At 35.7% G+C, this 72,089-nt stretch overlaps 5 protein-coding genes across 8 annotated transcripts in view; 2 read left to right on the top strand and 3 right to left on the bottom strand.

The window, feature by feature from the left end:
* Positions 1-2,648, bottom strand: part of LOC125673237 (uncharacterized) — a 22,688-nt gene extending 20,040 nt beyond the window's left edge. Inside the window, exon 1 of the mRNA XM_048909710.2 lies at positions 2,498-2,648. The gene's annotated coding sequence lies outside the window, so the exon portion shown is untranslated. The remainder of the gene's footprint in view (positions 1-2,497) is intronic.
* A 65-nt stretch (positions 2,649-2,713) lies between these two features.
* LOC125673238 (hsp70-Hsp90 organising protein-like) lies at positions 2,714-15,968 on the top strand. Of its 2 annotated transcripts, none has more exons than XM_048909712.2 (8): positions 2,714-2,829; positions 3,747-3,956; positions 7,082-7,150; positions 9,310-9,394; positions 10,923-11,023; positions 12,469-12,539; positions 13,135-13,232; positions 15,564-15,684. In XM_048909712.2, exons 1-7 carry the CDS (start codon positions 2,812-2,814, stop codon positions 13,199-13,201), a joined length of 621 nt encoding a protein of 206 aa, XP_048765669.1. In that variant the 5' UTR covers positions 2,714-2,811; the 3' UTR covers positions 13,202-13,232; positions 15,564-15,684. The 2 variants fall into 2 exon arrangements, with proteins under 2 accessions (XP_048765669.1, XP_048765668.1); XM_048909711.2 differs by having other exon boundaries at positions 2,715-2,829; positions 13,135-13,193; positions 15,564-15,968.
* A 7,883-nt stretch (positions 15,969-23,851) lies between these two features.
* LOC125674902 (tumor susceptibility gene 101 protein-like) lies at positions 23,852-43,995 on the top strand. Of its 3 annotated transcripts, XM_056159323.1 has the most exons (11): positions 23,852-24,061; positions 28,586-28,670; positions 29,268-29,333; positions 30,511-30,674; positions 33,528-33,690; positions 34,962-35,207; positions 35,691-35,815; positions 36,289-36,381; positions 36,626-36,759; positions 39,527-39,629; positions 42,299-43,995. In XM_056159323.1, exons 1-11 carry the CDS (start codon positions 24,014-24,016, stop codon positions 42,386-42,388), a joined length of 1,317 nt encoding a protein of 438 aa, XP_056015298.1. In that variant the 5' UTR covers positions 23,852-24,013; the 3' UTR covers positions 42,389-43,995. The 3 variants fall into 3 exon arrangements, with proteins under 3 accessions (XP_056015298.1, XP_056015300.1, XP_056015299.1); XM_056159325.1 differs by lacking the exons at positions 23,852-24,061; positions 28,586-28,670; positions 29,268-29,333 and adding an exon at positions 30,189-30,201; XM_056159324.1 differs by lacking the exons at positions 23,852-24,061; positions 28,586-28,670; positions 29,268-29,333 and adding an exon at positions 30,221-30,233.
* A 3,255-nt stretch (positions 43,996-47,250) lies between these two features.
* On the bottom strand, positions 47,251-52,087 carry LOC130053669 (uncharacterized). The gene is made up of 5 exons (XM_056161057.1): positions 51,835-52,087; positions 50,979-51,287; positions 50,603-50,893; positions 49,505-49,651; positions 47,251-47,483 (listed from the first exon to the last, which is right to left on the bottom strand). Exons 1-5 carry the CDS (start codon positions 52,085-52,087, stop codon positions 47,251-47,253), a joined length of 1,233 nt encoding a protein of 410 aa, XP_056017032.1.
* A 2,067-nt stretch (positions 52,088-54,154) lies between these two features.
* Positions 54,155-55,602, bottom strand: LOC125673389 (putative per-hexamer repeat protein 5). The gene is made up of 4 exons (XM_056159322.1): positions 55,476-55,602; positions 55,031-55,288; positions 54,739-54,912; positions 54,155-54,479 (listed from the first exon to the last, which is right to left on the bottom strand). Exons 1-4 carry the CDS (start codon positions 55,600-55,602, stop codon positions 54,244-54,246), a joined length of 795 nt encoding a protein of 264 aa, XP_056015297.1. The 3' UTR covers positions 54,155-54,243.
* Positions 55,603-72,089: the final 16,487 nt, after the last annotated feature.

Raw genomic sequence — 72,089 nt, 5'->3', positions numbered from 1 at the left:
GTTGTAACCGTGTAGAGTCTGCTATTAGAAAAAAGAAATATGTCGGGTGAGACTATAGGTTTCATTATGAAATAGTATATATAGTGATGTTCCAATCATCGATTATAATCAAAAATCAGTCGATTGTTGGCAAATTCTAAGCGCTCAATTATAAAAATTTTATTCCAATTATTCGGATTTTAGATTTTGTTTTCTCGATGACTGTAGTTTTTCAAGAATATTCCTGCCGTGACCTATCTATTAACCTAATTTACCGTAATGGTGGCGCACATGAAAGCGAAATTATCCATACCCGGGGAATAAAGCATGTTTCCAGTTTGCATGGATAGATGTACTTTGATTCAGGCATATAAACGAAGTGACCATCCATCAACGAGATTCTTGATGCGAGCAAAGCCATGTGTGAATTACATACATAAAATCGCTTTCAAAGGTCACTGCTACCTCGATCTGCACATTCGTAAAGTGCTTTCGATCTCAATTGTTTTTTTTAATAAAATATTCTTCTTTCTTTTTTTTTCTTTGTTAAATTTTAATTATGCCGGATTACCGTAAATCAATGATATGAAACTTTGATATACGGGGATATTATAACCGAAGCAAACAATATGGCGCATAAACCCTTCTACAAATTGTATTGACTTTTATATATATGTAATTAAAGGATAGTAAGATAGTAGAAGAATAAGAAATATACACAGAAAATATTCATTTACACTCTCTCAGTAATATAAACAACGAATATAAATGCAGAATATATTTATTTACACTTTTTCAGTAGATAAATGACTTTATTATAGAATTTCTCTATGTCCGATTATAATTGATAATTAGTTTAGTTAGTTACAATAAACCAATCATCGATTATGAAATTCTCACCGAATCCCATCACTAAGTATATATAAGTATTACGGGTTCCCATTTGTCGCAAATGAATATTTATATGAAAATTCAATTTAAAACCACGAACATGACTTAATCATCCACTAAAACAGTTCTTTTATGGATATATGCATGCAAAATATTTGGACTCAATATTTCTACAGAAATAAAATTTTGAATATTATCTAGAAGATTGTTTCGTCTGATACGTCAAATATTTTGTTAAATGTACCTTATAAAAATATTTTAGATCCATATTTGATGATTTTAATAAATTGCAGATATTCGTGTCGATATCGGGAGGGTGTGTGTGACGGGTCAAATTATTTTCAGCATGGTTTACATGTAGGTCTTATTTTATACCTGGGTACTACGTCAAGGCCAGATTAATTATTAATTTTAAACAGCAGTTAAAGGGACTGATTCACGATTTCCCCTCAAATTTTGTTTTTCACTTTAAATGATCAAAATCTATAGTCTAATATGTTTAGAAGGTTTCACAAAAAAATTAAGGTTATTCATCAAGACAGAAGCTCATTATAGAGAGTTTATTATTTGTTTTGAAAACAAAGATTGAAGTGTGTTATTGTTTACCAAGTTTTCAAAATAAAGGGATATTGATCCAAGTTTATTAGATATATCATATTTCAAGTATACTTTAAGTAAAACGTATTATTTAAAAGTTAAAATTTGTGATTGTACAGAATGAAGATGCTTTAAATTACAAAAATAACGTTTCACTGGTTTGTTTGTTTACATAAAAAGACTAGAGTCTTTGTTTACATAACACAGAATCAAAGCTAAGATACTGCTCTTATCCTTGCATTCAGACGTTCCAAATTTTGGTTGTCAACATTAAATGAGTTATATTTTTAATTTTCAACATCAAAAATGATAAACATTTCTTTCAAAAAACGTGAACCAGTCCCTTTAAATAGTCATTAACTTCAAACATAAAAATGATAGGAAAATGTGGATTATGAATAAGATTCACTGACATTGTGTTGTGTAATCATTAGTTGTTAAAACATATTATGTATCGTACAATATATAAAGACCACCCTCCCCCCTCCCCACCAAAATGGGCAGAAGTGTCTCGGAGAAAGAAAAAACAAAGGGCCCAAAATGTCTTTGGGCCAAAGTTCTAATCTAAAAAATTTGGGTCGAAGTGTCCGACATTCATCAAAAACATGTCACGAGCCTCAATTGTTTACATAACTAAGAATTGTGAGTTCTGTATCTCTCTTGTAATTCGACAGCTGACATTCAAATTTGTGCTGACCATTAAAAATACCTAAGCATTGCTGTTGTAGGTCTAAACATAATCATTGGAAAATTTTCAGTTCTCTTTAAAGGGGCATGGACACGATTTGAGATGAAAATTTTCAGATTTTATTTTTCCATTTTTAATGTTTAGAATGTTTCAATAAGGTATCTCTAATGGTCAGCAAAAATTTGAATGCCACTCGAGGTACATGAATATGAACACTGATGAATAGGCCTATATCAATTTTTTCTCTATGCTAACGCACAGCTCATGGTTTTGTCAATCGACTGAATTTCATTGGCTAATTTATTGATAAAATCCGAATTCCTACGGTACCATGGCTTTTACCTGCAGCGTGTTTCCAGTAGACTGAGTCTGGTCTGACGTCTGTTGAAGTGTTTTGTCGATATTTGTGTTTACAAATTTGAAATAGGCGCGCGTTCAAAATTCATTAACTCGTACGAATTTGTTTCTGATAATGCAGTCCTTAAAAACGTGTACATTAAAGCTTTCTGCATCCCCATTTGATATGAACTGTTTTCTTAGTAACTAGAATATGAAAGGTGAAAATGACACTTTTTTATTTATCCCCTTTTCAAGCTATACAAAATGTGGCCTTATTCCTTCGCGGCCTTGGATTGTGAAAATGAAAGTAGAATTTCATGATGACTGCAGAAGAGGTAAAGCATGCTTTGTTAATGTTGGAATGTTTGTGACGTTTTAGGACAGTAATATCTAAGAATCACATTTCAGTGCTCGAAATGTTAGAAAACTATGGACATATGTTACTGTTTCAATGTTTTTATATAATTTCATTTATTTTTTACTCGATAGGATTTATATATATATTTTTTTTGTAAAACGTTGTCAGGTGATGACCGTATGATTCATTAATATTTTACTGGTTTAATTACATTTATATGTTAGGTATTTGAAAACAGAAGTAAATGGTAAATGTTAACGTCCATTGCAATTCAATGGTAGTGAGTAAGTGACTAGTACATTTGTAGTACAGATCTCATAGGGAAGAACATGGAGAAAATTTTGGACTGGACCGGGAATCATACCCGGGACCCCTACATAAGTAGTCATGGTGCTCTAACCACTGAACTATCCAGGCCAATATCCATGATTCACATATATAACCCTATATAACTACTATACATTTTCCTCTCTTAAATCGTTTTGTCCTCGTAGACACAACCCAGCTGATTTTTTTAGCCCCTGGCTGGACTGCAAGTTTAGGGGCCCAGTTCACCAGCACCAGTTGTAGCATATAAGGAAAGGAGAAAATGAATAATTGGGAATCGAACTCGGAACCCCTGTATTGCTAGTTATTGTGCTCTATGACCATTGAGCTTCCATGGTCTGTATATAAGGCCGTCCTACAGATACATATGTATAGGAAATAAATATGAATATTTGAAAAAAGTACTGAGACAATGAAAACTATATAGATAAGTAATGTTTGACATTTAATCATGTACAATTAATAATAATTGTGCTTTGAACATTAAGACATGGTCAGATGAAAAGAGCCTAGCTTAGGCCAATCGGAGTGTGTTCTCCTACTGTTAAATGTTTTCATTGATGTTAGGTTGAGTCACTGAAGAACCAAGGCAATGAATGCATCCGTAAAGAAAATTTTGCGGAGGCAACTATTCATTACACTCATGCCATCCAGAAAGATGCTAAGAACCACTTGTTGTACAGCAACAGATCGCTGGCATTTCTGAAGCTGCAGCAGTACTACTACGCCTTAGAGGATGCAAAGGAGACCATTAAACTACAACCTTACTGGGCTAAGGTAACTCAGGGATTTTTTTTTACCCCTTGAACCCAGGGGCCAGAGCCTTCAAGTTTGGGGAAAATAACGATATTTGATTGAGATTGGGAAATTTGTTTCATACAAATAAATAAGAAAACAAGCGAAAAGTTAACCATTTGATATTTTATTATCAATGTAGCTTAAACAAGCTTTAATTTCCGGTCTTTGGCAGAGAAAAAACTGTCAAAAATGTTTTGCAACAGAGTGGCACTGAGGTTGAATGGCCCCTCATGGCATATTCTCATCAAACATACATCATTTGGGAATTTTTAGGCATCATTTTGGGAAAAACACCTGCTAGCATTGGGATGGGGCCGAATTTCAGCCCTCTACAGACCCTAAAAAATCCCTGTAACATAGGGCACAATATGTATTGATTCACTGATCTGCAGTGGTTTAATTTGGCTGGGTATGAACTTCATGTTGCCAATGATTGCCTGGTTTTGATGCGACCATTGTTGTTAAGTAAGAGGTTATACAATCATGTAAGTATATGGTGGTCTGTAGATAAAACAACTTTCAGGAGGATATCATGATGTCTAAGATTTTTTTTTCCCAGAAAAAAAAAATTCATGATTTATTGATTGTATGAATTTAAGTTTAATGTTCCTCTCAAGAATTTTCACTTATATCTTGATATGACGACATCACCATTGCTGGTGAAGGCCTACAAAATTAGGCCTATATGCTTGGCACTTAATTATGGCTTTTGAGCATTGAGAGATCTTTATCATACCACACCTGCTGTGACACGAAACCTCGGTTTTTATGGTCTAGCTCATCCAAAGGACTGCCCCATTTAGTCGCCTCTTATTTCATGAAAAAAGTAGAATTCACATCAAGTCAAATTAATCAGCCATTCAAAAAGAACGTGATGACAAGCTGCACTAGTGTATGCCCAAATCTGAAGCATTAGAACAGCCCCTCAAGTAATCTAGCACTGAAGCATTAGAACAGCCCCTCAAGTAATCTAGCACTGAAGCATTAGAACAGCCCCTCAAGTAATCTAGCACTGAAGCATTAGAACAGCCCCTCAAGTAATTTTGCACTGAAGCATTAGAACAGCCCCTCAAGTAATTTTGCACTGAAGCATTAGAACAGCCCCTCAAGTAATCTTGCACTGAAGCATTAGAACAGCCCCTCAAGTAATCTAGCACTGAAGCATTAGAACAGTCCCTCAAGTAATCTAGCACTGAAGCATTAGAACAGCCCCTCAAGTAATCTAGCACTGAAGCATTAGAACAGTCCCTCAAGTAATCTAGCACTGAAGCATTAGAACAGCCCCTCAAGTAATCTAGCACTGAAGCATTAGAACAGCCCCTCAAGTAATCTTGCACTGAAGCATTAGAACAGCCCCTCAAGTAATCTAACACTGAAGCATTCAGGGCTTTCAAAAGTAACCGGTAGCCGGCGGATTTCCGCCGCCTGTATTAACATTAGGTGCCGGCTACTTTAGTAACAAAAATGTATGTCCAATGAAAAAAAACTTTTATAAAACTTTAAACATCTTCCAAACTTTAGTAGACTCAGAAATCGTGGTCGTATCAACCAGGATGTAAAAACGTGTTTACTTGCGCTAAATTTAGTTCAGGTAAATAACGGCACCTAATTGGTCGTCTGTTGGTGTAGAAAATAATACGTCAATTGCAATAGTCGGAAAGCCTCGGATTTACCCAATTCGTGACAACACAGTCGAGAATTTCCGAAAGATAACAACAAGTCCTGAACGTAAAAATCAATGATGTTGACGGAATGAAGAGAACAAATACCCTGTTCATTTTCGGCTTTAAAAAGGCCAGAAGTGAAAGTGACACAAGTATAATATCAATCAACAATTTTAAAGCGAAAACAGAATTTAATCAGGAAAGATTTCAGACTTGCTATTCTTTTTAATTTGCAAATGCCCACGTGGTATTAAATAAACACGAAAGTAGAATTTTTCAGCACAAATTCGCTATGTTACCAACAAATCTGTAGCTGTTAACTTGACTTTGTGGAAAAATAAAATTATAGGTCATTTAAATGTTACTTATTAATTTGTAATAAAGATTTGTTTGGGTTTTATTTAAAAAAAATATTGGGGTGAGCAAAAGCAAAAGGTCCCAATGGGTGTCATGTCAGTCTTGGAGAAAAATATTACTCCCAGTGTCAGTTAACAGACTTTAAGAGCCATTCTCTGTAAGCATCAAAACATGTGGAAAATGACCAAATTCTATGAGAGGGTATCAAATAATCACTATATGCCAAATTTCAGCAAAATCGGTGAGGGTACTTTTCCACCCCTATAATAAAAATTTTGATGCTTACAGAGAATGGCTTTAAAGGGACCAAATGAAAATAGAAATACAGAGTTGTGTTAATGGTGAAGAATATTCTTAAAATATTGGGAGTGTAACTCTTATTTGCAATTCAATAAAAAAAAAATGATTAGATACATGTAAACTTTATTTTATAACATACAATGTATCCGTTAAAAAAGGAAACGAAAGCTGACAATACAGGTAATTAGAACAACTATAAATATAATATATATTGATGCTTTATCATATAAAACTGGTGTTGGTTGTGATATATATTCTTCTTACATTTTACTTTAATCTGCTTACTCTTGGTTTAGTACTTTGCATTGTTGAATGTTTTAAGTCTTTGCATGAACAGAAAATTTCACATATGAAACAATACAATGGCAAAAGTAAAAATTTCAGGCAAAAAAATGACAATTTCAAAGCTGCATTTAAGTGCCAGTAAAAAGCGCCAGAATGCAGGATTTTGCGTCATTTACCCCAGACCCCCGGCCGTAAGGTCGCCGAGCATAGCTCGGCGTGCGATACGGCTGTGCTGTTCGCATTGGATCGCCTTCTACTTTTTCATTTCAGCCTCCTACTTTTAAATTTGTTGAAAGCCCTGAGCATTAGAACAGCCCCTCAAGTAATCTAGCACTGAAGCATTAGAACAGCCCCTCAAGTCGCATTTATTTGAAAATAAATTCAAAATCTCTTAGAACTAGAACTGAACATGAGAAGGCTGACAGAGGCTAAGTAAGGGAGGTTGTGAACATACTCCAGGAGGAGATGTTTAACGTACATATGTTTTCTTATTTTCAGGGCTATTTCCGGAAGGGGGAAGTGTTATTTGCTGTAGGGAACTATGAGACAGCCCTGTTGTCATATGAGGTATCTAGTCTAGTTATCTCCCCTAGTGACAGTCCCTGTGGGGAAAACTTGGCTGTCAGTAATATTTTTGTTTCTAGTTCCCCCGAGTCGCTCAGGTGACGAATTACATTTGGTCATCATTGTGTGTTGTTCATCATGTGTTAAAATTGTCAATGAACATTTTTAACTTCTTGATAACTACCATTCCAATTCTTTTTCAATTTGGTATGAAGCATCTTTGAGACTATAAATGAATTGTAAATTTCAAGACTACACCCTTGGGCCTTTAAGGTGGCTCATTACACCTTGAAAGAGTTTAAAGATCAGCATGAAATAATATAGTCATGAAAGATATAATTATGCCAAAAAGGCAAAGAATATGTAATTTTTGAGAGGACACTATTTTCAATATTAAAGTTATTTCAGTAAAAAAAACAAATTTAGACTGGTGGATTTGAACTCAAGATCTGTGGGTCAGTAATCCGATAACTTATCCATGTAGTTTTACACAAACAAATTGATCGATACATGTAATTTCACAAAACATTTGAATCACCATCTTGTGACATCGTTTCATGAAATCTTTAAGTCTTGATATAGTGAGCTACCTTAAGGGTGAGGGCCAAAAAATTAAATAGACAAATTTTCACAAATCTTTTTCTCTACAACTGCACATTTTTAAGACTAAATGCATAGTAATGTAGAGCAGGAAGACTTCTACCAAAATTGTAAATTTCATGATTCCCAGGGTAGAGGTTCTGACTCCAGGCTTGGGCCAAACTTGTATATATATAATTATAGTATTATACTGTAGTAATATATGTAAAATGTTTATACAACATCTTCTTCGATTGTTATTGATAAGAAATTGAAACTAATCATATATGTAGAAGGAGCAGGTAACCCTTTACCAAAATTATAAATTTCATGATCCCAGGAGTAGGGGCCCTAGCTGGTTCCAGGATGGGGCCAAAATTACATATGTATTATAGTAATTATTGTCTTTATCTTTTGAAAGATGTCTTCTTTAATTTTGCTAGTACTGTATAAAACTAAATGCATTTATAACAGGAAAAGCGGAAAAGGATGTACCAGAATTGTGAATTTCACAACCAACCCCAGGGTTTTACATGCAACTGTAGGGCGGGTCCAAAATTCTCATATAGAGTTAAAGGGGCATGGACACGATTTGAGCTGAAAATTTTCTATTTTTTTTTTCTATTTTTTAAAATGTTAAATATACTTAACTAAGATATTTCTAATGGTCAGCAAAAATTTGAATGTCAGTTGTCAAGGTATATGGGAGATACAGAGCTCACAATTCTTTGTTAATGTAAACAATTAAAGCTCGTGCTATGTTTTGGTTTACATAGGTTAAATATACTAGTAAAAGTTCGTTTAAAGCAGATTTTTCAATTTACAAGTTAATTCTGAACACAATTAAATAGTTTCTAGTGCTTAACACCGATCATTTTATTTTAAACATGCTATTTTCTATCAAGCAATATGTAAACAAAAACATGGCACGACCCTTGTTTACATATCAAAGAATTGTGAGTGCTGTATCTCACTTGTATCTCAAAAACTAATATTCAAATTTTGGTTGACAATTTGAAATACATTAATTATGCATTGTACACAATGAAAATAGAAAAATCAAATTTCCAGCTCAAATCTTATCCATGCCCCTTTAATAGAAAATATATTATATGATGTAAAGTTTTACACCAGTATGGGCACTTTCATGAGCATTTGTGTTTTACAAGCACAGGCCATCATTAAAAATATTTTTGTTTGATGTACTCTGACTCACATTTTTCAAAGTGGGCCGGTAGGTAGGTTGGTTTTTGGGGGGTTTTTTGGAATGTCATGAAAAAAATTTTATATTTTCTTTTAAAATAAGGAGAATTTTCTATTTTTCAAGGGAACCAAATTTTTTTTAATAGAAAAATGAAATTTTAAATTGCTGAAAAAAATTACCGGGTAGGAGCAAATTTGACGGGTCGGTCGGAGTACATCAAACAACTCCATTTTTATTTTTGGCCACATCATGTTTTACACTGCTTTTGAATATTAGAATTTAGCTGAAAGATAATTATGATTAAAGATTTCATAGCCCTTGGGATTAGTGATACTTTAACTATTACTTATGGAAATATATTTTATTAACCTTTCTGTAGCAAGCATTTAAAATTGAACCAAATGACAAAGGCCTAACTGAAGCCATCAGTAGAACCAAGAAAGAAATAATAAAGATCAGGAAAGGTAGGATATCTGTACAGGGGAGACCAAAAGATCAGGAAAGGTGAGATATCTGTACGGGGGAGACCAAAAGATCAGGAAAGGTAGGATATCTGTACGGGGGAAATCAAAAGTTCAAGAAAGGTGAGATATCTATACAGGGGAAACCAAAAGATCAGGAAAGGTAAGATATCTGTACAGGGGAAACCAAAAGATCAGGAAAGGTAAGATATCTGTACGGGGGAAATCAAAAGTTCAGGAAAGGTGAGATATCTTTACAGGGGAAACCAAAAGATCAGGAAAGGTATAATATTAAGTCTGCAGAGCCCAAACAAAATTTCAAGTATACGAAATGATACCTGGTCAGCTATATTTGATGCACACAACAATTCAATTCATGATCTCTTCAAATAATGGAGGTTTTCTTCAATTCTGAATTATTGCACACATGAATTGAATTGATGATAGTATTAATTATTCTGCTGAATTAATGTGCACTATAATTCAATTTTTGCTCTCATTAAATGAATTGATGATATCAACAATTGAATTGATGCATGCTACAATTCTGAATCAATTGAAGAGAACAAGAATTCAATTAATTACCAGTACCCATCAATTCAATTAATGTGTGCAATATCTGAGTTATTGCTCTCTTCAATTAAATTAATGATATCATTAATTCATTTAAAGAGAGCAATCCATCTTTTGAAAAGAGCAACTATAAAATTTAAATTAGAATATCTTCAATTCAACATATCCATGATTGAATCAAATTCATGACCTCTTTATTTGAATTGTTGCTCTCTTTAAATGAATTGATGTGCACATTAGTTTCAGAATCTGATACAAAAACGTCAATAATTGAACTAGAAGATATCTTCATTTGAATTAAAGTATTAGTAAGAGATCATCAAATCATTTAATAATATACAGAGCTCTAAATTAAATTTTGCAAATTAATTGTGAAATTAAATTAACATTAATTTCTTCAATGAGAGCAATAATTGAATTGAAGCGTGCATTGATTCATTTGATGAGAGTAGAAATAGAATGGATGATATCTTCAAATAATCAAACGGATATCTTCAATTATTCAAGTATAGATGTTAATTTGGTGCTCCATAAAAACAGCATCTAAAACAAGTAGAATGTTACCTGATTGGTTATCTCTAGATCAATCAGGTTCCAAGTTATATATACATGTACTAATTTAACAACTGTTACTTTAGTTGTGATCAAAGTCACCCACCTTTTTTTTAACAACTACAGTGCAAAATAGTTAAAAGTGAGCAGAAACACACACTTTTTTTTGACTAAAAAAGAAGAAGAATGAATCACATCAGTTTTTGAAATTTTCAATTATTTTAAAACCTTATGTTGGAGAAATCAAATGTTGTATTCACATCGAAGGTATGTGCAGGTGAATATAACATTTTATTTTACTTTATAGGTTGTAAGATCACAAGCAGTATGGGAAAGCACAGAAATTTTCGATCATATAGTAATGAATATCATGCGGAGATCAAGCGTATCTGATATTTTGTTGCAGATGAAGCATGGCGCCCCTGGATTTGGGGTGGAGGTGGATGTTTACTGGGGGTAGTGGTTGTGTTGTGTGATCAATTTGTGGCAGACAAACCAACTCTACAGGTAAAAACCAATCAGTTGTCACAAATCTGCTGCTGTTACTGACATTTAGATGATAATTTTTACATTGATATGACTTTATCGAGTCCGCTGCTGTTAAGAACATTTTGAGGATAATTTTAACATTGATATGACTTTAACATATGTTTGCATCTTTAGCTCACCTGAGCTGAAAGCTCAAGTGAGCTTTTCTGATCGCCTGTTGTCTGTCATCTGTCTGTAAACTTTTTACATTTTCGACTTCTTCTCCAGAACCACTTGGCCAATTATAACCAAACTTGGCCAAAAGCATCCTTGGTGAAGGGATTTGAAGTTTGGTCAAATGAAGGGCCATGCCCCCTTCAAAGGGGAGATAATCACAAAAATAGAGTGGGGTCATTTAAAAATCTTCTTCTGAAGAACCACTGGGCCAGAAGAGCTGAAATTTACTTGAAAGCTTCCTGACATAGTGCAGATTCAAGTTTGTTCAAATCATGTCTCCTGGGGGTTTGATGGGGCCACAATAGGGATCAAAGTTTTACATACAAATATATAGGTAAGATCTTTAAAAATCTTCTTCTCAAAAACTACTGGGCCAGGAAAGTGGAAATTTGCATGAAAGCTTTCTGACATAGTGCAGATTCAAGTTTGTTAAAATCATGACCCCCGGGAGTAAGAGAGGCGACAATAGGGGATCAAAGTTTTACATACAAATATATAGGGAAAGTCTTGAAAAATCTTCTTCTCAAGAACCACTGAGCCAGAAAAGCTAAGATTTATATGAAAGCTTCCTGACATAGTGCAGATTCAAGTTTTGAAACTCATGACTCCTGTGGTTAGGATGGGGCCACAATAGGGGATCGAAGTTTTACATAACTGATAAATAGAAAAAAAATTCTCTTTAAGAACCATAAGGCTAAAAAAGTTTACATTTGCACAAAAGCTTCCCGACATAGTGCAGATTAAAGTTTTAAAAAATCATGGTCCCCGGGGGTAAGAGTAGGAGATCAAAATTTTACATCCAAATATATGGTGAAAATCATTAAAAATCTTCATCTTAAAAATCGCTGGCCAGGAAAGTTTACATTTACATAAAAGCTAGTGCAGATTCAATTTTGTAAAAATCATGGGCCCAGGGGAGTAGGTTGGGGCCACAATAGGGATCAAAGTTTTACATGTGAATAGGAAAAATCTTTAAATATGAGTCAAGGTGACTCAGGTGAGCGATGTGGCCCATGGGCTTCTTGTTTAAAGAACTTACAAATGTCAAAACATCCTTAATATGAAATTTCCAGCAGGTTGTTGGATAACAGTAATCTGAGAGCCAGCACCACGTGAGACTTTTGTGCTCAGTTGATTTGTGTAGTACATAATGTAAACATATCAGAAGTTAGGAGTGTGGATTTATGTTTACAGTACATATGATATTCATCTTCACTGCAAATTTCACCGTTATTTTTCATTTGTAGAACATAATCCTGCAGGTTTTATTGGTAGCGGTGTTTTGTGGCCTTTCTCTACTGTTGTGCTCTGCTTACAAGTAAGTCATCAATAGCTGAATTTTGTTTTGAAATTTATATTAACAATCCTTCCTTGCAACAATATTCTGGAGAAAGGGGGTGGGGCTCATATGTTGATAACTTATTAATTCGTCAGTCTCTGTAAGTTGAGCAATTTTACTGGATTGTGAATTTGAATCTCCTTTGCACTAAAGTAAAAGTTATGCCTTTTACTTGTTTGTTAGATATTACTTAAGTAACAAAAATGTTACATTCTGATTGGCTAGTAATCCCAGGGTATTGAATGACACATTCTGATTGGCTAATAATCCCAGGGTACTGAATGCCACATTCTGATTGGCTAGTAATCCCATGGTATTGAATGACACATTCTGATTGGCTAGTAATCCCAGGGTACTGAATGACACATTCTGATTGGCTAGTAATCCCAGGGTACTGAATGACACATTCTGATTGGCTAGTAATATCAGGGTACTGAATGACACATTTGATTGGCTACTAGTAATCCCAGGGTACTGAATGACACATTCTGATTGGCTAGTAATCCCAGGGTAAATTACCTTTAACCAATGTTCCTGTTCTTCTGAATTCAATCAACCTGTTTAAACATTTCAGATTCATACATAACAATGACAAGACAGCATTGCTGGAACCACCCATTGATTTATTTGGAGGTGAGTAATAACTAGATCCACCCATTGATTTATTTGGAGGTGAGTAATAACTAGAACCACCCATTGATTTATTTGTAGGTAGGTAATGACTGAAACTATAGTACTTTAAAACACAGTTACAGCAAATACACTTATTATGAATTCATGCTTACAGAAAAACACGATCACATAGAACACAATTATAATGAATTCACACTTACAGTAAAACACGGTCACAGTGAACAAGCTTATAATGAATTCACACTCGCAGTAAAACACGGTCACAGTGAACAATCTTATAATGAATTCACGCTTACAGTAAAACACGGTCACAGTGAACAAGCTTATAATGAATTCACGCTTACAGTAAAACACAGTTACAGTGAACAAGCTTATAATGAATTCACACTCACAGTAAAACACGGTCACAGTGAACAAGCTTATAATGAATTCACACTTACAGTAAAACATGGTCACAGTGAACAAGCTTATAATGAATTCACACTCACAGTAAAACACGGTCACAGTGAACAAGCTTATAATGAATTCACGCTTACAGTAAAACACAGTTACAGTGAACAAGCTTATAATGAATTCACACTCACAGTAAAACACGGTCACAGTGAACAAGCTTATAATGAATTCACACTTACAGTAAAACATGGTCACAGTGAACAAGCTTATAATGAATTCACACTCACAGTAAAACACGGTCACAGTGAACAAGCTTATAATGAATTCACGCTTACAGTAAAACACAGTTACAGTGAACAAGCTTATAATGAATTCACACTTACAGTAAAACACAGTCACAGTGAACAAGCTTATAATGAATTCACACTCACAGTAAAACACGGTCACAGTGAACAAGCTTATAATGAATTCACGCTTACAGTAAAACACAGTTACAGTGAACACACTTATAATGAATTCACACTTACAGTAAAACACAGTTACAGTGAACACACTTATAATGAATTCACACTTACAGTAAACCACAGTTATAGTAAACACACTTATAATGAATTCACACTCGCAGTAAAACATAGTTGTAGCAAACATGCTTTTAATGAATTCACGCTTACAGTAAAACATAGTTATAGCAAACATGCTTTTAATGAATTTACACTTACAACAAAATGATTTTCATTCTCTGAAATTATACATGTAAAGGGGCATGAATACAATTTTGACCAAAAAAAAATATTTAGGTATGTAATAAATGATATGACAGTTTCTGATTTGTGTAAAACGTAGGAACAAACCTAAATTTCAAAAACAGATCCAGAGATTTATTTGAGACATTTTAATTTTTTCATTTTCCAAACAAGGTGCAAGCCCTGTTTATGTTTACATGTTAGGTGGCTTGACGATCAGCATGGTGCCAAAGTTGACGGCTTCAGTGAAGAAAATCAAACTATAACAATGATATTTTTAGTTTTTGTCTGTGCTTGCTCCCTAAATTGATTTATCGTTATCCTACGTTGAAAGGTTGGATGATTTCTGACATAAGGTTTAGAAATCTTGGTGTTGTCACCTCCTCTCATGGTCTCCTGGCGAGCGACAAGTGTTTGTTAACAGCTTCATGTATGAAATTCGTGATGCGTATTCGTTTCACTTTAAATTTAGATAAACACCATGTTACTTTACAAATTATACAATTTTGGGAGCCAAATTCTATATAGATACAAAGTGTAGCCACTGTAAATATATATTTGATTCACATATTCATAAAAGATCTTTATTTCTATAGCAAAAAATTCAAAATGTCAATTTCAATCGATCAAAAATTGTGTCCATGCCCCCCTAAAACAGTGTGAACTTATTGGATAGAATGGATTAAGTTGTTCACTCCAGCATTTCGCTATAAGCAGGTTTGATTTGAGTAGAGGCACAGCAAGATTGGAACCTCCTGTAGATTTATTTGTATACAGTTTATATAATTTATATACAGTTGAACTTCGATATCTGGAACCCTGATATCTCGAATACCATAGATATGTCAGAGTCATTCAAAACTTCCCTCTTATTCTTTAAATTTTTTTTTTTACCCTTGATACATATTTCGAATCCTCAGATATCTCAAAGATTTTTCTCTGTCTCATCGAATTCGAGATAATGAGATTTAACTGTAATACAAATTGTTTTTAAAATGCTTCCTTAAACCAATCAAATTATGTGTTACAACTAAACTTGAATTGAATGTCCAGGGGTCCGTGTTTGCCCAACTCTCTATTTTGTATTGCTTGTCAGTTGTGGGAGTTATGAGATTGATCTTTGTTCGTTATTTTCGCCTATCATCTGTTACAGTATACATTGTATCTATAATTATCATTGTTTGTTATTATCGCCTATCATCTGTATACATTGTATTTATAATGAATTCTGCAGATTCTGGCAACACACAGAAGGAAAGTGAAAGTAAAACTTCAGAAGAAGGACGAAAGTCAGAAAAACCCACACACAGACGTGGAGGGGCAGGGTCCGCTCGGCAGAGATACAAAATGGGAAAGTCATGATGACTGTGTTACTATGGATACACAACTGTGTTACGCAGCATCAACAGTGAATGTTGATGGACATGATGTAATGAATATATTGTATATATGTCTGACTGTTTGTCAGCAAGATTGATGGACCACTGTCAAGTTTAATTGTTGTGTTCAGCTTCGTCATTCATTGTTACTGCAAGTCAAATTATTTATGTTCTCTGTATTTATTTTCACACACATTTTCTTTTTTTTTTCTTTTTGTACAACATATTCCTAGAAAATGAATTGAATTCAGGAAAATTTATTTGATTCTGTTGTTGTCTTCTCATTTTCAACTTCTTCTGCAGAACTAATGTGCCAATTTCAACAAATCACAGTACAAAACAATGACATGTTTATGTTAAGGAGATTAAATATGGTTTAATTGAAAGACAATGCTCATCCGAGGGAGAGAGTAAAGATAGGCTGGGGTCTCTAAGTCCTATAGCTGCAGAACTGTAGCTCTCTGAAAAAATATTTTGACATAACAGAGAGCTACAGAGCCACCCCTTATAAAAACCTTCGATTTACGGCGCACAAAAAGCTGCGCACGGTTGAGGCCTTATATTGTTGTATTCTTGAGTTGCTGTCTCATAAATTTAATATCAAAAAATTCTTAAGATATTTTCCTACTATACTTGTGTCTAAACATACCTTCAAATATTCATTAAAGCCCCATACGACCTGAAAACTCCCAGCTTCAAATGATTTTGTTTGTTGACGTAGCCATGTTAGGTAGCCGGTCAATTCGAATCCTGGTTAATTTCCATACTTGCACAATAACGTCTAGATGTGAACTAATATCCCCACAAATATTTTAGCTAAATATTTTAAATAATATATCACCCCAGTGCCTTTAAATAATAATTATTCAAATAGCTAAACTCACGGCAATGCGGCTTTCATTAGTCTGGTCCGGTCTCCATCCCTGCCACACGAGTGTTAAGGACTTTAGTAGCATTTTCATGAATCAAGAGCTTATTTTACCTTTAGAAAAACTTTATTTTTTTAATTTCTATAAATTATTCCTATTGATAATAAATGAAGAGCGAATACATAACATATAACGAATTTTATGAATATATACTAACAGCAACAGGGTACGAATTGACCGGCTACCTAACATGGCTACGTCAACAAACGAAATCATTTGAAGCTGGGAGTTTTCAGGTCGTATGGGGCTTTAATGAATATTTGAAGGTATGTTTAGACACAAGTATAGTAGGAAAATATGTTAAGAATTTTTCGATATTAAATTTATGAGACAGCAACTCAAGAATACAACGATATAAGGCCTCAACCGTGCGCAGCTTTTTGTGCGCCGTAAATCGAAGGTTTTTATAAGGGGTGGCTCTGTAGCTCTCTGTTATGTCAAAATATTTTTTCAGAGAGCTACAGTTCTGCAGCTATAAGTCCTACAACCAAAGGACTAGAAATTTTAACTATTTTCTGTATGTCGTGTAGACTCCAGTTGTAAAAAAGTAACCACAGACATCTAGATGGACACATCTAGATATGAATCCCAGAGATTTTGTTACTAATCCCAGACATCTAGTTACTAATCCCAGACATCTAGATACTTATCCCAGAGATATCGATACTAATCCCAGAGATCTAATAATCCCAGAGATCTAGATACTAATCCCAGACATCAAGATACTAATCCCAGACATATAGATACTAATCCCAGAGATCTAGATACTAATCTCAGATGTCTAGTGACTAATCCCAGATATCTACTTACTAATCCCAAATATCTAACTAATCCCAGGCATCTAGATACTAATCCCAGACATCTAGTTACTAATCCCAGACATCTAGATACTAATCCCAGAGATCTAGATACTAATCCCAGACCTAGATACTAATCCCAGAGATCTAGATACTAATCCCAGACATCAAGATACTAATCTTAGACATCAAGATACTAATCCCAGAGATCTAGATACTAATCCCAGATGTCTAGTGACTAATCCCAGAGATCTAACTAATCCCAGGTGTCTAGATACTAATCCCAGAGATCTATATACCAATCCCAGAGATATAACTAATCCCAGACATCTAGATAATCCCAGAGATACTAATCCCATAGATCTAAATACTAATTCCATAGATCTAGATACTAATCCCAGAGATCAAGATAATCCCAGACATCTAGATACTAATCCCAGATGTCTAGTGACTAATCCCAGATATCTACTTACTAATCCCAGAGATCTAACTAATCCCAGACATCTAGATACGAATCCCAGAAATCTAGATGCTAATCCCAAACATCTAGATACTAATCCCAGATATATCTACATACTAATCCCAGATATTTAGATACTAATCCTAGACATCTAGATACTAGTTACTAATCTCAGAGATTTAGATACTAATCCCATACGTCTAGATACTAATCCCATAGATCTAGATACTAATCCCAGACGTCAAGATACTAATCCCAGACTTATAGATACTAATCCCAGAGATATAGATACTAATCCCAGACATATAGATGCTAATTCCAGTGATCTAGTGACTAATCCCAGACGTCTAGTGACTAATCCCAGATATCTACTTACTAATCCCAGACATCTAAATACTAATCCCAGAGATCTAGATACTAATGCCAGTGATCTAGATACTGCGTCCATTTTGTCCTAGGTCTTACAAATTCTTTCTTAAATCTTTCTTAAAATGGTGAGTTTTTAACTATGAACGCTATCTCTGAAAATTTCACACTTTTCCATGTTTTCTGCAATGCAATCTAATTAATTTACCATTTTTTATATACGGAACTATTTTTCAAGATTCGACTGAAATTTGGTTTCCCCATCTGTTTTCACTGCGGAAATACTCGATGTTCTGCCTATCGACTCTTCCGAATAAGTTAGTGACTGTTAGTCGTCCCTTTTTTAACAACATATTGCTGTCACTAAGCGCACGGTACTGGTGTCACTTTACGTTACACTTATAACGTCATAAATTGTGGCAAAATATAATCACGAAAGCAACGTCACATTTTAAACAAATTCATTATCTCCAAGCTGTAATATCATAACTAAAGCACATGCATGATTTAATGTTTAAAAATTGAAAATAAATCTTTGTACGTGTATAGTGTACATTCATAAAAATTATGAATTCTTAGAAATACTCCAAAGTATACGTACTGTATTTATTTCACCGTGCCTACAACAGCAGGCATGTCGTATGAAATAAGGGTACCCGTTTCGGTAGGTTTCGTTTTGCTTCGGTAGATTTCGTTTCCTTTCGATTTCGTTTCGCATTTTACAGGTAACCATCCCATGAAATAAGGCTTGCAATTCTTATGAATATGACCTCTGAAAAATTTGAACACAGTAAAAAAAATCAGTTTTGGTTTTTTCTAGGATATATATAGACTTGTTCAAGTCTCTATGTTTAATAATCATTGCTCTCTTTAATACTTTTTATTAATGCCAAACACGGAAGGGGGAGGGGGGGGGGGTTAAAAACTCCCGTACGTTTCTGTCATCGATCTACATCGATCACGCTCTAGTGGGGAAAAAAACAACAACCAGCGCATAGAAAGTATATGTAGTTTTGCGCTTTATAAATGAATAATAATAATAACCACGGTGAGTTGAAGTGAGAGATAAAAACTTCCAAATAATATTACATTTTAACGTTTTAATGTTCACTTTCATTTCTGAATAAACAGTAGAAAAGGTATACAGAGTGTTATTTATACTCGTATGTTTTACTTGCGAATCGGTTAGTTTCAATATATATCATATTTAGTTTTGAAGGGGTGGTCTCGTGAAAACCGTGTGACTTTAGATTTTTTTGTCAGATGTTGAACTTTTGATCTAATGATATTGTTATTCATATGCGGAAATCTTGATTTGTATTCGATAATCTTGATATCTATATGCGGACGGAAATTTTGATTTATATGTGAGAAATCTTGATATCTATATGCGGACGGAAATTTTGATTTATATGTGAGAAATCTTGATATCTATATGCGGACGGAAATTTTGATTTATATGTGAGAAATCTTGATATTCATATGCGAATTTTTTTTATTTTACTCTACGAGAGAGAGAGAGAGAGAGAGAGAGAGGCTTCCTCTACTCTTCTGGAGTACCAACGCATGTGGGCGAAATATTCCAGGGGCAATCGCTCACACCCGCCAGAGATCACCTGGGTCCTAAATACAACAGTGAGGTTGTTCAACACGTCACTGATACTCTAACAAGATTTTGACATTCAATTCATTTAATATGTGACTTATGTATATATCTTTCATTCATTGGAAGGGGGGGGGTACATAAGATCTAACACGCTATATATATCCACCGTTCTGGTGCCTGTGCTCAGGTCCACCTCCTAGGGAATGCTACAGGCTGGTGCATGTTGGAAACTGTAGGAGGGTCCACAGTTTGCTCTGTACTTGCTCTTTAAACCAGGTAGCACGCAGGAGACAGCTGAGATGCGCAGAGATCTCTTCCCCCTTAGATGATCACCCGTTCAGGTCCAGGCACCCATGTCCACATAAGGCCCCCTGTGTTGCCCCTACGTTGGTAGTCAAACTGGCCGCCTCCCCAGTTCCCCACAAAAAATTGCACGCGACCCTTTCCACCATATATGTAAATTTGCACCCTGTTTCTGATTACGATTAATGCATATTCAAATTTGTATCACACTTGTTAATCCAGCTAGGTAAGCAGCCTATGGGGGATTACAGGGCAGCCACCCAAGCTTCGACATAGCTACTGGGTTTATTCAGCATATTAGGGCAAGGTCAACTATTCAATTCAGGCAGTAGGCCAAATGTCTCACGGCTGGTAGTGCTGTATATTTATTAAAGTTTAATTTTAGCAGAGTAGCTCCTCTAGTTAAATTTAAGACATCCGAGGTCAGGTCATGGTCAATGAAGCTAATTCTTTTATCAATTTTTGAAATTATGCATTTCACCTACAATCAATATGACTAAATTCATGCGTACATCTAGCATGTGTACATCAACATTATCAAATACGAATCAAATATTATGGAATATAAATCGAGATTTATATAATTATCGAATATAAATAACAAGGTTACCAAATGTAAATAAATAACAAGATTATCGAATATAAATCAAAATTTTCGCATATAAATATTAAGATTATCGAATATAATTAAAATTTTGTCATATATGAATAACAAGATTATCGAATATGATTAAAGAGTTTCGTATATAAATCAAGATTTGTATAATATTGCAACGTTTTACACACCGTAAGTGTATCTGTTCAATGCTGAATTTTTATATGCATACATACAGTACATCGTCGCAAACCACGGGTTATTGTTTCATTCTATTTCACAAACGTATGTGAAATAGAATGAAACAATAACCCGTGGTTTGTGACGATGACATACAGTAGTACATGCAACAAAATGTAGTCTGTACAATTGTCATTTGATAAAGTCAATTAAAGTATATGTACCAGATCTAGAGTAAAACATATCTATGAGATACACATGCAATAGCTTAAATACCTTGTATACTATTTTTAAAAATCATTTTAATTTAGATAATTCAAAAATAATAAAAGCAACATTTTACGTTTTAGCTAGACGTAGGTTGTGTACATTGACGTCGCGTCATTGCGCGACAAAATCACATGGGACATTTATTTGGACATTAAGTATCTTTTCGTTTTCCTAAATGGACGCGGGATAAAATAAAATGTTGTATATTCTATATAGTAAATTTTATGTACTTTTTGTAAGTTATATTCATTAAAATATTCGCGTTGGAATAATGCTTAGAAATAAGACATAAAATGGTAGAATTGTTTAAAAAGCGCGGTATTTGTAGAAAAAGGACATTTCACTGGACACCGATAAAATCAATCTACTTCATGGATATACTCAGAATTTTATAATACTGGTATACATTGTGCTCCACGATACATGTACATTATAAATGTAACAAGGATAGTCAACTTCCCCCTGTATTAGGCGTGCTACTGGTCATGATGATTTGCATTTGCAGTCTATCTACAAACACGGGACACCACTGACAGGCACTGTCTTTGCCATTTTTAAGGTCGCTATATCAATTCTATGAACTAAATGTTTAAAGTAATTGGTTTATGGTTTTTAGATAAGGACGTCACAATCATACACCAATTCTTACGTTATTTGGGACAAAATCAATCATTTTATTAATCTGTGGATAAAGCGTATGCGTATTTCATGTAACGCGGGACAACGAAAAATGACGACATCTGCGTGTATATAACTCCGTTATTGATAATATAATGCGTGTAAATTATATTTTATATAAGCTATTATTATTATTTATATATTTTCCTTGCCATTGATGTATAAGACTTTAATAATCCACAAAATATACAACTGTGTAAACATAGCGGAAACATTTTCTAATGCACGTATGAAAGTAACACCAGTACCGTGCGCGACGTGTGTTTAATTTCATGAATTCGAAACATATCATATTTATGGTATACAATCTTTGATAAATATATTTTAACATCCATCAATTTACAACACAATCGATTTGGGCTGTTATGAATGGTTGGCCGTAAGCGCCGAGCAAAGGCCTAAATTTGAAGCCTTTCACCGGTCTTGGTGACGTCTCCATCAGTGCAAAATTCTGGAGAGAGATGTTAAACAAGATACAATCAATCAATTGCGAAATGAGGTGTGATGTGCCACCAAAAAAAAATAAAAAAATAAATAAAAATGCACACATTGCTCAAAACACGACAACGTGCACTTTCAAGTGGGATAAATCTCCAATATATAGTTATATTCGACATGATGTGAAATTCAAAAAGAACTTTAAATTTCATTGAATGGACATCATGATGCTAAAATTAAATCATAGACCGAGACTATATAATGCAGTCATTTTAGGCACAGATGTATTAACGACAAAGATCTCTCTCGCAAATGATGTGCACGCAGAACTTTGCGTATAGACAGCTATACTCGCCTGACAATTATTGCTATATGGCTCATATATATACCGCAATGACATGTTCTGCAAATGAAAAAAGAAGAAATATTCACTCTTACACGACAGTACCAAACAGATACGTAAAATGTTTCCTCAAGTTCCATTTTAAAAAGACCCTTTAATATTTTGTGCTAAGGAACAAAACCTCTTATATTGTGCATGGTATTAAGAAATTTATCCTATCATTTTTTCTTCACTTCGTTTCAAATATAGGGTATCAGACCCCAGTGAGAAGAAAGTGAAATTAAACCTTCGTGATAAGAATGTGCCCTATAGGTAAAAATTTACTATGGAAATTGTTGGCTACAGAAAAATCGATAATACTTTTTATAAAGCTGATCGATTTGTTACTAAATCTCAACAAAATGTATCGTAATTTGTGTATACATGTACACCGTGATCGATGTACAATACACATGTGTAACATGCATGGCTCACTATGCAATATAGCGAATCTTAAACGTAAAATTGTTATATGTATATTTTAAGATCTCTTAAAAGGACATACAGTAAAAAAAAAAAAAAAAAAAAAAAAAAAAAAAAGAAAACCTAGAATTTCGGAATTTTGGACTTTTTAGATAATTTCATTAAGCCGAAAAAATGACACATTCAGCAAATTACGTCATCATATTTGACCTTTAAACTTAATATATGACCTTGACCATCATAATTGTACTTTATGACAAAGACTGCTTATACATGTGTCCAAATATGAGGTCTCTACTAGCTATACAACAAAACTTTAAATAAAGTTACCGATTGTAGACTCGATCGATCCCAGACCTCTAAGATATTGAATGTCTCTCATATTTTTAGAATATGCCAAATACATGCCATGGATTACATTAATTTGTTCAAAAACAGCATTGAATATTATAGTATTGTGGAGATTTCATTTATCAAATTAATGAACTTTGTTCAATTTCTAGTAAAAGAGAAATATCTTCTGGGTTTTTTATTTGGTTGGGTTTTTTTTTTTTTTTTTTTTTTTTTTTTTTCAGTTAAAAGAAATGCAGTCTGTATAGCGAAATAGCAAATGGTAGAAATTTTTACTTTGAGTCACCAAAAATCCGTTTTATCCGTATTGAATGATTTGGCCTATATTTGTAGTCATGTAAATGTTTCGCAAGTAAGGTCTATACACTTCATTATAACAAGCACAGTGCTGACCAAGATTATCTGTCAAGATTTTCCTGTTGATGACAGTGAGTCAAGTTTATTGAAAGAAACGACTTTAAAAAGATAGCATTCCAGAGAGAAAAATGAGAATTTAATTCCTGTTTAGAAGTTGGTTTCCATAAATAATGGCAGCGACAGGCATCGATCAGGTTCTGAAGCAGGGACTTAGTAAGGTAAAACCCATTTTCCCCCCAACCTCTTGCCGCGCCGTCTTGGTATTTGCCAATCGAAAGTTGACAAATATTGCTCAGAAATGATGTAAAGTTGAACACACACGTATATTCATATGAAATCGGTGAATCCGTGTTGTTATCGCTACTTTCTATTTCGTTGAACACTTACAAGAGGAACAGTCTTTAAAAATAACTGTAGGATATAAAGATTTTTAATTTAGGTAAATCCCCAGGTCTAGACAGTCACTGTATGCACATGTAGCAATGGCAGGGTATTAGGTATATAGGAACATAATATGTTGTACGGTGTGACCGTTGAGACGAGCGAAGCCCATTAATTAACATATTACAACATGACTTTTATCCTCCTCTTCATTTAACGCGGGAAATATAACGCGCTTGGTGTAAACAGTTACAAATTGTGACGTCACATTAGCTGCAATGTTTTTTCTTCTTCTCTCAAACCAAGCAAAAACAAAATTTTTGAAGCTATGAGAAAGCTTGTCTGGAATTTAAAACGGGTTTGTCAATGAAGTATACCGCAGTGACGGCGACATTTTTGCAGAAGCATTAGGCGAACGACAAAAATTGTTGAGTTTCCGCTAACGTTTCAGAAAAAAAATAGGGTAGGTAGGTAGGAAATAAATTTTATTTTATTTTTAAATTTTATTTTTTCAAAGTATGCGAAAACATTCTAAACTCTAACAAGTTCAATGATCTATTGAATTTTATACTTTCAATATAAAATTTTGCTTAAATTGCATTGCAAGTAAATTTTCAATCTTAGCATTTCACCTGTTATTGGCTGAGGATTATTTCCAGATGTTTTAGAAGAAACAATATTTTTCAATGAAACATATAGCATAAAACACAAATTAAAGTTAACTCCTTTATGCCCCTATGCTATACAAGTACCAGATATATTGTTTCTACATTTAGATTGGTGTCAAAGCAATACTACTATTGGATATGTTTGACAGGAAAATAATGTGATGATTTTGATAAAAATATGAAATCATCACCAAAATATCAACATCATTAACATATTTTAAGTTTATTAATTCATTTCTGAATGTACTTTCACAATCTAAATGGAACAAGGGTAGGAAGACAGTCTGGGCAGATCCCACTTATTCTAATGGGATCCAACTCTCTTCCAGCTAAAACTTTTTACCGGACATAAATTTTTATTCAAAAAAAAAGTCTGCACATCTTTTTCCCCCTCGGCTCTCAACAGCCATCGACAACTCGGATGCGTTCACTGCTTTATTTGTGGCCTTTTTCATAGTGTATTCAGTTAGAACTGTAGCAGAAACCATGGATGTGCATACACATTTGATAGACTGGACATTCAAATGCACTATATAACATCTGTCACTCTGCACCATGACCTCCATATAAACAATGCCCGCTAAAGCAATAGCACAAGACGGTGGCTATTTATAAAAACACCATAGGAGTTGGCAATTTTAACAAAAGAAAGTCTTCTATGGAAACATGACACTTGTCAAAGTCTCTCGGTCGTCTGTTAACTTCAATTGTCAAAGCACCGTTGCGTGAGGCAAGCATGGAGGTACAGTACTAGGTCAACCATCATGCCATGCTGTTAGTTATAAACATTATCAATGTTGTTTAAACGCTTGACACAATACCATGTAAAACTTATACGGTACCAATTTTGATGCACCAGATGCGCATTTCGACAAATAATGTCTCTTCAGTGATGCTCAACCGAAATGTTTGAAATCCGAAATAACTATGAAGTTTTAGATCTAAATATAGCCAAAAACAGTGTGCCAAACAAGTGGAGCCAAATACCATGTAATTTTGTACATCGTTAAAGCGTTTGAATGACTTCATCCCAATGTCTAACTAAAAAGAAAACCAAGAACCGAGAATATATTTTTTTCGGAAAAATGACGATTTTTTTTTTTCAAATTAGCGGAAAAAATTTCTAGAGTCGGGGCTATAATTTAGGGTCGGTCGGGTTAGCAGAAACACAACATATTTTATCAGTGGCCTTATGGGTAATACTCATCTTTTTTCGGCTGAAGAAGAGCAAATCACGTGACTCATATGTGTAATCATTGGAGCGAGCTTCGCTCGCTACTAATACTACGGTCTCCACGAAAACTCAGTGGTCCGAAGACCGAGGCCAGTGAATTTTAAAGTCGGGTCAGTGAAAATTAACAATCAGAAAGTCCGATGGGCTTGTAGACTTTTTGTAAGTCACATTAAACATAATGTTGGATTTAGATATTCTAAATGTCGTATTTGCTTAAATTTACCATCAAAATAAAAATAAATAAAAAAATAGCACATAAAGTAAGTGTTTGGACATTGTGGTCTGTTTATTTCGTAAAGAACGATAACTATACTTGTAATTGTCAAGATAGCTTGTACTTGATCACGTGAATATTAAACGAACAACTTGTAGAAACAACAAATTAAAATGGTCGCGTTATGTATCGCACCGCACACCGGTAATTGCTGCTTTATTGCATTGTCCAATTAAAATGAACTTCAACAATTGCAGTTATCTCTGATTTTATGCAATTTCTATAGTTTATAGAAATAATCATTTACATTTGATGTTAGTAGAGAAAGCTACTTCCTAAGGTGCACTCAGGCTGTTTTCATGTTTGTGAAAAATACATGAATTTGTAGTCTTGTTGTTTGTGGGCGAAGAGAGACAAAATGCCGTGTACAGTGTTGTTTTTCTGGTATCGACAGAAAGGATGTCTTAGGGTGGATATGGATACGAGTAATAACCATAGTTTCAGTAAATTAATTGTACAATTTTACAATCCATTCCATAATGTATGTGATAAACATATGAAAATTTAAGGGGCCAGTAAATTTCACTGTGGGCCAGTAAATTCAGGCAGTTCACTGGTCCGACTGGCCAGCAAGTTTTAAATGATTTCGTGAAGACTGATACTAAGCAGCCCAGATGGATCATGTTATTGTGTGTTAACATTCCTGTAATGTTCCTGACGTACGGGGCATTACAGTTTGAACAAAAAATACATGTGCTTACAAATCCAAAATGAAATATATATATATATAGTGATGTTTCACACGAAGTCTTTCATGTTCTTGTTTTCCCCAATACATTTTCATCGAAAATAGAATTTTTCAAACCTTTAATGAATATTGTCACTTTTAATACATAATGTGCAAAGATTTCATGAGATTTTATAGCGGGCATGTAGAAAATTGATATTGATGTACATCATGCATTACATCATGTATGGAATTTGTATGTGCACCTTTTCTTTATGTATTAATCAAACTTTTATTTTAACATCAATTTTGAATGAAAAACAACAATGAATATTTTTGTGAAATAATAATTTTCTCCAGTTAGAAAACTTTTAACATGATTGAGAAGTATTGTTGGTTGAATGGTAAATTTTAAATCGCTAGTTACAGACACATTGTTTTCAAAGAATATAGTATAGTAAAAACGGGAGGAAAGAGTAATAAAAAAAACAACACGTGATAGTTCATTAATCCTGGTAATACCAACCTCCAGGACCTTAGAAATAACATTGAAATAAAAATCTCATCTTTTTATGCTCTGTTTTCCACTTCTGTTAAATGTTCAACTTGATTGCAAACCTGAACATTCCGCAAACCTCAGCTGATCTCATTACTTACAGAATCAGTCAAAGAGTGTCAAATGTAAACTAGTATTATATATAGTTATTGACTGGGTCTGAGGATAACAGCTGTCGAATGTAAACTAGTATTATATATAGTTATTGACTGGGTCTGAGGATAACAGCTGTCAAATGTAAACTTGTATTATATAGTTATTGACCAGGCCCGAGGACAACAGCTGTCGAATGTAAACTAGCAGTTATTAACTGGGTCCGAGGACAACAGCTGTTGAATGTAAACTAGTATTATATTGTACAGTTATTGACTGAGTCCGAGAGCAACAGCTGTTGAATGTAAACTAGTATTATATAGTTATTGACTGAGTCTGAGGACAACAGCTGCTGAAGGTAAACTAGTATTATATTGTTATTGACTGGGTCTGAGGACAACAGCTGCTGAATGTAAACTAGTATTATATTGTTATTGACTGAGTCCGAGGACAACAGCTGCTGAATGTAAACTAGTATTATATTGTTATTGACTGAGTCCGAGGACAACAGCTGCTGAATGTAAACTAGTATTATATTGTTATTGACTGAGTCCGAGGACAACAGCTGCTGAATGTAAACTAGTATTATATTGTTATTGACTGAGTCCGAGGACAACAGCTGTTGAATGTAAACTAGTTCTCTTTATCAGTTAGTGGACGAGTTTAAACTAGTGCCGTCAAGGGTCACGAAAATAACTGGAATGTGTATTGTTTAATAATTGTATGTAGATTTATTGATCTGTGGAATGGGTTTACAATGACTGGCTGGTGTACTCCAAAATTGGAAAAATCCTTGAATCTTTTTAAAAAAATTTTTTTTGTTGTTGTTGGATTTTTTGTTTGTTTTAATGTTATTCTGTATTCTACAGTACAAGTATGCAGACATTGCGAGGAGAGATGTGACAAATGCCGTTACACAGTTCAAAGACCTGCGGCCGAATCACAGCCCCTTCAGTAAGTGACAGTGATGTGATGAGTGATGAATTGTGTTTGACAACAAATCAACAACTGTTTGATATATCGGTTCTAATTGAATTGTTATTGATGAATTTGTTACTATTTTTTGTTGTTAAGGACACTCCGACTTCAGGCCATTGTTTAGCTGGAGGTGTTTATTATGTTGAATATCCTAATTACCTTAATGAGTGTCTGGGTAGTGTAGTGGTTAACACACTCATTTGTCACCACTGCGACCTGAGTTTGATCCTCAGGAAGGGCAGTGGATGTATTTGAGAGAGTAAATTAAATGTGGTAGCCCACTCAGACACGTGGGTTTCCTCTGGGCACTACTCTGGCTTTGTCCCACATCAATGATCCCTTCACACCAAACTCACCAGACGAGAAGCATTGATATGAGTTGTAAAACTTGTTTGTTGATCATCGTAAAATAAAGTTTAAACTTTTTATCCTAATTACCTGTATTCCAAAGTATACTGTAGTAAATATATGTGATACCAGATAACAGAATGGTTGCTTCCCATTTGATTACCATAGCAACTGAGCTGAATTGTTAATTTCATTTCATTGACTTTGTTGTTTATTGATTTGCAGTATTCAACGATGGAACCAGCAAAGATCTCCTCAACCTGGATGGTACGATACCTGTCTCATACAGAGGTACGCTTAAATTATCTATACCTGTCTCATACCGAGGTACACTTAACTTAAACCTGTCTCATACAGAGGTACTCTTAAATTATACCTGTCTCAAACAGAGGTACAGTTAATTTATGCCTGTCTCATACAGAGGTACGCTTAAATTATACCTGTCTCAAACAGAGGTACAGTTAATTTATACCTGTCTCATACAGAGGTACGCTTAATTTATACCTGTCTCAAACAGAGGTACAGTTAATTTATACCTGTCTCATACAGAGGCACTCTTAATTTTTACTGGTCTCATACAGAGGTAGGCTTAAATTATCTATACCTGTCTCATACAGAGGTACGCTTAATTTATACCTGTCTCATACAGAGGTATGCTTAAATTATCTATAGCTGTCTCACACAGAGGTACGCTTAAATTATCTATACCTGTCTCACACAGAGGTACGCTTAATTTTTACTGGTCTCATACAGAGGTAGGCTTAAATTGTCTATACCTGTCTCACACAGAGGTACGCTTAATTTATACCTGTCTCATACAGAGGTACGCTTAACTTATACCTGTCTCATACAGAGGTACGCTTAACTTATACCTGTCTCATACAAAGATATGCTTAATTTATTTTTACCTGTCTCATACAAAGGTACCTTTAAATTATACCTGTCTCATACAGAGGTATGCTTAAATTATCTATACCTGTCTCATACTGAGGTACGCTTAATTTATACCTGTCTCATACAAAGGTACGCTTAAATTATCTATACCTGTCTCATACAGAGGTACGCTTAATTTATACCGGTCTCATACAGAGGTACGCTTAAATTATACCTGTCTCATACAGAGGTACGCTTAATTTATTTATACCTGTCTCATACAGAGGTGCGCTTAAATTATACCTGTCTCATACAGAGATATGCTTAATTTATCTATTCAGTGAAACACTTGTATAGTGAAATGCTGGGGATGAACAATTTTGCTTCAATATTTTGTATTGCTTATAGGAGTTATGAGATTGATCACTTTTCGTTATCTTCGCCTTTCATTCAATATGTTCATGATAATTATGTTTTCAAACTACTGGGAATGAAAAACACTCCTCCATTTGAATGAATTCTTTATACGAATGTTTTACTTTTATCTGTCTCATATAAACATCCTTATAGAGATTCTATATTTACTGTTATACAGGCAGTGTGTATAATATTCCTGTTGGAGTTTGGATCTTGGACACACACCCGTACAATCCACCCATGGTGTTTGTGAAGCCCACCAGTACAATGAAGATCAAGTCGGGGAGGAATGTCGACACCAACGGAAAAGTCGATCTGCCGTATCTACGTGACTGGCGATATGTGAGTTTGTAGTAGCACCCTCAAGCAAGTGAAAATGAAATCCTTTTTGTCATTATAGTTTAATCGTAAGTTAATTAATGGTATATAGCTTTTCTAGCTTTGTGGAGCAAAGCAGCTTAACATGCACAGTGTCTAATCCAGTATTAAATGACTACATTTGGATTTGAATTTTTTGGTAAATTACCATGTTAGGATTCGAGCTTTTTAGTTGCTTGCCCACCTTCAAATGCCCACATCAAGATTTGAACCATTCAGTTGCTTGCCCACCTTAAGATGCCCACTTCAAGATTTGAACCGTTCAGTTGCTTGCCCACCTTAAGATGCCCACATCAGGATTTGAACCGTTCAGTTGCTTGCCCACCTTAAGATGCCCACATCAAGATTTGAACCGTTCAGTTGCTTGCCCACCTTAAGATGCCCACATCAGGATTTAAACCGTTCAGTTGCTTGCCCACCTTCAAATGCCTACATCAGGATTTGAACCTTTTGGCCTCTAGCCCGCCATTAAAGTATCACATTGGGATTTGAACATTTTCGTTGCTGTCACGTATAATCCCTAGTGGATTAATTGTTGGCTATTTCTCCCTCGCATAATGATAATTTATAGAAATTGGGGAATAACTATCTTCTGATTTGTTGTATGCGACTGTTAATGCTAACTTAGTAGCTGCAAACCGAGTTTTACCTTCTTGGGTAACATGTCGCCGATAACATGTTGCCAGTAACATGTCGCCGATAACATGTTGCCAGTAACATGTCGCCGGTAACGTCGCCGGTAACATGAATGTTCGTGACCAATAAATTAGCATTAACGGCCGCAAACAATGAATAAAAATATAGTTATTTTTTATCCTAATGCAATTTTGCTTCATGTTTTTATATGTCTTATTTCTTTGAGTTTTGCTTGACAATGTTTTATTTAATGAAACATGCCACAAAATGTTTATATTATATTCTGTTTTTGCATCATTCTACAATGACATCACAATTGAAAATTTTCCATTTTGTTAATACTCATTGAACTGCATCAAACTTCAGTGCATTAACCAATGGACATGCAAATTACATAACAGCTGCGTTAGAATGTATAATGAGGAATACATACAATTTACAGGGCTCGAAATTAACATATGCCCGTCAGTCTGTGACTGGTTAAAAGTCGGCGGACTGACATACATTTGTTTTAGTCAGTTCGATGGGACTGGTTAATTTTCTAAAGCATCATTTTGGAAAATATACTTATGAAATTTTATACACACATTTGGCATTCTTCGATCTGTAAATATTTAGACGAATCTGGTTCGTAAATATAAATCCCACATTTAAATGTTACAATATTGTCTGAGGCATATTGAGTTAAATTTCATTTTAATAACATTAACGAAATATGTTTAATTATTTCTGGAAAACTGTTGGACTGGTAAATTTTTCTGCGGACTGGTTGAAATTATACCCCATCAGTCCGGCTGGACTGGTGACATAAAAAGTTAGTTTCAAGCCCTGATTTACAGTTTCTCAGAATCTCCTATATGCTACTTGTGTGTTGTCATTCATTTTTCAGTCTCGGTCGGATCTGCTAGGCCTGATCTAGATTGTCAGATTGTCATTCATTTCGTTTTGTTTTCAGCCCCAGTCGGATCTGCTAGGCCTGATCTAGATTGTCATTGATTTTGTTTTGTTTTCAGCCTCAGTCGAATCTGATAGGCCTGATCTAGATTGTCAGATTGTCATTCAGTTCGTTTTGTTTTCAGCCCCAGTCGGATGTGCTAGGCCTGATCTAGATTGTCAGATTGTCATTCATTTCGTTTTGTTTTCAGCCTCAGTCGGATCTGATAGGCCTGATCTAGATTGTCAGATTGTCATTGATTTCATTTTGTTTTCAGCCCCAGTCGGATGTGCTAGGCCTGATCTAGATTGTCAGATTTCATTGATTTCATTTTGTTTTCAGCCCCAGTCGGATCTGATAGGCCTGATCTAGATTGTCAGATTGTCATTGATTTCGTTTTGTTTTCAGCCCCAGTCGGATGTGCTAGGCCTGATCTAGATTGTCATTGATTTCGTTTTGTTTTCAGCCCCAGTCGGATGTGCTAGGCCTGATCTAGATTGTCAGATTGTCATTATACCCCCCGCAACAAGTTGTGGGGGGGGGGTATACTGGAATCGGGTTGTCCGTCCGTCCGTAGACGCAATGGTTTCCGGACTCTAAAGCATTATCCTTTCCACCTACAGTCACCATATCATACATATGGACTACCCATGGGATGAAGATGTTCCCTATCAATTTTGGGGTCAAAAGGTCAAAGGTCAAGCGCACTGGACATCGAAGAAGCAATATGGTTTCCGGGCTCTAAAGCGTTATCCTTTCCACCTACAGTCACCATATCATACATATGGACTACCCATGGGATGAAGATGTACCCTATCGATTTTGGGGTCAAAAGGTCAAAGGTCAAGTGCACTGGACATCGAAGTAGCAATATGGTTTCCGGGCTCTGAAGCATTATCCTTTCCACCTGCAGTCACCATATCATACATATGGACTACCCATGGGATGAAGATGTACCCTATCGATTTTGGGGTCAAAAGGTCAAAGGTCATGCGCACTGGACATCGAAGTAGCAATATGGTTCGGTTTGTCATGCCATTTGTTTTTTACACTCAGAAAAGAGGTAGTTTATACCTATTACCAACACCCTTTGGGAGATTGGGGTAAGCGGGGGGTATTCTTAGTGAGCATTGCTCACAGTACCTCTTGTTCATTTCGTTTTGTTTTCAGTCCCAGTCGGATCTGTTAGGCCTGATCTAGATTGTCACTGATTCGACAGATTGTCATTGATTTCGTTTTGTTTTCAGCCCCAGTCGGATCTGCTAGGCCTGATCCAGATTCTGGTGATTGTGTTTGGAGAAGAACCCCCAGTGTTTTCCAGAGCTGCAGCTCTCACAGCCCAGTCACACCCGCCTTACCCAGGGGCGGGGCCAACTCCTTACCCCGGACAGACACCCTACCCAATGCAAGGTGGGTAAAATACTGCTAAATCTACTGTAGCATGTACATGCACTTCTAAGTTAATTTTTTTATTGTTTTACATTGGTATACGAACAAAGCAATGAAGAGAAACCAAATTATTAACAATACTGCTCCTAATTAGCATGCAAGACGTCATTTAGATTTGTATAGCTTCTCAAAGGACATAATTTTGATGCACGGAAACTATTCATACTTTGGAAATTTGAAATCTTAAGGATTAACAATTTTTAGCTCAAGTGAGCTTTTCTGATTGCTTGTTGTCCGTCGTCTGTCCATCTGTCTGTAAACTTTTTACAATTTCGACTTCTTCTCCAGAACTTCTGCGCCAATTTCAACCATACTTGATCAAAAGCATCCTTGGGTGAAGGGCTTTCAATTTTGTTCAAATGAAGGGCCATGTCCCTTTTAAAGGGGAGATAATCACAAAATGCAAAAATAGAGTGGGGTCATTTAAAAATCCTCTCAAGAACCACTAGCTCAGAAAAGCTGAAATTTACATGAAAGCTTCCTGACATAGTGCAGATTTAAGTTTGTGAAAATAATGGCCCCCGGGGGTAGGATGGGGCCACAAGGGGGATCAAAGTTTTGCATACAAAGATATACCGAAAATCTTTTAAAATCTTCTCAAAAACTACTGGGCCAAGAAAGTGGAAATTTACATGAAAGCTTCCCAACATAGTGCAGATTGAAGTTTGTTAAAATCATGGCCCCGGGGGTAGGATGGGGCCCACAAGGGGGGACCAAAGTTTTACATAGAAATATATCGGGAAAATCTTTAAAAATCTTCTCAAAAACTTCCGGGCCAGGAAATTTGAAATTTACATGAAAGCTTCCTGACATAGTGCAGATTCAAGTTTGTTAAAATCATGGCCCCCGAGGGCAGGATGGGGCCACAATAGGGGATTAAAGTTTTATTACAAATATATATGAAAGATCTTTAAAAATCTTCTTCTCAAGTACCAATGAGCCAGAAAAGCTGAGATTTACATGAAAGCTTCCTGACATAGTGCAGATTCAAGTTTGTTCAATTCATGGCCCCCGGGGGTCGGATGGGGCCACAATAGGGATCAAAGTTTTGCATACAAATATATCGGGAAAATCTTTAAATATGAGCCAAGGTGACTCAGGTGAGCGATATGGCCCATGGGCCTCTTGTTTAATGGGGTCAGCACCTCTGTAAATTGAATCAGAATGAAATTGATAAATCTTACCTTAGATAATTCTCTGATCCAGGGTACAAAACAATTTCTTTCTGACAGGTGGTGGTGGCTACCCCATGCCAATGCCAGGCAGTGTAAACCAACCCCCGGAGTATTCCCAATATCCTGCTCCCAATACCCAGTACCCCGCCTCCGGATTCACAGGCTACCCTGGTGGTGGTTCTACGGGGTACCCCAGCTACCCTCCCTCTGGGTACCCGCCACAGTATCCCAGTAGTACAAACACGTACGGGGCACCATCTAATCTTCCGTACCCACAGTACACCGCACCGGGAACCAACACAGGTAAGTAAAGCCCACAGTACACCGCACCGGAAACCAAAACCGCATTGGGAACCAACACAGGTAAGTAAAACCCTCAGTATACCGCACCGGGGAACAGTACAGGTAAATAAAGCCCGCAGTACACCTGGGAACAGTACAGGTAAATAAAGCCCGCAGTACACTGGGAACTAATACAGATAAGTAAAGGTCTGTCTCAAAAATAATCGGGTCACCATCACAGATCACAAATTACATTATATCAACTGTCACTTTTATTTAACATGTATAAAAGGGGAGGATAAGAGATGGAGGGAGGGGTGGTGGGGGTGTCATTCAAATCACTGTGTTCTAGCAAGAGTAATTTCAAATTGGTGGATTGTGATGTCTTGGGTATGTTTGATGTGCTAGTGACTTGTAAATGTGTTTTGATTGGTTGATACTGATGTTCAAGTATATTTTGATTGGTCAATACTGACATTTAGATATTTTTTTAATGCTTGATAGTAACGTCAAGTGCCCAGCCCGGGAGTACTAATACAGTTACAGAGGAACATCTACGTATGTCGTTACTGTCAGCGGTGGAGGATAAAATGAAAAGGAGGCTACGTGAGATGTTTGAACAAGCACAGGTAAAATCTTATTAGTCAAAATGTGTTACTTTTGAATTTTGTGTAAGAAAAACATTTTGCTGTGTTGAAACATGTATTAGATTACAACAGTTTTCGTAACTTTTGTATCCAATCAGTGATGATTGCTTGCCTTAAGGGGGATGAATTTATTTAATTCATTATGAGAGAGGATATAGTAATGAAACTGTGTGTGGGTGTCAAGTGGGTGTGTAACACTGAGATTGTAGACGCTCTACAGGCCACATTTTTTGCTCGATTGATTTGATACTTCACATGTAGCTTTGTTATCAAGAGAGGAAGAACCCTGTTGCTTTGGGGTCAAAAGGTCAAGGTAGGTACAAGACTTCATTGAGAAAACTTATTGCAAGGGGTAGCTCCACTTTGCGGAGTTCTACTTGCGATCAGACTTTGGAGTTCTCGTTCACTGCAGGATATGGACGTGATTCGATTTCAACATCTGTATATTTTGACAGGCTGAGATGAATGTTCTTCACAAGACTCAAACTGACCTGCTAAAGGGGAAAGAAAAGCTGGAAACTATGGTCCGGAACCTAGAGAATGAAAAGGTATGTAACTAGGTCACCTCTCTCTCTATTTCTCTCTCTCTTCTTTCTTAATCCTTAAGTGAAATAAAGGGACTGAATTTAATACGTCTAATACGGGATCCGCGTTGGCCGTACTTTAATTGTTCATAATCTCAAGAAAACTATAAAGTTTGCTGCAAAATGCTCAGTAAAATTGGGAATGGGATTTTATTTGACATAATATGATGTATTCGGTACTGATATTTTTAGCAAAATATTTTCGCAGGGGGAGATAGAGAACAATATCAAGCTTCTACAGGACAAAGATCAGGAAGTCAAGGAGGTCCTGAGAAAGCTTGACAGTCAGGACAAATTGGATATAGATGAGGCTATCATAACCACCACGCCCCTGTATAGACAGTATGTAGCATGCCAGACAAAATATGCAATATGACCCCCCTCCCCTCGTACAGGCCATCAGCTATCCCAAGACATTTGATTAAAAAGACCACATCACCAGCTGTAGGTGAAGTGCCACAAATTTTGACCTATACATAGTGATTTAGCAATTGCGATGAGGAATCTTGACCCTGTCGATGCCTATTGAGACCAACAACCAGGTCGTCCTTTTTTTTACAAGCATTTTGTACTCGATCCCAAAGACAAGTGCAGTGATACAATTGTACACAAGGTTTAGGTTCCTACTTGTTTTAATGCTAATTGAGGTTAGGGGTGAGATCAAAAGTTGAATGTCTGATAAAATACTTAATTCACAGTTTTCATCAAGACACCCCCCCCCCCCCCCCCCCCCCCCCCCCCAATGGCTTTTAGGCAGGGTCATTTTTTGAAATTCTTTCATTCTTTTCAGATTGTTCCATCTCTCTTTATTTATGCTCATCTTGGTTTAAATATTTGAATTTTATAATTAAGGTCTTCCGTTTCCAACGGAAGACCTTCTAGTGATTCTACTGTTTATTATTATTATTATTATTATTTATTTTTTTTTTTTCCCTTTTGTCTCCTACACCGTTGGATGGATTTTCCTGAAACTTTCACAGGTTATAGACAACGATGGTACCTCGAGGCATTTTTTTCATTTTTTCAAAATTCACTTCCGTTCGTCAGAAACGTCCGATTTTCCGGTTTTTGAAAGAAACTTTGTCCGGGGGTAAACTTGAAAACCACAAAAGATAATCGAATGAAACTTTCAGGGATGACAGATCTATCTTCTCTATGATGCATGCACGTAATATTTTTTGTCGCCGTCACTTCCGGTCGTCACCGGAAGTGATTAAATAAATCATCAATTTCAAACTTTTTTCTTTCAAATTGAAACCTATATCGTTTTACTAGGTCTAGTTCTAATTCTCAAAAAATGTTGATCCCACCGGAAGTTGAATCTCCAACTTCCGGTTATATCAAAGAAAGACTATTAATTCTCTCATTTTTCAGTGCCATAAATATTGGTCATGAAACCAGTTAATGAGTTGTGTTTTACATATATTATAGTCACTATAAATGTCTAGAGTAACTTTAAATATTGTTGTAAAATTCACTTCCGGTCGGCAAATACGGCTTATTAGCTGTTTTCGTTGTACAGCGTTTTTCTCAGAAACGGTAAAAGATAGAGTCACCAAAATTTCAGAGTTAATAGATCTCACTTTGAAGGGGTGCAGTAGGGGGTTAAGAATGTCGGCCGTCACTTCCGGTCGTCACCGGAAGTGATTAATAAATCATAAATTTCAAACTTTTTTTTTTTAAATTGAAACCTATATCGGTTTATTAGGTCTCGTTCTAATTATCAAAAAATGTTGACCCCACCGGAAGTTGAATCTCCAACTTCCGGTTATATCAAAGAAAGACTATTCATTCTCTCATTTTTCAGTGCCATAAATCTCGGTCATAAAACAAGTTAATGATTTGAATTTTACATATGTTATAGACACTACACATGTCTAGAGCATGCTTAAATATTTTTGTAAAATTCACTTCCGGTCGTGAGATATGGGGTGGATATATTGAAGCCTTATTTTTTCAGTTTCTCAATAATGAATATAGATAGACGCTTGAAACTTGTCGAGTTGATTAACTAACATTAGTCCATTGTACACATACATTCAATTTTTTCGTCCGTCACTTCCGGTCTATACCGGAAGTGTTTTAAAAAATGTCGATTTTCCGATTTCTTCGAGTGATTTCTCAGAGATGGCTGGATATATTTTCTTGAAATTTTCAGGAATAATGTCTTATGAAATGACCTTGCTATAATTATTTTTGTTTTTACAAAATTCACTTCCGGTCGAAAAATATGGCCGATATTCTGTCTCTCAAAAGGAATTTTGTCCAGCATTTTTCTTGGAAAAGGTAAAATATAGGTTCATCAAATATTCAGGGATAATCAATCTCCGTTTATAAGCGTGCAGTAGGGGGTTGAACCGTCACTTCCTGTCGTCACCGGAAGTGATTGAAGGAATCGCAAATTTCAAACTTTTTCTTTCAAATTGAAACCTATACTAGTTTATTAACTCTCTTTCAAAGTGTCAAAAGAATATTGAGTCTGTCGGTAGTCAAAACAACTACTTCCGGTTTCTTCATAAAATACCTTTTTTCTTTTTGTCTCTTTCTCCCCATAAATCTCGCTTATATTTGAAGTCTTTCATATGATTTTCACATGTCTTAATAAAAAGTATCAACTTCTAGAGTTTTGATGATTTTGTTTTTCAAAATTGACTTCCGGTCGGTAGTAACCTACTACTTTCTCTTTCTTTAGTCTACTTCTTTTTGTTGAGAACTCTTCCAGATAGAGACGTGAAATTTTCAGGGAATATAGACAGTAAAGAGTCGCTGTCATTTATAGGAAAACACATCTGAATAGTACTTCCGGTCGTCACCGGAAGTTACAAGAAATGAGTAAAAAATTCGATAAAACACTTCTCATTTATTGTTAAAGTACATTCTCTGATATATTTGAATGGTTTTTGTAGGATCAGAAAACTCTTTACCGGAAGTGAACAAACGGAAGACCTACTCATTACTAGTAATGAGTTTCTAGTTGTTTATTATTTTTACTGGGCTGTTTAGTTTCTTTCATTTATTTTTTTTAAAGTTTAATTCCTTTGTTTATTTTCAGATTGCTGAATTCCTTTGTTTATTTTCAGATTGCTGAATTTCTTCCGTTTATTTTCAGATTGCTGAATTCCTTTGCTGAGGAGCAGGCAATAGAGGACGCTATCTATTACCTTGGGGAAGCCCTGCGTAAGGATGTCATTGACATGGATGTTTTTCTCAAGGTCAGCTGGAAAATCTCAATTTGTTCACTTCTTGATCAACAATGTATGGTTTGAACACAAAATGCAGATTTCTCAAATATAAGCACACACAAATATAAGCACACACAAATATGTTCACACAAATATAAGCACACACAAATATGTACACACAAATATGTTCACACAAATATACATGTAAGCACACACAAATATGCACACACAAATATGTACACACAAGAATGTGACTGTGATGTCATTTTGTATGAAGTTGAAATGAAATTCAAAAGTATTTTTTGATTGATCAGTATTCCTTTACATGCATATCATAGTACTGTGGTTACTACTTCTCTGAATACCTATTCATCCTCTTATATGCCCCCACCCCCTCCCCTAGAAAAATGCAGGTCATTATATCGGTTGGTAGACCAAATGTTTTTCACTCAATATTTTAAAAATCCTTAGCTTGACCAACATCAAACTTGTACTGATTTCCCCAAAAGAGTAGATGACCCCTATTGATTCTGAGATCACAAGGCTCAGTCTACTCTAGACAGAAGATACCATTGTTTGATCAGTGTCTCGAGAACCCTTTGTTTAACAGACATCAAACCTAGTACTAACTGTAACAATAGTTTCCCCTTACATTTACTGATGTCCCCTATTGAAACTGTATTTATCAACAAATCAGGAACATTTGATACCCTAGAGAACTATAACCACTGTAACACTCCTTCCCGTACAGAACCACAGTCATGGTGTAACACTCCCTTCCCTACAGAACCACAGTCACGGTGTAACACTACCTCCCCTACAGAACCACAGTCACGGTGTAACACTCCCTCCCCTACAGAACCACAGTCACAGTGTAACACTACCTCCCCTACAGAACCACAGTCACGGTGTAACATTCCCTCCCCTACAGAACCACAGTCACTGTGTAACATTCCCTCCCCTACAGAACCACAGTCACGATGTAACACTCCCTCCCCTACAGAACCACAGTCACTGTGTAACACTCCCTCCCCTACAGAACCACAGTCACGGTGTAACACTCCCTCCCCTACAGAACCACAGTCACAGTGTAACACTCCCTCCCCTACAGAACCACAGTCACGGTGTAACATTCCCTCCCCTACAGAACCACAGTCACAGTGTAACACTACCTCCCCTACAGAACCACAGTCACGGTGTAACATTCCCTCCCCTACAGAACCACAGTCACGATGTAACACTCCCTCCCCTACAGAACCACAGTCAAGATCTAACACTGCCTCCCCTACAGAACCACAGTCACGGTGTAACACTGCTTCCCGTACAGAACCACAGTCATGGTGTAACACTGCTTCCCGTACAGAACCACAGTCATGGTGTAACACTGCTTCCCGTACAGAACCACAGTCACGGTGTAACACTGCTTCCCGTACAGAACCACAGTCATGGTGTAACACTGCTTCCCGTACAGAACCACAGTCACGGTGTAACACTGCTTCCCGTACAGAACCACAGTCATGGTGTAACACTGCTTCCCGTACAGAACCACAGTCATGGTGTAACACTCCCTCCCCTACAGAACCACAGTCACGATGTAACACTCCCTCCCCTACAGATCCACAGTCACGATGTAACACTCCCTCCCCTACAGAACCACAGTCACAGTGTAACACTCCCTCCCCTACAGAACCACAGTCACGGTGTAACACTGCTTCCCGTACAGAACCACAGTCACAGTGTAACACTCCCTCCCCTACAGAACCACAGTCACGATGTAACACTCCCTCCCCTACAGAACCACAGTCACGATGTAACACTCCCTCCCCTACAGAACCACAGTCACAGTGTAACATTCCCTCCCCTACAGAACCACAGTCACGATGTAACACTGCTTCCCCTACAGAACATAATCACAATGTAACATTCCCTCACCTACAGAACCACAGTCACGATGTAACACTCCCTCCCCTACAGAACCACAGTCACGATGTAACACTCCCTCCCCTACAGAACCACAGTCACGATGTAACACTCCCTCCCCTACAGAACCACAGTCACAGTGTAACACTACCTCCCCTACAGAACCACAGTCACGGTGTAACACTCCCTCCCCTACAGAACCACAGTCACAGTGTAACATTCCCTCCCCTACAGAACCACAGTCACGGTGTAACATTCCCTCCCCTACAGAACCACAGTCACGATGTAACATTCCCTCCCCTACAGAACCACAGTCACGGTGTAACACTCCCTCCCCTACAGAACCACAGTCACGATGTAACATTCCCTCCCCTACAGAACCACAGTCACGGTGTAACACTCCCTCACCTACAAAACCACAGTCAAGGTGTAACACTCCCTCCCCTACAGAACCACAGTCACGGTGTAACACTCCCTCCCCTACAGAACCACAGTCACGGTGTAACATTCCCTCCCCTACAGAACCACAGTCACGGTGTAACACTCCCTCCCCTACAGAACCACAGTCACGGTGTAACACTCTCTCACCCTGTATATTTCACCTAGATTTCACATGAATTCATCCATTGTGGAACACTGTAAATTTTCATACTTAAACACAATTTTTTTTCCTACTTAATCAGACTCCTTCAAAATTTTGACCATCATTCTGATTTCATATGTACTTGGTATTTTGAAGTATTTGTGATTTATGAATTTTCTTTACTTCTGATTTACAGCAAGTTCGAGAGCTTTCCAGAAAGCAGTTCTTTTTACGAGCCTTAATACAGAAATGTCGTGAAAAAGCTGGCCTTCCTCCAATGGCTTGATTGTTTATCATCAATTTCTTACAGCGAGGATTGCTCATTGTTAGATAGACTACATACATAATCACATTTCTGTCACAGCAACATGTTGTGTGGATGTAAGGAAATGGGACTTTTGTAATCAAGGAAATGTGACATTTATGACTAAGGCAATGCGAATCTTTTTGCATCCAAAGAAAGAAAAAGTTTTTTTCTCCACAAACTGATTGTGATGAAATTTTCTTCATTTGAAAGTGAGACGTATGAATTCAGATTTGAATGAGCGATCACTTTCAAGATTTTTGTCCTTGATCAACAGACTAGTGTTCACCCATCAAGTGGCATGCTACAAAATATGAAGTTATCCCCTGTAAGCATCAAAGTAATGTGGAAATCGAACAGCACAGATTTTGACAAAATTTTACACAAAATATACATACTTTCATTTTGTCTTTTAATCATGACACCTTTAAAAATATGCTTTGACTCATGTTTCCAAGGCAACTCTTGTAAAGACGTGGCCTCAGTAATTGTTGAATTTTCATACTAAAAAGGTGTATATTCACTTTTCATTCAACTTCCCATTACTATTTTACTAAGCTATCTTTTGTATGTAATTTTATGAAATAAAATTAATTCGCCAGAAATTCATTAAACATAAAGTACCTATCCTTCACTATGAAGAAAATTTGATGCTTACAAATAATGGCTCTGTAATATCTGCTCCTTACTGACAATAGAGTTATAAAATATTAAGACAGAATGCCTGAATTATTTTGTGGTATGAAGGACCAGGGTGTCTGGATTCCATCTGTCTGTTTGATGTGTGGGTAGCCTGTTGTCGGTATGGCGTTCTGTTTATACGATATGAATATGTATCACCTGATGGTATCTTATGTATCATGCCTTGGAATGCTCTAATCATAGATTGATTTCCAAACATTAAATTATACATGGAGAGGGGTATTCTTATTCAGTTCTTGTGTCAAACTGAGACGCCACTCTTCATCCAGTCTCAGAATGATAAACATTATATTCTTCACGTCACTTTGTATTTATCTTGTAAATTGTATCAGTCACCTGTCCATTGTGATGTAACAATTGCATGTACATGTTTACAAACATTTGTACATTTAGTTCTGTCTTACAGTCAGACTAAAAGATTTATTGTCATTTAAATACTGTGAATAAGGAATTGTTGTGTTAATTTTTCTCGAAAGTAGATCAATATGCTATTGATTTATTTTGTGTGTTAAAATGTAACGCCTTGTTTCTGTGTTGAATAAAAGAAGAGCTCCACAAGGTGGGGCACCCACCTAAAGTAGGCTTTCCTCTATCAAGTCCTACTGACCTTCAGTTTTGACCTTTTGACCCCAAAATCAATAGGATTTTTCCTCACCAGATAACAAAGCTACATGTATATTTGAAGTATCAACTCAATCAAGCGAAAATTGTAGCCTCTAGATTAAATCAGGACCACCCCACCCAAAAATTGTAGCCTCTAGATTAAATTAGGACCACCCCACCCCCTTTCGAACGACTTCCTTTGCAATTAAAGTTTCCTCTCTGGTTATGCACAATTGATTTCATGATATAAGATTTCTGGGTAATAAAATATTATCAAACTTGTTTATTTGTGTTTTCCAGACATGTGTTTGTGTTCTCATGGATCGTCAATAAGTTTCAAATGGATGTAATTATGATTAATGGCACTGTTGCGGATCTGTGTATTTTAGACATCATGTGACATGGTTATATAGATACATGTAGCAAGAGCATGCTCGTAAGGTCATTCTACCACCATTAAAGAAGGAAGAGCAAGTCGCTTATTTTTATTGGCCAGTTATAATGATTATGTTGTAACCGGAAAGCAGAACTCTTTAACTGATAAAATATGAAAGTTACCAGCCAACTTGGCTTAAAGTGGTAAACTACCTCCAGTTTACAATGATCAACCCAGGTAAGGGGATTTCTGAACTATGATCAACGCTAAATGAAAACACTTTATATGAATTTAATAAAGTGAGAATTAACCTTTGTAAATGATAACAAATAATAAGTAATGATCAAAATATAACAAATAGTAAAGTCTATGGAAATTTCACAGAAACAAATAAAGTTATATCAGAAATATGATTTAATTTAGCAAATGAACAACAATAATCTCAATAAATAAATAGGAAGTTTATGAAAAAAAAAATATATAAATAATAGAAATTGGCAGGAATGTGGAAGACCTATGAAAAATATGAGAGACTAAATAAAAAAAAAAATATGTCCCTACTGAGCCTCCATACTAATGAAAATGGTCAAAAATCTCTCTTTGAATAAACACTACTATAAATAACTGAATTGGAAAATGAGCTACATCACCCAATATGAACTCTATCAACACTCTAGAGTTGAACTATGAAAAACACTGAAAAGTCTAGGCTCTAAAAATAACTAACCCAGCAAATGTACTACCCCAAAAATATAAAGGGCAAAATAATAAAGAATAGTGGTTCTAGAATTAACATCTGTTATCTACATCTCCCAAAACCAGGCTGGACTTGGAAAGGGAACCTAACTTATCTATAAAAATCCTAACATCCTAACTCTAATCATAAAGTGCTCGCTCAGCACGTGCTAAATGAAACCTAGAATGCCGTGTACCTTGAGGTTGGCATTAAAAGCAGAGATAAAGTGCCATGAGGCTTATCCCCAACCAAGTGAAGAAAACTACACGAACACGGCTTTAAATACCCTAGCTATGCCCAAAAATAAACGCCAATAGATATCAAAGATCCTAAGGCTAACTTAGCCAATTAGAACACAGCTATCAAAAGTACTACGGAAAGACTGCCAACATGGATGACACTTCCTGTTTTAAAAGTAAAACGTGGAAAGTCAACACATGACCTAGCTTATAAACGACTAACAATAAAGGGGTTTTACGTAAGTAATAACTGAAAACTCAATGTAAATAACATTATCATACTGAAATACTAGCAAATAATAAGTAAATATAAATTACGAAACCAGGGCTATGGAAATAAAAATCCAAACCACTACAATGTAATGCATAATGATCATGTTTTCATTTTTTTATTGATTTGGTTTCGGGATATATAAATGCAATTCTGTTTCTTTTAAAATCAATCCATGATTTATTGATATTGCAACAAAGCAGTGAGGGAGAATATATTGTCACATTTGTAACAACATTTCTGGTAGTCTATGAGTGATTTGTGACAACATTACTGGTAGTCTATGAGTGATTTGTGACAACATTCTCTGTAGTCTATGAGTGATTTGTGACATCATTCTCTGTAGTCTACGAGTGATTTGTGACATTTCTGGTAGTCTATGAGTGATTTGTGACAACATTTCTGGTAGTCTATGAGTGATTTGTGACAACATTCTCTGTAGTCTACGAGAGATTTGTGACAACATTTCTGGTAGTCTATGAGTGATTTGTGACAACATTTCTGGTAGTCTGAGTGATTTGTGACAACATTTCTGGTTGTCTACGAGTGATTTATGACAACATTTCTGGTAGTTTACAAGTGATTTATGACAACATTCTCTGTAGTCTATGAGTGATTTGTGACAACATTTCTGGTAGTCTATGAGTGATTTGTGACAACATTCTCTGTAGTCTACAAGTGATTTGTGACAACATTTCTGGTAGTCTTCGAGTGATTTGTGACAACATTCTCTGTAGTCTATGAGTGATTTGTGACAACATTCTCTGTAGTCTACAAGTGATTTGTGACAACATTTCTGGTAGTCTACAAGGGATTTGTGACAACATTCTCTGTAGTCTATGAGTGATTTGTGACATCATTCTCTGTAGTCTATGAGTGATTTGTGACAACATTTCTGGTAGTCTATGAGTGATTTGTGACAACATTCTCTGTAGTCTATGAGTGATTTGTGACAACATTCTCTGTAGTCTTCGAGTGATTTGTGACAACATTCTCTGTAGTCTACGAGTGATTTGTGACAACATTCTCTGTAGTCTATGAGTGATTTGTGACAACATTCTCTGTAGTCTATGAGTGATTTGTGACAACATTCTCTGTATTCTATGAGTGATTTGTGACATTTCTGGAATTCTATAAGTGATTTCTGACAACATTTCTGGTAGTCTATGAGTGATTTGGGACAACATTCTCTGTAGTCTACGAGTGATTTGTGACAACATTCTCTGTAGTCTATAAGTGATTTATGACAACATTCTCTGTAGTCTACGAGTGATTTGTGACAACATTCTCTGTAGTCTATGAGTGATTTGTGACAACATTTCTAGTAGTCTATGAGTGATTTGTGACAACATTCTCTGGTAGTCTACGAGTGATTTGTGACAACATTAGTGGTAGTCTGAGTGATCTGTGACAACATTAGTGGTAGTCTACGAGTGATTTGTGACAACATTAGTGGTAGTCTACGAGTGATTTGTGACAACATCTCTGGTAGTTCACGAGTTATTCATAATAACATGTCTGACTGTGTATAGAATATTTTTAATAACAAAGTGGGTGATATACGTGTCAAATACTATGGAGCACCAAATTAACGAACTCAAATAATTAAAGATACCTTTAATTATATGAAGATATTATCAACTCTTTCGATGCATGCAACAATTCAATTAAACATCTCTTCAAATAATTAATGATATTTTCAATTTTGAAATGTCAAGATAACGACCAGTGATCAATCTCAATGTGCACAAATGATATATTAAACATTAATTTAATTAATGTGCACAATAAATCTTTTAGAGAGAGAAAATATATATAATAGATATTTTCAATATATCCACAATTAAATATATATAAAAATTGAATTAATAATTATCTTCAAAAACTAAAAGATATGTTCAATTATTTAAGTTTATGTTAATTTGGCACTCCATAAGTAACATAATCCTTGTCTATTACACAGTCCCTGTCTATTACGTAGTCCCTGTCGATTACACAGTCCCTGTCTATTACACAGTCCCTGTCTATTACACAGTCACTGTCTATTACACAGTCACTGTCTATTACACAATCCCTGTCTATTACACAGTCCCTGTCTATTACATAGTCACTGTCTATTACACAGTCACTGTCTTTTACACACTCACTGTCTATTACACACTCACTGTCTATTACACAATCACTGTCTATTACACAGTTCCTGTCTATTACACAGTCCCTGTCTATTACACACTCACTGTCTATTACATATTCACTGTCTATTACACAGTCACTGTCTATTACACAGTCCCTGTCTATTACACAATCCCTGTCTATTACACAGTCCCTGTCTATTACACAATCACTGTCTATTACACACTCACTGTCTATTACACAGTCCCTGTCTATTACACAATCACTGTCTATTACACAGTCACTGTCTATTACACACTCACTGTCTATTACACACTGTCTATTACATAGTCACTGTCTATTACACACTCAATGTCTATTATGCAGTCACTGTCTATTATATAGTCACTGTCTATTACACACTCACTGTCTATTACACAGTTCCTTTCTATTACACACTCACTGTCTATTACACACTGTCTATTACATATTCACTGTCTATTACACAGTCACTATCTATTACACAATCCCTGTCTATTACACAGTCCCTGTCTATTACATAGTCACTGTCTATTACATATTCACTGTCTATTACACAGTCACTGTCTATTACACAATCACTGTCTATTACACAGTCACTGTCTATTACACAATCACTGTATATTATACACTCACTGTCTATTACACAGTCACTGTCTATTACATAGTCCTTGTCTATTACACAATCACTGTCTATTACACAGTCCCTGTCTATTACACAGTCACTGTCTATTACACAGTCCCTGTCTATTACATAGTCACTGTCTATTACAAAGTCACTGTCTATTACAAAGTCACTGTCTATTACACAGTCACTGTCTATTACATAGTCCTTGTCTATTACACAGTCACTGTCTATTACACAGTCCCTGTCTATTACACAGTCCCTGTCTATTACACAGTCCCTGTCTATTACATAGTCACTGTCTATTACACAGTCACTGTCTATTACAAAGTCACTGTCTATTACACAGTCACTGTCTATTACATAGTCACTGTCTATTACACAGTCACTGTCTATTACACAGTCACTGTCTATTACACAGTCACTGTCTATTACACAGTCCCTGTTTATTACACAGTCACTGTCTATTACACAGTCCCTGTCTATTACACAGTCCCTGTCTATTACACAGTCCCTGTCTATTACACAATCACTGTCTATTACAGTCACTGTCTATTACACAGTCCCTGTCTATTACACAGTCACTGTCTATTAAAAAGTCTCTGTCTATTACAAAGTCACTGTCTATTACACAGTCACTGTCTATTACACAATCACTGTCTATTACACAGTCACTGTCTATTAAAAGGTATCTGTCTATTACACAATCACTGTCTATTACACATTCACTGTCTATTACATAGTCCCTGTCTATTACAAAGTCCCTGTATATTACACAGTCCCTGTCTATTACACAATCCCTGTCTATTACACAGTTCCTGTCTATTACATATTCACTGTCTATTACACAATCACTGTCTATTACACAGTCCCTGTCTATTACACAATCACTGTATATTACACAATCACTGTCTATTACACTGTCACTGTCTATTACATAGTCACTGTCTATTACACAGTCCCTGTCTATTACACAGTCCCTGTCTATTACATAGTCACTGTCTATTACACAGTCACTGTCTATTACACAATCACTGTCTATTACATACTCACTGTCTATTACATACTCACTGTCTATTACACAGTCACTGTCTATTACATTATCCCTGTATATTACATACTCACTGTCTATTACACAGTCACTGTCTATTACATACTCACTGTCTATTACACAGTCACTGTCTATTACAAAGTCACTGTCTATTACAAAGTCACTGTCTATTACACAGTCCCTGTTTATTACACAATCACTGTCTATTACATAGTCCCTGTCTATTTTATAGTCCCTGCATATTACACAGTCCGTGTCTATTACATAGTTCCTGTCTATTACACAGTCACTGTCTATTACACAGTAACTGTCTATTACATAGTCCCTGTCTATTACACACTCACTGTCTATTACACAGTCACTGTCTATTACATAGTCACTGTCGATTACACAGTCACTGTCTATTACACAGTCACTGTCTATTACACAGTCCCTGTTTATTACACAGTCACTGTCTATTACACAGTCCCTGTCTATTACACAGTCCCTGTCTATTACAAAGTCACTGTCTATTACATAGTCACTGTCTATTACACAGTCCCTGTCTATTACACAGTCACTGTCTATTACACAGTCACTGTCTATTAAAAAGTCTCTGTCTATTACAAAGTCACTGTCTATTACACAATCACTGTCTATTACACAGTCACTGTCTATTAAAAAGTCTCTGTCTATTACACAATCACTGTCTATTACACAGTCACTGTCTATTACACAGTCCCTGTCTATTACAAAGTCCCTGTATATTACACAGTCCCTGTCTATTACACAATCCCTGTCTATTACACAGTTCCTGTCTATTACATAGTCACTGTCTATTACACAATCACTGTATATTACATAGTCACTGTCTATTACATAGTCACTGTCTATTACATTATCCCTGTCTCTTACATACTCACTGTCTATTACACAGTCACTGTCTATTACATACTCACTGTCTATTACACAGTCACTGTCTATTACATACTCACTGTCTATTACACAGTCACTGTCTATTACAAAGTCACTGTCTATTACAAAGTCACTGTCTATTACACAGTCCCTGTCTATTACACAATCACTGTCTATTACATAGTCCCTGTCTATTTTATAGTCCCTGCATATTACACAGTCCGTGTCTATTACATAGTTCCTGTCTATTACACAGTCACTGTCTATTACACACTCACTGTCTATTACACACTCACTGTCTATTACACAGTCACTGTCTATTACACAGTCACTGTCTATTACACACTCACTGTCTATTACACAGTCACTGTCTATTACATACTCACTGTCTATTACACACTCACTGTCTATTACACACTCACTGTCTATTACATAGTCACTGTCTATTACACAGTCCCTGTCTATTACACACTCACTGTCTATTACACACTCACTGTCTATTACACAATCACTGTCTATTACACAGTCACTGTCTATTACATAGTCACTGTCTATTACACAGTCCCTGTCTATTACATAGTCACTGTCTATTACAGAGTCCCTGTCTATTACACAATCCCTGTCTATTACATAGTCCCTGTCGATTACATAGTCCCTGTCGATTACACAGTCCCTGTCTATTACACAGTCACTGTCTATTACACAGTCACTGTCTATTACACAGTCCCTGTCTATTACACAGTCCCTGTCTATTACATAGTCACTGTCTATTACACAGTCACTGTCCATTACACAGTCACTGTCTATTACACAGTCCCTGTCTATTACATAGTCACTGTCTATTACATAGTCACTGTCTATTACACAATCACTGTCTATTACAGTCACTGTCTATTACACAATCCCTGTCTATTACACACTCACTGTCTATTACATAGTCCCTGTCGATTACATAGTCCCTGTCTATTACACAGTCACTGTCTATTACACAATCACTGTCTATTACACAGTCCCTGTCTATTACACAATCCTTGTATATTACATAGTCCCTGTCGATTACATAGTCCCTGTCGATTACACAGTCCCTGTCTATTACACAGTCCCTGTTTATTACACAGTCCCTGTCTATTACACAATCCTTGTCTATTACATAGTCCCTGTCGATTACATAGTCCCTGTCGATTACACAGTCCCTGTTTATTACACAGTCCCTGTCTATTACACAGTCACTGTCTATTACACAATCACTGTCTATTACACACTCACTGTCTATTACATAGTCACTGTCTATTACACAATCACTGTCTATTACACAATCACTGTCTATTACATAGTCACTGTCTATTACACAGTCACTGTCTATTACACAATCACTGTCTATTACACAGTCACTGTCTATTACACTGTCACTGTCTATTACATAGTCACTGTCTATTACACAGTCACTGTCCATTACACAGTAACTGTCTATTACACACTCACTGTCTATTACACACTGTCTATTACATAGTCACTGTCTATTACACAGTCCCTGTCTATTACACAGTTCCTGTCTATTACACACTCACTGTCTGTTACACACTGTCTATTACATATTCACTGTCTATTACACAGTCACTATCTATTACACAATCACTGTCTATTACATATTCACTGTCTATTACACAGTCACTGTCTATTACACAATCACTGTCTATTACACAGTCACTGTCTATTACACAGTAACTGTCTATTACACAGTCCCTGTCTATTACACAGTGACTGTCTATTACACACTCACTGTCTATTACACAGTCACTGTCTATTGCACAGTGACTGTCTATTACATAGTCACTGTCTATTACACAGTCACTGTCTATTACACAGTAACTGTCTATTACACAGTCCCTGTCTATTACATAGTCACTGTCTATTACACAGTCACTGTCTATTACACAGTCCCTGTCTATTACATAGTTCCTGTCTATTACATAGACACTGTCTATTACATAGTCACTGTCTGTTGCATCGTTCCTGTATGTTGCATAGTTCATGTCTATTACAGAAAAAGGCTCGTGGATAGACTCGTGTGACCTTTCCCTCTAGCGTTCAGCGTGCGAAACAGGAAGTCATCATGAACTGGAGTGTTTGAGGTCGGATTTGGCAAGGGAAAAGTTCAAAATATAATAAAGAATGTGATACCAACTCCAATTTAATTAAATCAAATATATATATATATCACACACTATTCCCTCTGTCATTCCGGTGCCTTTTCCGGCGGTAATTGAGTATTGATGATGTACTGATCCCGGTGTTCTTAATACTATTGTGCGCCAGACTCCGAGATTGCTCTGATTGCATGTCTTGATTGCTAAGTCTCTTGTGCACTAGACCTGAAGTGTTAGATAATCATGAAGTGTTTAGTAAAGTTTCCCCAATCTGATGTATAGTGTATTGCTATATTGACAGCCCCAATCTGATGTAAAGTGTATAGCTATATTAATAGTTCCTCACGTCGAACTGAAAGTGCTGGCATTTTCATTATGGACAGTAACAGTTGGACGTGTGTTGGGACTAGATGTGAAATAAATATCATGTATTATTCCATTCTTTGAATCTGGTGTATTTCGCTCGCTTTACTGCTGTAGTGTTAAGATTTTATACTGAGTGTGATTTAATGTTTACATGGTGTTACTTAATATTGAGTGTAATTTAGTGTTTACATAGTGTTATTTAATGCTGAGTGTAATTTAGTGTTTGTATAATGTTATTTGATGCTGAGTGTAATTTAGTGCTTATATAGTGTTACTTGTACTTAATGCTGAGTGTGATTTAGGGTTTGTCTGGTGTGATCTAATACCGAGTGTAATTCGTGTTTACATAGTGTTTTTAATCCTAAGTGTAATCAGCATTTGTCTAGTGTTATCTAATGCTGAATGTAATTCAGTGTCTACATAGTGTTATCTAATTCTGAGTGTGAATTAGTGTTTGTATTGAGTTATTGAATGTTGAATATACTTTAGTGTTTGTTTATTGTTATTTAATGCTGAGTGTGAATTAGTGTTTGTATATTGTTATTTAATGCTGAGTATATTTTAGTGTTTGTCTAGTGTTATTTAATGCTGAGTGTGAATTAGTGTTTGTCTAGTGTTGTATAATGCTGAGTATATTTTAGTGATGTCTAGTGTTATATAATGCTGAATATACTTTAGTGTTTGTCTAGTGTTATATAATGCTGAATATACTTTAGTGTTTGTCTAGTGTTGTTTAATGTTGAGTGTGAATTAGTGTTTGTCTAGTGTTATTTAATGCTGAGTATACTTTAGTGCTTGTCTAGTGTTATTTAATGCTGAGTATACTTTAATGTTTGTCTAGTGTTATATAATGCTGAGTATACTTTAGTGTTTGTCTAGTGTTATATAATGCTGAGTATACTTTAGTGTTTGCCTAGTGTTATATAATGCTGAGTGTGAATTAGTGTTTGTCTAGTGTTGTATAATGCTGAGTATATTTTAGTGATGTCTAGTGTTATATAATGCTGAATATACTTTAGTGTTTGTCTAGTGTTATATAATGCTGAGTATATTTTAGTGTTTGTCTAGTGTTGTTTAATGTTGAGTGTGAATTAGTGTTTGTCTAGTGTTATATAATGCTGAGTATACTTTAGTGTTTGTCTAGTGTTATATAATGCTGAGTATACTTTAGTGTTTGTTTAGTGTTATATAATGCTGAGTATATTAGTGTTTGTCTAGTATTATTTAATGCTGAGTATACTTTAGTGTTTGTCTAGTGTTATTTAATGCTGAGTATACTTTAGTGCCTGTCTAGTGTTATATAATGCTGAGTATACTTTAGAGTTTGTCTAGTGTTATATAATGCTGAGTATACTTTAGAGTTTGTCTAGTGTTATATGATGCTGAGTATACTTTAGTGTTTGTCTAGTGTTATATAATGCTGAGTATACTTTAGAGTTTGTCTAGTGTTATATGATGCTGAGTATACTTTAGTGTTTGTCTAGTGTTATATAATGCTGAGTATACTTTAGAGTTTGTCTAGTGTTATATAATGCTGAGTATACTTTAGAGTTTGTCTAGTGTTATATAATGCTGAGTATACTTTAGTGTTTGTCTAGTGTTTTATAATGCTGAGTATACTTTAGTGTTTGTCTAGTGTTATATGTTGGTGAATGTGCTGGAGTGCTTGTGTTTTCTTATCCGCTGCTGGTGTTGTAAATTTCACAGATGTAGGCCGCGTTTTCTGTCCTGTCCACGGCGTTCCAAAGATTGGTGCCCTGGTTGGTGCGGATCTTCAGGTCGCTGGCCCCTGAAGTGGGCTCGTTCTGATCCCATTTCAAGTAGGTGATCTGACTGTTGTCGTCGTATTGGAAATTCGAGCTAGCGTCCGCTCGCTGGCCTTGTATGTACACTGTCTGTAGATTATCGGACGCTGAAATCATAAATACCTTGCTTTAGAAAGAAGTTCAAAATATTGTAGGAAATCAGCACTAATTGAGTGTCAGGAGGAGTTAAGGAAACTCTTAATCCCGGGGGAGACCTGTACATACAGATGACTATAACTACATTATGTATTGTCAACGCGAACGATTTCATTAACTTCCTGACATTCTGATAGCAGAAGTTATTGCTGAGTTTTATAGAGGTTGGAGATCGTTTTGTAGTATATCTAATGTGAACTAGCTGCTTACAGATTTTGTTGATGAGGAAGTTGTTTTTTGTGTCACTATCCACTTTCAGCAGGTGCCCGCTATCGCTTGTACATGCCGTATTCGCGGCGGTCCATGTGGCAGGAGTGGACACCACCTTGTAACAAGTACTGGCCGTTTGGTCGTACGTATATCCGGATGTTGTACACCAGGATCCTGGACGCGATGGGTATCAAAAACAATTCAATAGTAGGACTATTCATAATCAAATTTATTCAAATATGTCATTTCGATTTCTTAAACAGAAGAATAGCTGTTCAAAGAATTATTTCACCTGCAGTTCCAGTTCCAGTCCCAGTTCCGGTTCCAGTTCCGGTCCCAGTTCCGGTCCCAGTTCCGGTTCCAGTTCCGGTGCCTGTCCCAGTTCCGGTTCCAGTTCCGGTGATTGAGATTGCATTTGCGGATGCACTGGATGCCGCCGCTGACGAGGATGACGATGTAGAGGAGAATGGAGGCACTGAATCTGAGCTTACAGCATACGCAGCAACAGCAAGAGCACCCAGCTGTGCAGGACTGAGATTCACCCCACCAGCTGCATAAGTAAACACAAAAATAATGATGCGTTGTTTATTTAGTGAATTGTTATCTACAATTGTAATGTATGCAGTTCTACCTAATAGTGAAGTATCAGATCAAATTAAGTGTTACATTACATGACCTTGAATACAATCAACAACTTCAGAAAGGCGAATATGCATATGTATATTTATTGTACTCACTGAAGGCGGCGATAATGGGAAGAACAAGGGCCGCCGACAGAAGGATTTGGAGAGTATCATCTGCGTCAGCCAGGGGAATCATCAGCAGTAGAATCGCCCCACAGAGCTGTAGGCACCCCACCCTCATGTCTCGTCACAGGGGGCTGTAAAAGAAGCAAATAAAGTTACATAATGAATTATCCACAGCAGTGAGCACCACCCATCCTCACGTCTCGTCACAGGGACTATTAAAGTCTCACAGTATGTTACAAGCCCCTTTTTATTAATATCATATGAAAGACCTTTTAACTCTGTATAAATTTTGGAGTAAAAATGCATACACTTTCCCAAAATATTAAACAGAAACAGGATATCAATCAAAATGTATTAAAATTTTGCTAACTTTCCGTTCTTCCCCACCGCAGTGATTTCTGACTCCAAGCGTCTCTGTCGTTCAGCAACTATATTCTGCACACCTTCAACTTAAATACCTGGAATTTTCACATTTGTATCTTAAATAGCTTCTGAGAACTACTCTGTACAAATGGACGGCGATATATCAGAACCGGAAGTGACTTCATATCTTTCGAGCATAGTAGTTACATACAGAACTTTAGCTCTCCCCCCCCCCCCCCCCCCGGATATACATGTACCAAACGTGGGATTAGGTATCTAGGAGAAGTAAGCAGTAACACATATCTCAATCGTACAAACGGAGTAATCCGTAGTCAAAATGAGTGTGTAAAGAACGACCTCAATGGGTATGAAACATGTCAGACATTTTACCCAATGACAAGTTGTATTGGTAAATTACATCGTTATAACGACCATAAAATTTGCGAAATGTTGACTTTAAACGAGACTGTTGAACATCCTGTAACATCAACTTATTTCTCAGTCGTCTACCTCGATTTAAAAACTGATTATGCGCTCTAGCTTATCGAATCAGTTGAGAGGCATAAACACCATATGCTGGAATATCGCTATCTTGAATCGACATATAAATGAAAATTATTATTGTTAACAGATAAAACGTTGTACATATATCTAATTGTCGAGTTAAAGGCCAAAGCAAGGAATTATTTCTTCTCATATAGAGGCTTTTAAATAAATTCTGCCTCGTAAGAATATAAAAAGGTCAGCTAACTAAAAGAGCACATTTCGGGCCCATGAGAATTCCGAGAAACTATTGGAAAACCTGATAGATTTCCAAGAATCGCATACATATGAAATGTTTGGGGAGAGGGTAATGATAGTGAGGGGAAAAAAAGGAAAATCACTGAAAGCTTTTCTGATGATTTATAAAAACAAATATTGAGTCCAATGGGGATTTGATCACGTGATGGTCCCGTGGGGATCCGGGTTAGAATAGGTCCTCAGTACCCTTAGTACTACCGACGCTAGTGTGTTCATTCTTGAGGAGACAAACCTAAAATTTGCGCCTGTATTTTGTCATCGGAATCGGGACTCAAACCAAAGGTATCAAGAGAACTCGTACTCAGGATAATTCGTACCAAGAAATTTGGGTACGAGTTCTCCGAGAGAAGTTGTACCCATCAATATCTGGGTACGAGTTCTCCTGGAGAAAAACTTTGTCATTTTACCAAATAGAAATGTGGGTACGAGTTCTCCTATAAAAAAAACTTCAATTTTATTATAAAAATCTGGGTACGAGTTCTCCAAGAGAAAAACTTTGTCATTTCTGTCCTAAAAATCTGGGTACGAGTTCTCCTGGACAAAAAACCTTTGTCAGTTTATCAAATGGAAATCTGGGTACGAGTTCTCCTGGAGAAAAACTGTCATTTCTGTCATAAAAATCTGGGTACGAGTTATCCAGGAAAAAAACCCCTGTGTCATTTCAAAATATAGCAATCTGGGTACGAGTTCTCCTGGAAAAAAAACCCCACTTATAGTAATGAATTAAAATATGGGTACGAGTTCTCCCGGAGAAAAAAAACCTTGTCATTTTATTAAATGAATTTGTTATGCCCCACACTATGGTAATTTGGTAATTTTCCATTTTTATCTGTTCAGGAGTTATTGTTCTTTTCAATTATTGCAAAGTTGTTTTTTTTTTAGAGTAATCTCCCCTTAACGTATATTGCCGCCATCTTTTGTTTTTCCAACATCTCTATAATTTGTGGCCTACTACAATGTAAGTAGCTATGCATTATATTTGTGCATTTGTAGAATTGTTTTTTACAATATTTAAATGTTGTTCCCACCGTTAGTTTCATTGAGATATTTTATATAACTTTAAATTTAACAGACATTTCTACGGCACGTGTCTTGGGTAGATATTGTAGTCCCTATGAGCTTGAACAATTTATTTTAGGCTTTGCTCAGTTAATTTATAGTAATGTTTGCAATCTATGTGAATTATATATATAGTTAATGACATATTTCCTGCAATTTTGTTGATAAGTACTTATATAAAGTAAACCCCTATTTGTCAGGAAAAGTTATGGAAAGCACTTGGTGTCATTAAGTATTTTTCTTGAATTTTTCTAATGTATGGTGTGTCATTATAGATATTATTCCAAAATGTAATTTCATTCTTTGTACTTTTACAGCCTTTTACCACACTCACACACACATCTACTCAGCCTCATCTTCATGTATTATGGAATACATCACTTGGGAGAAATAAATATATTATTCAGAATTTGTATTGGAGTAACTGTGTACGATTGGTTATACTACTGCCTCCGGGGCAGAACAGAATTCTCCTGGAGAAAAATTATGTCTTTTCTGTCATAAATATGGGTAGGTCATTTTATCAAATTGTCTCCTGGAGAAAAAACTTTGTCAATTCTCCTGGAGAGAAAAAAACCCTGTCATTATATCAAATGAAAATCTGGGTAAGAGTTCTCCTGAAGCAAACTTTTTCATTATATAGTAATCGAAATTTTGATACGAGTTTATCTCATTAAGAATTGTATAATTTTAGGTATTGAGATCTGGGTACGATTTCTCCTTGACAAATTCGTGGATTTCATATATTATGTACATAATTTACTATGCACATGCCTTTCAATTGAACAAAAAAAAAATATACAATGATCTTGCTTGGTTTTTTTTTCTTCTCTTTTTTCTTTTGAATTGCTGTTTGGCATGAGACGATAATTAGTATAAATATTGCAATTAAACACTAATTTCAAACCTCCGACACGGTATTTTTATATAGCGTACCGGTACCTCTATTTTCCGGTACTGCACGTCGAGAACTCGTGCCCAGATTTAAATGATAAAATGACAAAGTTTTTCACCAGGAGAACTCGTACTCAGATTCACATGCTAAAGACAATTTTTTTCATCAGGAGAACTCTTACCCAGATAAAATCTACATTTGATTTTTTTCTCTCCAGGAGAACTCGTACCCAGATTTTCCGGACAGAAATGACAAAGTTTTTCTCCAGGAGAACTCGTACCCAGATTTATCCAATAAAATGACAGATTTTCTCTCCTGGAGAACTCGTACCCAGATTTTTATAATAAAATTGACAGAGGTTTTCTCTAGGAGAACTCGTACCCACATTTCTATTTGGTTAAATGACAAAGTATTTATCCAGGAGAACTCGTACCCAGATATTGAAGAGTACGACTTCTCTTGGAAAACTCGTGCCCAAATTTCTGGGTACGAGTTCTTCTGGGTACGAGTTCTCTTGGGTACGAGTTCTCCGGAAGTCAAGCCAAATACATTCGGGATCAAAGGTTTTGTTTACAAGTGTGGAGGATGTGTGAAAGGAGTCGAGAGTATTTTTCGCTTACAAATAAAGATGCTAACCCTTTTTTATATGTATATGTCGGTAAGTATCTGCTTACAATATCCATTAACAATTACTCAATGCTTTATGTTATATATTAGTCTTTTTACCTTGGAAAATTACCTCTTTCTACAAAAAATTGCCACTGTGAATTTCTACAAGCAAGGGTGTACTGATGACCTATTCTAACCCGGATTCCCACGGGATTACAAAATCTGTAAAATCTAAAGATATCAATCGGAGTTTTTATGCTCCCAATAACTTTACATACATAGTTAGATTCTTTTATGATCTAGGCATGTGTTGCTATATGATGATATTATATAGCCCTCTCACGAGGTCGAATCAAGTGGGGATCTGGGTTAGAATAAATCCTCAGTACCCCCCTTGCTTGTCGTAAGAGGCGACTAAATGGGGCGGTCCTTCGGATTTATATTTTATTTTTATGTATTGTAATGCACTTTACCATTGGTTCGTTTGATATCACGTGTCAAAGTATATAAATGCGGATTGACTGGGTCTTTCTAATTATAAACATTAAAAAAAAACCTCGCATTGACCAGTACTTTCTAATAATAGATTAGGGAAATTTTGCAACGTGCAACAATGAATGTGATTCGCTGACGTATGTCATTCCAACCAATCAAATTTTCTTTCCGGTTCACGTCATTACTTCTAAACATGATGGAAGCGAAGCCTGCAGACGTAGAAGTAAAAGGTCGTTTTGCGAAAATAATATATCAAATGTAGCCCTTTCAATCGGTCGATCCATAGATATATCGACTTCACAGAAAAGCACTTCGTGGTCGGTCGATATGCTTTTCTGTGAAGTCGATATATCTATGGATCGACCTCATGATTGATTGATTTTATATTGTTTAACGTCCCTCTCGAGAATATTTCACTCATATGGAGACGTCACCAGTTGCCGGTGAAGGGCTGCAAAATGTAGGCCTATGATCGGCGCTTACGACCTTTGAGCAGGGAAGGATCTTTATCGTGCCACACCTGCTGTGACACGGGAATTTGGTTTTTGCGGTCTCATCCGAAGGATCGCCCCATTTAGTCGCCTCTTACGACAAGCCAGGGGATACTGAGGACCTATTCTAACCCGGATCACCACGGGATTCGACCTCATGAAAGGGCTATATTTGTATAATATCAAATACTGGTTGTCAATGTCATTTACGAAATACTGTTAAAAAAATATATAATTGTGTTGGCAATATGCAAGGCTGCGCCGACGGATTTTCATCACGTATCGAAATAATCTGGACAGCGTTTTTTGTGTCGTATGCAGAATAGATGTTAAAATATCAAATACATATAAACATGAATATACTATACATATAAACATGAATATACTATACATATAAACATGAATATACTATACACATAAACATGAATATACCATACACATAAACATGAATATACTATACATATAAACATGAATATACTATAGATATAAACATGAATATATTATACACATAAACATGAATATACTATAGATATAAACATGAATATACTATACACATAAACATGAATATACCATACACATAAACATGAATATACCATACACATAAACATGATATACTATACACATAAACATGAATATACCATACACATAAACATGAATATACCATACACATAAACATGAATATACCATACATATAAACATGAATATACCATACACATAAACATGAATATACTATACATATAAACATGAATATACTATACATATAAACATGAATATACTGTACATATAAACATGCATATACTATACATATAAACATGAATATACTATACACATAAACATGAATATACTATACATATAAACATGAATATACTATACATATGCACGGATTCGTAACATCCAGTGCAAATCTGATGGCATCGTTAACAGATAAAATAATGATAATTACTGAATGCGTCATTTATTTTAATTACCCTTTATACCAGTGATTGTAACGTTAACATAGAATAATGATAATTACTGAATGCGTCATTTATTTTAATTACTGTTTATGCAAGTGATTGTAACGTTAACATAGAATAATGATAATTACTGAATGCATCATTTATTTTAATTACTGTTTATACCAGTGATTGTAACGTTAACATAGAATAATGATAATTACTGAATGCGTCATTTATTTTAATTACTGTTTATGCAAGTGATTGTAACGTTAACATAGAATAATGATAATTACTGATTGTGTCATTTATTTTAATTACTGTTTATACCAGTGATTATAACGTTACCGGGGGTAGCAATACAAAAAACCCAGAAGATGAACCAACCGTTGTTGTTTTTTTAAATCCCCCACCCCTACCTTCTTTCCTCATTTGAGGGAATAATGAATTTGGTTTTTATGCGAACACTGTGGGCTTTTATCTGGGTCGACTGAGTATCAATTTAGATCACTACATGTATGTCATTTGAAGTATTAAAAAATCCGGAATTTTTCTCTCTCCAAAACTTGTTTCTAAAACACGACAAAAATATAAATGGCGGAATATCCGATTATAATCGTAAGAAGAAAGTCTAATTTACACTTGTTTATTTTAGTACGGTCAAAGCACAATAGTAATATAAGAACCCAACCACCCGCACGAAATGAACACAGTACGTAAAATAGGAAAACAAAAATGTATCGGAACAAACCTTTACGTATTCGTTTCAGAAATTAAATATGCTTTAAAAATACAAAACGCAATTCATTTACCGATGGTTAATTATTCATATAACAACTACCAATATTCTACATTATTTTTTTTACGAATTATACCCAATTATACCCAAACAAAACCCCAAGAAAATCCGTAGATATCTGACGGGAAAGGTTTGTCATGTAAAATTTCCTGATTTCTAACAATAATAGCGAGCTAAACCGGTTTTGTAGGGGTGGCTTTATTTCATGATGAACTGCGGGATTTGAAAAAAAAAGAAAAAGCTAATGCATCTCCACGCTTTGCGTATTCTCGATATTTTAGATGTAATAGTTATATCAGTTTAAACAAGCAATACTAAAATTTGTCATAGAAAAACAGAAACGGGCTTGTTATTGGCCAGGAGTCCCTCTCCCCCAACCGTAATTTTTGTTTTATGTATTTCAACCTGTCTGTTTTAAAAAAAAATAGATGTTAATTCACGTAGACGAAAATCAATTTACGACAACAATTAAGATGCACAACTCACGATGCAGAAAAGAGTCTAATAGAATTGCTGCATATAAAAATTAAAAATCAAATAAAAAATCAAATAAAACCCCGTGAACTCAACGATACTGGGCGGGTTTTTAAATGATTTGATATTCATGCAGTTTTCCTAGACGATTCTTGATCATTTCAGTCATTTTTGTATAAAATATTTCATTATTAATCTGTACTCACTGTATTTTAAGTGGAAAATGTCCCTCCAAATAAAACAAAAACGATAAATTCTAATTAAAGAACATTATCGTCACCAGAGGGCGCGATGTTGGGGTCTCTCACCTGTGTTATGTCATATGACGTCACCCATTCAATCATTCGATGGGGAGTCTGATGCAAGACGCCCCTCGATGTCTGTAAATCATGACAGATTCTAAATATATCACGCTTCTCCGGGGCGAGAGCGTCACTAGCAATTTAATACCTTCCGATATAAGCATTACCATATAAAGAATGGGAGAGGGAAAAAAGCTACTTATATATACCCCCCCCCCCCCCCCAAAGGACGCAGTTTGACCTTTATAAAAAACTTGGTAGGACGGAGTAATTTTCGGTTATTTCAGGCTTTAAGTGGAATGCAATGGCGGCCGTGGTCAGTCCTGTTCAGGTCAACGATAGCCATTCTAAACCACCCGGAAATCTGTCCTAAGGGAATTTCTTTAATACACATTTTGGTCAACTGAAAAAAAAGAAGACATTACCAATTAATAAGATATAATAGTACCATATTTTAAGTAGATAAAATTGTTTTGAATTGGATTAAAATGACAATCTAACATGCCTTCGTAAACAAGCAAACTGAAGCTGTGAGTTTTCAGTGGGAATTGGGTCTTTCATAGATGTTTTCAAATATCACTAAAACGTCTTTTCCATGAAAGTTTTAGGCAGTCATATGAAACATATATACACAGATACACAGAACCTGCATAAAAAATCCTGCCATCACTACAAATGAAGGTGGATTGTCAAAGGATGCGTTTGAAACTCTCTGGTCTATTTTATACCGGGAGAGCTACAGTCCTGCTGCTGCTATGTATTGCCATGCTCACGAGATTAATTTCTTTATTGGTTAAGTTTAAGGAGGTTATTTTATAGCTTTTATGAATGAAATAGTATAGAGATTCTTCCATTCACTGGAAAAGATACCAGTATTTTAGAACGTATGCATCATCAATTTTAGGATCTGGGTGGATGGGTGGGGGGTGACGTTTATTTCTGTCCGGGTTAGACCCAATGAGTACTCACAATTTTACAAATAAACGAAGTACCTTTCTGAAGAAAAAAAATGAAAACGTGATAAAAATTTGCGATGATAGAAATTATATTTGTATTTCTGCGAAATATTGTGATACATGTTGATCTGTATATAATGGAAGTTAAAATAAAACTCCACGAAATATAAATTTTCAAAAGATTAAATCCTGGATCACAGAGAAAACACACACACACACACACACACACACACACACACAAACACACATATACAGATATAAATATTAGTAATCTAAACTTCAGGGATTCATTTTAAGTTAATAAAATGAAAAACAATACTTTATGTTTATTTCGTTAAGGAAATTAATATCCTGTCTGTTGTCATGCTATGTTTGTGCATATAATATATATATAATCATAAATGATGTATGTCATGTCCCACGAGACCCTAATTTGGAAATAAAATCTCTCTCTCTCTCTCTCTCTCTCTCTCTCTCTCTCTCTCTCTCTCTCTTCTCCCCCCCTCTCTCTCTTTCGCTCTCTGTCCTCCCCTCTCTCTCTGTCTCTCTCTCTCTCTCTCTCTCTCTCTCTCTCTCTCTCTCTCTAACAGACTGAGTGTAAAGAAGTCAAGAGAAGGTTATGTTACGTGCGTTTACAATTACGATCTTTTTCATCATGACACTACACTATTACAGGCGCTTGGGTCTTAATGATATATATATATATATTGTACATACATGTAGTAGGTAAATATAGTTATGTTGTCATAGTAATGATAGTTTATCTACATATCTATTTATGTACACTATACATAATTATATCAAACAAAAAGCGCCTTTCTTTTTAGGTAAATATAGTTATGTTGTCATAGTAACGATAGTTTATCTACATATCTATATATGCACACTATACATAATCATATCAAACATAAAGCGCCTTTCTTACTTGCGGAAAAAAACCCTCACGCAATGGACATATGGATGAAGTTAGTGAATGGATTATTTTAGTTCAATCATTACTCTTCATTTATAGGGAAAATCCCCAACTAACACACGTTTTACATGGTTCCTAAGTAGATGGCCGCGATACATTGTGCGCCCCCTACATTCAGGGGGAAATCACTCGTGCAGAATGTAAAAATAATGATAACATTAATGGTGCATAAAATGAATTATCTGACATCTATTAAATCCAGATGCAAACGTTTTAAAGTCTCTGTAGAACGAGATTTATGATTTTCTATTTGTGGGAATGTAAAGTCAATCAGGTGAAAAGAAAAAAAACAACAACTGTATTTATCAGACCATAAAGCATGGTGGTTTCAAATTGGTCTGCACGGACTCGGATATCAAGAAGACATATCCTCTCGCAATCTATTGGAAGGGAATTTAAATTGAGGATAATTCAAGAGTTGGATTTCAAGCTTGTGTAAAATTTAAAGTAATGACTTTTGTGAAGTTAATTTGATCAGAAGTACCAAAAGCAAATGATGTAGTTTAACCTTACAATTGATTTGATTAATTAGATAATTAATTTACATATAATCTATCTGTAGTTTAATTAAGCCTATGATTACAATGAATAGTCTGTGTTTGATTTAAGTCGATGATTACAATGAATAATCTGTGTTTGATTTAAGCCTATGATTACAATGAATAATCTGTGTTTGATTTAAGCCTATGATTACAATGAATAATCTGTGTTTGATTTAAGCCTATGATTACAATGAATAATCTGTGTTTTATTTATGCCTGTATCCCTGCTTTATTTCCTGCACTAGGAAGGTAAGAGAGGATGTAAATAATTGTACCCTGTGTTCATTAATGAACAGAGTCGATAAGTTGTTTATCCACGAAGTTTTATTGAACATTAAAGAGAACATTTCACGCTCTATGTTTGTTTTTCTGTTTCAGAGGGAATTGTGTGTGTGAGGGGCGTGTTCACAATGTCGGCTGTTTTTCTGTCCACTAGGTGTGTTCGTATATTACCCAGCATTTACAGTCGTGCGTTTTCAGGACCTAACTCGTATATTGCCCAGCATTTACAAACGTGTATTTCCAGGGCCTGACTCGTATATTACCCAGTATTCACAGCCATGTTTTCATAAACTACCCAGCATTCACAGCCGTGCGTTCGTATATTACCCAGCATTCACAGCCATGTGTTCGTATATTACCCAGCATTCACAGTCGTGCGTTTTCAGGACCTGACTCATTTACTGCCCATCATTCACAGCCGTGAGTTTTTAAGACCTGACTCGTATATTACCCAGAAATAACAGCCGTGTATTTCCAAGGCCTGGTTCGAATACATTACCCAGCATTCACAGCCGCCTGACTCGTATATCACCCAGCATTCACAGCCGTGTGTAAATTCTCTGCAACCGATTACCAAACCAGACGCCAGGCAAGAATACATGTACATCCATCACGGCCGTCTGACAGATCCATGTATGTAGACTAGTTAGTTGCCACACGTCTTCTCTCGCGGATCTCGGGAACAGTTTTATACATTCGTTAACAGATTCCTGTTTACTTTAGTAAAATGAAGAGTTAAAGTTCAAAGGTTTCACTTTAGAAATTTGAGGGGTTCAAGTTCAAAGGTTTTAGAATGTTAAGGTAGCTCATTACACCAAACTTTTATTTAATTGCTCGTTAAAACACCTCTTATGAAGTATGTAACTTATCCATCACTGCATATGGTGTGTGTCGCTTAAATGATTCGATACACATGGGCTTGTTCTGCGTATGATCAGTTTTTAAGCGAGGCAGGCTACTGACAAACAAGTTGATGTTGCAGGAGTTCCACCAGTCTCGTTTAAAGTCAACATTTCACAAATTCTATGGTCGTTATAACGATCTAGTTTGCCAATACAACCTATCATTAGGTTAAATACTGTCTGGCATGTGCCATACCGATTGTTAGGCCGTTCTTGGCACACTGATTTTGACTATGGATAACTCCGTTTAACTGATCGAGATATACGGCTCACGGCGGGTGTGGCCGGTCGGCAGGGGTGCTTACTCCTTCTAGACACATGATCCCACTCCTGATATGCCCAGGGGTCTGTGTGTGTCCAACTTTTAATTCTATATTTCTGATAGGAGGTATGAGATTGATTACTGTTCGTTATTTTCACGTTTTCTTTATAGGATTTAAGAGATTGGTCACTATTCATTGTCTTCAACGTTTTCACAATAGCTATTGAAAATGAAAGATGAAATAAAAGAAACAAAAGCTGCAGAAAATATTTTACAATTTTAAGATTTTGTTCAATCTGACTAATGCCACATCTCTACTTAATGACAACGGACGTGAAGGTCTCACAAAAGTCAGTGTGCCACGGCCTGGTTAACTCTCGGCGATAAACAGCACCCCTTGTGTAGAATCTCCGTAATATGTTACCAAACCAGAGGCCACGAGAGAAAACTATCCATCAGGGCTGTCTGACAGACCGATACACATGTACCACCTGATCCCGGTCTCTTGTCCACAATCTGACGTAGGAATAAGAATATAAATACCCGGATAATTATACCGAATGTTATCCACTCAACAGCGGTATGAATGTCTAGGTGTTACGCGATTGGCCAAAATTTAGAATAAAATCATTTGAAATGGAAAGAAATATCAAAAGTGTTTGAATTAATTTTTGGGATGAGAATCAAAGAAAGGAGCAGGTTACTCCTCGCGGTAAGGGTGTGTTTGAAATGAAGGGCGAAATTCTGTATTATATTGTAAAGAAGTACAATCATGAATTACAAAAGCCATTGGATCTTGTATATTTCAAACGCTTCGTTATCAGTAATTCTAATCAACTTTCAAATATTGATGGGCATATGTTTTAAACCAACACTGTAAAACAGATAGAGGACTAGAGTCTGCGAGAAACGAACTCCTTTTCACAGAGAGTTCTGTATATGCATAAACTGGTTCCTGTCTCTTGTCAGTATTCTGACCGTTAGTTCTTTTTCCCATATGTATTATCATGCTTGCTGATTCCTATCCTGACCTATATCAATTTCGATTTTGAATTATTTATTGATCAACCGAACACACAGGAGTACGATAATGGTATACATTATCTACATTCATAGATGTAGTATATATTTGTGAAGTCAAACTTGTGGTAGTTAATTTATTTTAACTCCACAATTTGTCCCCGTCCCCTTTGCTTCATCATATCAAAGTTATCTTCTGATTTAGCCGCCATAAAAATTTAAGTTTTAATTCCATGCACATTTTAACAGGTATTTAGTTTCTCGTAGTATTTGAATTAGAGAGTAAAGCTTTAAAACAAATTGGGAATGATCTAAGTCCGTATTTAATGGGTAGATTAAAACGTTTCCTATGTAACCCCAAAATATCTTTAAATTGTAGATGCTGTATCCCCCCCCCCCCAAGATAGATGATCACAGTAGTTGATTTTGATATAGAAGTCTGAAACCCATAACCTTAGAAAATGATACACTCAATGAGTGCAGAATAATCTTCATGAGAAATAAGACACCAGACTGAAATTTAATTTAAATTAAGATTTGCGAATATGAACAATAATATTTTGAAATTTAAAACTTTTGAATTTACTTTATTTATTCAAATAATGTAGTTTTAGTAGAAAGTATTATAAAGAGAAAAAATGACAATCCCTGCTGCATTCGAACCCACAATACGCAGATAAGCAGTCGACATGTCTTTTCTCTCGTTTTATTTGCGGTCGACATGTTAACCTATTGAGCTACCCAGGTAGGTAATTATATTCTTTTTAAAAGAAATGTACAAGTATTACTGATATTTATATTCGTGTTTCAAAAGGAAGTCTTCAGTGGCTGGTTTAAGACAGGCGGAAGAGATAAAAAAAAATTTAAATTCGTTCCCACAAAATGAAATTCGTTCCAGGAAATAAAAATTCGTCCCCACGAAACAAAATCTCACAAAATAAGATTCGTTCCCATGAAATAAAAATTGGTTCCCACGAAATGAAATTCGTTTCGATGAAATAAAAATTCGTTCCCACGAAATAAAAACTCGTTCCGACGAATAGGAGCAGGCAATATCTATGGGTAGCTCATTATATAAACAAAAACTCGTTATCAGTATAAACGTATTAACACACGTTATGTCTTGCAATTATGCAATCCACAATAAATCTGTAGCAAGTTTAGTAACTTTAGTTCATACATGCTATATTTTCTATGACTGTTCTTTAATTTTAGAGTGCGATGACCATCTGTTTTAAAATGCACTTTCAACGACTCCAATTTTAGACAATCAAGATGTTAAAAAATAAATTAAAGCTTCAAATTGTTAATGGTAAAACTGTTGGAAATAAGAAAAAACCTATTTCATTATTCAATTATTGCAAGATTCTGTAAAGCATGCGCACAAAATATTTGTTGATGATATTCGGGTTGCATCCGGTGCATTGTCAACGAAAGAAAGAAAACCACAGAAATATAGCACAAAATATTGGATACTCTCCGCTAGTAGAATGCCCTATTATGCTTCCAAGGTTTAATGATATGAAATGAATCAAAATAGTTTTAAAAGTATTGATTTTTTATTTGTACTAGTGATTAAATGTTATGGACTTCTTAGTAAATTTCACAAGCTCAGTAGTCCTTTGACAAGTGAATATTGAGAATAAATACCTTATTTCGTGGGAACAAATCTTATTTGGTGGGAACAAATATAATTTTATTTTGTGGGAACGGAAATATTTTATTACGAAAGAACGGGTTTTATTTCGAGAGACCGAGTTTTATTTCGAGGGAATGAAATTTATTTCGAGAGAACGAGTTTTATTTCGAGAGAACGAGTTTTATTGAGAGGGAACGAGTTTAAAAAAAGACTTCTTCCACCTGTCCTAAACCAGCCACTGTAGAAGTCAGTCACTATGACGATGTTGTATTTCTCTTTGAGCTAGATCTGTCAGATACATTATCATAAAAGGATAAACAATGGTTTCATGACGCAGAAAACCTTCCTTGTTCAAGCAGCTAACTGTTCAGCTCCACATTTAAGTTCCCCATTATAAAAGTAAAATAATTAAAATCAAAATTGTTCATTATCCTTTCGTTATATATTGAATAGCTTAAGACAACACAAACTCCTAAGATTAACAAATGTACATTAGCATCAGGTCCTGACTCATAAATGAGACGTATTGAAATAAACTTGGATTTCTTTTATTCTACAAATCCAGACTATATACGTATGCATTATTTTATTTCTCTCTCTGGTTAAGTTAAGGACATCATATAATTATTTATTTACTTAAAATGATAATTGATAACTATGATAAAACCTTTGGTACCTCAACGCGAGAGAGAGAGAGAGAGAGAGAGAGAGAGAGAGAGAGAGAGAGAGGCGTTGCGGCAGTGTATAAAACAAACTATGCATCCCCTTTATGCATCTTTCTGATACTAGATAGTGGTTTGTTAGAGCAATATATGTATTTTCACATCAAACAGATGTTTAAAATAATTTTTTTAATCTTTTTACTATCAAAACTTTTATGTTCTAAAACCGCATGAAACATGAACAGAGGGTTTTGAAACATGCAGATAGACACGTGATCAATGAATGAGACAGACAAACATTCAGACAGACACGTGATCATTGAGAGAAACAGACGAACATTCAGACAGACACGTGATCATTGAATGAGACAGACAAACATTCAGACAGACACGTGATCATTGAATGAGACAGACAAACATTCAGACAGACACGTGATCATTGAATGAGACAGACAAACATTCAGACAGACACGTGATCATTGAAAGAGACAGACAAACATTCAGACAGACACGTGATCATTGAGAGAAACAGACAAACATTCAGACAGACACGTGATCATTGAATGAGACAGACAAACATTCAGACAGACACATGATCATTGAATGAGACAGACAAACATTCAGACAGACACGTGATCATTGAATGAGACAAACATTCAGACAGACACGTGATCACTGAGAGAGAAAGACAAAAACACAAACACTCCCTCAATTGAAATTGATCACGTGTTTTACTGTTTCAAAACATTCCTCTGTTTCTTCCATATTTTGATATTTTGAGGATATAGAATATTTTACATATATAATATGAAACGATTGTTTACTCTCTCTCTCTCTCTCTCTCTCTCTCTCTCTCTCTCTCTCTGGTACCAAAGTTTGTGTTGGAGTATTACATTTATATTTTATTTAAGAGAGAGAATAAGACGAACAGGGGCAGGTAGACAAATGAGAGAAGAGAGAGAGAGAGAGAAGAGAAAGTGACAGACAGAAAGAAAACAAGAAAGAGAAAGGGAAGAAAAAGATACTGTCATACAGAGATAGAGGGAAACAGAAAAGAGAGAGAGACATTGAAAACAACACGTACTCAACATTTTAATATTGCTAACCAGTACAGAATGATGACCAGTGACCAGCACAGAATGATGACCCGTAATTAGCGCAGAATGATGACCAATAACCAGCACAGAATAATGACCAATAACCAGCACAGAATGATGACCTGTAATTAGCACAGAATGATGACCGGTAAACTGCATGGAATGCTGATCATTAAAGAGAAATAATATCCTTTATCAAATAAAAACGGAAAACAATGCATGAATTTGCGTATTAAGTCTATATTTGTAAAATAAAACTCAAAACTCGTATCAATAATTCTCATTCATTCTGGAAATATATTGGTCACTGACTGGTACTACAGTGTACATGCATGACCGTACTTTTCATAATTGTTCGGGTTTGTGTCGGTGGATTTTGTCGCCGTGGATTTTCACCGACTACAATTTTCTACTACAAGTTTTCGACTACAAGATTCGCCTTGAACTAGGAAACGGGTGGTCTCGGCGACACGTGACGACGGACGACAATATGTACATGCACCTTGATATTACGGTACATATCGTCACCGACGACAATATATGTCGAACGTCAATATGTCCCGTCACAATGGCCTACCTGATGAGAGATCTGCGAACGATAGTATTATTTCGCTGCCTACTTTCTGGTCAATCTCTAAAAGTCATCATTTTTAAATGATTGTTTATGATATTATAGATATTTATATGAATTTTCATAAAGGTTGATTTATTTGACAAAACAAAGAGAGAAAAACTGTACAATTCTGGTTAAAATCACGCATTTCACTATAGAAATTAATGGAAAACGGGAAATATTTTAAACCATATCTCATCCCCACCCCCTTGAAATACAAATTCCTTTTCACAGGTATTATGAATTGTCATTTAGCAAACTTTTGTTGTTTCACCGGGGGAATATATGTTTACAGACCAAAACACGGCGGAAATGTTTACTTGCATTTCTAAGGTTATCAAATGAATTTCCCCCTAAATGAAGATTAACCATTTTTTTAACTCAACAATATAAAGTAATTTGACAAATCAAATGCATATTTATTTATTTCC

The sequence above is a fragment of the Ostrea edulis genome, chromosome 3, assembly GCF_947568905.1.
Source record: "Ostrea edulis chromosome 3, xbOstEdul1.1, whole genome shotgun sequence".
NCBI classification, from domain to species: Eukaryota; Metazoa; Mollusca; class Bivalvia; order Ostreida; family Ostreidae; genus Ostrea; species Ostrea edulis.
Note: the sequence above shows the minus strand (reverse complement) of the source record. Positions and strands in the feature narration are given on the sequence as shown.

Excerpts from the sequence above, each read along its gene's own strand:
- LOC125673238 (XM_048909711.2), top strand. Across the intron at positions 3,957-7,081 it reads TACAACCTTACTGGGCTAAG|GGCTATTTCCGGAAGGGGGA; the intron begins GTAACTCAGGGA and ends TCTTATTTTCAG. Across the intron at positions 11,024-12,468 it reads CAGACAAACCAACTCTACAG|AACATAATCCTGCAGGTTTT; the intron begins GTAAAAACCAAT and ends TTTCATTTGTAG.
- LOC125674902 (XM_056159323.1), top strand. The coding sequence starts at position 24,014 with ATGGCAGCGACAGGCATCGATCAGGTTCTGAAGCAGGGACTTAGTAAG. Across the intron at positions 24,062-28,585 it reads TGAAGCAGGGACTTAGTAAG|TACAAGTATGCAGACATTGC; the intron begins GTAAAACCCATT and ends TGTATTCTACAG. Across the intron at positions 29,334-30,510 it reads GATACCTGTCTCATACAGAG|GCAGTGTGTATAATATTCCT; the intron begins GTACGCTTAAAT and ends ACTGTTATACAG.
- LOC130053669 (XM_056161057.1), bottom strand. The coding sequence starts at position 52,087 with ATGAACTATGCAACATACAGGAACGATGCAACAGACAGTGACTATGTA. Across the intron at positions 51,288-51,834 it reads CAGTGACTGTGTAATAGACA|ACAGTGACTGTGTAATAGAC; the intron begins GTGAGTGTGTAA and ends ATTGTGTAATAG. Across the intron at positions 50,894-50,978 it reads CAGGGACTATGTAATAGACA|ACAGTGACTATGTAATAGAC; the intron begins GTGAGTGTGTAA and ends ACTATGTAATAG.
- LOC125673389 (XM_056159322.1), bottom strand. The coding sequence starts at position 55,602 with ATGAGGGTGGGGTGCCTACAGCTCTGTGGGGCGATTCTACTGCTGATG. Across the intron at positions 55,289-55,475 it reads TCCCATTATCGCCGCCTTCA|CTGGTGGGGTGAATCTCAGT; the intron begins GTGAGTACAATA and ends TTACTTATGCAG. Across the intron at positions 54,913-55,030 it reads GACTGGAACTGGAACTGCAG|GATCCTGGTGTACAACATCC; the intron begins GTGAAATAATTC and ends CATCGCGTCCAG.